Source organism: Salarias fasciatus, chromosome 16 (genome assembly GCF_902148845.1).
Source record: "Salarias fasciatus chromosome 16, fSalaFa1.1, whole genome shotgun sequence".
Classification (NCBI taxonomy): domain Eukaryota; kingdom Metazoa; phylum Chordata; class Actinopteri; order Blenniiformes; family Blenniidae; genus Salarias; species Salarias fasciatus.
The window spans coordinates 17,142,267-17,206,391 of NC_043760.1; the positions used below are offsets into that span (position 1 = coordinate 17,142,267).

The following is a 64,125-nucleotide window of genomic DNA, read 5'->3' on the forward strand; positions in this document are numbered from 1 at the left end:
CAACCACCTCTGTGTTCAACCGCAGCACCTCTGACAGGAACTGAGACCACACTTTCATACTTTCCTTCATGCTGTGCTTTATGTTGCTTGCATGAGGAACAGTTGTCTGGAAACAACTCTGTCTTCCATCAAGAAACGTGAAGATGCCACTGTGATCTTTTCAGTGGCTTTCAAAAGTATTCACACTTAGTGAATTTTTTCACATTTTGCCACATTACAACCACAAATGCAATTGTATTTTAATGGGGTGTTGGACCAACACAAGTGAAAGGAAAATGATACCTGATGTTGAATCTTTTTTTAACCCTGAGTCAATCCTTTGTAGCACCACCTTTAGCTGCACAGCTGTGAGTCTTTTGGAGTGTCAGCCAGTTTTGGCCATCTATGTTTTTGTCCATCTCTCTTTCAAAAATAGCTCAAGCTCAGCCAGATTGGATGGAGAGCATCTGCAAACAGAAATTTTCAATTCAAATCAGATTTATTTTATTTAACTTTTCAGTTTTTTAACTGTGATTTTCTTTCACTTCACAGTTCTGTAGCATGTTGTGTTTGTTACATAAAATTAGAACAAAATAGATTTACATTGATGTTTAAGTTTGAAATGTAACAAAATGTTGAAACACTAGAGTGATATGAACACTTTGCAAGCCGCTGTATTTGGGTTTGTGTGCTTGTCATCGCTGAATGAAGAGTCAAACAGTTCAGGATGTGCATGTCCTCTGACTCCCATGACCCCATTGTCAGGAAAAAAAACTGGCACTAGGATGAATTGATTGATGATTGTGTATTTAATAGGTTTTTATAATTTTGCTCCACTCTTTTTAAAGGGACTGTTTATTTTTTGTTTTTTTTGAAAGCTCCAACTAATAATAAACTTTGCATGAGGGTTCATTCAATTCAATGTTATTTAGCTTCTTTTCTAAAGTACCAATTACAACATAGTCATCTCCAGACACTTTTACAGAGAAAACGCAACAGATCCACACAAGCAAGCATAAGCAACTATGGAAACGAAAGACTCCTTTTTACAAGGCTCAGAGGTGGCGGCTTTCTGCTATTCTGGTTGGGTGAGGGGACAGAAAGAGAAAGAAATTGGACAGACAATTTCTTGTATCTATACTTACATTTCATGTATAAATAGAGAGTATATAGACTACAAGAGACACAATCATCTGTGACACATGAAACATTATATAGAAACTGGAGAAGTGAAGCAGAACTGGGAGCCGGTTCCACATGGTAGGAGCCCGGGGTTAAGTAAACCGCTTGCACCCACTGGGTCCGGGTTATCTCAATCAATCAATGGATTAGCTGTTTTGATTGATGCCGAATTAGAAACTGTTTGCAGTCGTTGAGTCCAGGTTGTCTCATGAGATCAATGGCTCAGCCACAATTGATGTTCTGTTTTCATGATGTTCAGTTCATGCAGCCTGTGGTTAATAAGCTCACAGAAACTATATGTGGTGAGCTTACTTCCTGCAGACAATGTTTGACACATCGAGTGACATAAATAGATTTTGCAAAAGTACTACAATAACTAGAAGTAAACACACCTTTGAAAAAATACTCTGGTAAAAGTACAATTACTGACTCAACTATTTTGCTAAGATACATATCCTAGGAATACATTTCCACTTCAGTTTTCAATTTCAAACTGTTATTGTGAATGCAAAATCATAATTCCCCCTACATTCAAAGTTAAAACCCTTCTTTGACAAGAAATCATAGAGTTGCTTCAACTGCCGTCACATTTTCAAATTCAAAATACCCACATGAACAGGAAAACCAGGCAAACTCTTCAGACAGAAAGTCCCAGCCCACTACTTGCTCAGAATGAGGTGTAAGTGCAAACCCCTATTTCTGGTGCTGTCGCTAGCCTCGGGAGAGCCATAGCTCCTCCTGGAAATATTAGAAAAAATAATGTGGTGTATTTAGATTTATTTTTCAATGTGTGCATAATATTTTTTGGGGTTGATTTGCAAATACACCAAAAAACACATTTATTTGTTTATATTAAAAAACGTGTGGTTTCAGCCAATGGGTGCGCACATATAATCTTTGACCTTTGACAGCACTTTTTCTGGAGACTTCGAAATTTAATTAAAGTAAACCTTGGAACACATTTTGTTCATTGAATGTCCACGTGTGTTATTACATCATAGTGGTCAGTATTACATGCATGACCTTAAGCAAATGATCATGTCATCCTATTTGATTCTGAGTTGTAGAGGCTGGTTCATATTGTAATGTATGGTCAGTGATTTCCAGCGCTGTTTTGTGGGAAAAGTAAAGATGATGTTCTCATTCCAAGCTGGACAGAGAGTACAAATGTCAAATAGCTTATATTGAACTCAGTGCTCATAAATTGAAGGTAACCTGGAGAACAATAGCCTCTCATCTGTTCAAACATATTATCCAACAGTGTTTTTTTTACCCAAAGTTAAGACTCATCGTGTCAAAAACTAGCAGACACAGTTATGAACTTTGACCTTTATATCAGAAACTATTTAATGACATGTTTGATGCTTTCGCACTGTAATAATAGATGAAGTTAGGATTTAGGGTGTATTACTACTACCTCATATAACTGTGAATAAACCGGCGCAATACTTGGACCACTTCCTATTTATAGAGATCTTTTTATTCTTATTTTGCACATATGTCGCTGCTAACCTTACTATTTATTCAAATAACACTTTTTTATTGTATATTTTATCTTTTAAATTATTCTTATATGTTATTCATGGAGAACCACATCTAATTTTGTTGTTTCACAATGTTCTGCTCGTTGTATTCAATGACAATAAAGACCATTCTATTCTAAGGTGTTAAACTGTAATTGTGTACATCTGTCCACCAAACTGATGAGGATCTGTCCTGATTGTTGTGTTGATGAGGAGGAAGATGCTCCTCATTGATGGACCAGCAGCTCTGAGCTGAGCAGCAGAGAGCAGCCCAGGCTGAACATGCAAACTGTTCTCGAAAGGAAAGATATCAGGACAGTGAGGATAGTTCAGAGTGAGCCGGCAGGTATTTATTTGAACATTCTCCCTGTTTATTTTTTTTTTTCATTCAAAAAGTCACATGTTTGAGAACTGTTTGTTTGCTGTCTTGTGTGAAAGCTCTGTCCCACAGAGTGATGAGGAGAAACTTTGCACCTGTGTATCACAGAAGGTGAATATCAACCCTGGAAAAGATGTGAGGAAGAACATTGACCAGTAAGTTCACCACATTTGATCAGATGTGAATCTTTCCACTTCGGTGCTATAAGTCTACCGTGTGTAGTGAGATGTTTCGCTGACATTGTTTACAGCACAAGCACCATTTTTTTTTTTAGAAGACAGCAGGAATAAGATCAAAACCCTCCAAGCACTTAAGGAAAACCAGGGTAGGAGAAGCATGGATGAAGCAGAGCCTGAGACCTGTAGCGGAGCCAGAGTGGGGGCAAGGGGGCGGTCGCCACAGGGCCCACAAGGTCATAGGGCCCCGTTTCATGTGATGTGTTCACAATGAATCGGAAATAAATTATTATAATAAAATGTGCAGTGTGTGCAAGAAGGTATACGTATATGAGTGTGGGCTCCAATTTGCCTATTCTTACATTACGACTGTCCATGAATGCATCAGAGCTGTAAGCCAGCGCTGATTGACTGTGCGGCATGAACGAGTTTTTTCTTTGCACTTGATCGGAACTCTTTGGAGGGAAGTTAAACAGTATGCTAAACACTATGCTAGCCGCTAGTGGTACTACCCAAAACCTAACATCGGAGCCACTGGTGAGTCAGTGAAACCTTCAAAAATATTATATCAGAATGCCGTGGTCTTAAACACCTGGCTATTTGAATGTGCTTTGTTAGACCCTCCAGAAAAACGCGAGCAAAAATTCTTGATTATGCGTATGTTACGTGCCGAGGGCACGATCGGCTGTTGTCAGTGCCGGGTCAGGAGGTTGCGAAAGGAGAGGCAGCGGAGCTGGGTGATGGTGCTCAAAAAGATAGTGGTTTATTTACAAAGAAAATAATGGTGAGGTATCCAACAAAGCAGAAAGAACCAAAGAAAACAATGAGCAAAGTAACAAACAAGCTGGCTCAGGACGTGACGGTGCAGGAGGCCAGGAGCCACTGGTCCCCTCCTCTACAAGCAGCAGCTTCTTATGCTGCCGGTGATTAGCTGATCGGCTCCACCTGGCATGGCTGCTTCCAACAAGGGAGGTGAGGTGCAGAGCAGGAGAGCACTCAGAACCAAGACGGCTCCAGGGCCGTAACACCCCCCCACTTAAAATCATCACCAACACCTCCCAAAAAGAAAATAAAAAGGTCCATCAGCACCACCAGTTGACCGCCTTGTTTTCTTCTTGTGATGCATAAGTTCCTTAGTCAATAACGTAGGGAATGGGCAGCCATGGCTGCGGCTGTCCGATGGCCTTGATGACCAGGGCAGCATGAACGACCGGTCCAGGGCAGAAGGAAGGAACCACCGACGGATACGGACCACCAGGAACCACCACTGGGACGGGACACCTGGACACAGGGAGAAGAGGAGGCGCAGCGAGCAGGGGGGCCAGGATCAGAGGAGCAAACACCCCCTGAGCGGAAGCAGTTACCTCAACACCGATGGGACGTGCCCATCGATGTGCCGAAATATCACGCAGCGGGGCTGTACCAGGCGCAGCACCCGACGCACCAATCCTCTGCTTGGTCCGGTGGTTGTCCAGGTTCATGGCGGCTTTTCCATCAAATCGCTTCTTCTTAGCTTGGGAAGAAGACAGCGCCTTCCGAGCTAATACGGTGCCCTGCTGCCGCTGTTTCCTACGCTTTGAAACAAAGTCCGGTGCACCACCTCCAGACAGACTCGGAGACAAAAATCGGCCCTTTAACTCCTTCAGGGGACCACGAGTTAGAGGTGGGGGAACACCAGGAACACCCTCTGGTTTTTCAGCTCTGGGCTTCACTTTGACACCATTTTCCACAAGACCAGAAGGGGGCCCACAATCCCCGGGGAAAACGGGACCACAGACAGGGTCACCCAAGTCAACAACACTCTCTTGGGTCACTTTCTTAGCCTGTGCTCGAGACAGGACACTCACGGAGGAAACATCAGGATGTTGACTAGCCAGATCATCATGTGGACCAACGATTGGCTGGGAGCCCACCTCAGGGGAAGGATAGACCTTCCCATCAGCAATGTCATTTCCTAAAATGACATCCACTCCATCAATCGGAAACCGGTCCCTTACAGCCACTGGGAACACTCCACTCACCTGGTCAGATTCGAAGTGGATGTTATGCAAAGGGGCTGGCACGCAGTCCAGCCCAATACCTCTCACTACCGTGCTCACTTTACAGTCCGTCTTATGGCCAAGAGGCAGGACACCAGAGAGAATGAATGACTGCGAACCACCTGTGTCACGCAGGACTCTGACTGGATGCTTGGATTCTCCTGGGACTGAAACGAATGCTTCAAAGATGAATGGCTTGAAGCACTCATCAGGAGAAGTGGCAGGCAGAGGAGACACAGCAGTGGAACCAGCTGGGCAAGTTTTAACCAGAGCAACACCTTTGGGTTTTGGCTCGGTCGACCTGCATTGACGGAGCACATCACAATCTGAAATCAGGTGACCAGTCTTATGACAGTAGAAGCATTGCTTCGGCCTACTTGATTTCGGACTGGTGGATAACTCTGGCTGCACAGGCTCTTCGTCTTGATTGGTGGTTGGCACACGATCACGTTTGAAAATGGATTTGTGAGTAAGGACAAACTCATCTGCGGAAATGGCAGCCTGCTGGAGCGTACATACTTTCTGCTCATTTAGATAGATGAGTATACGCTCAGGAAGACAGTTCTTGAAATCTTCGAGCAGGACTAACTCACGCAGAGCATCAAAACTTGTAGTTTTGGTAGCTGAGCACCACCTGTCAAACAACAAGGACTTTTCTCGGGCAAAATCCACGAAGCTCTGGGCAAAGGATTTCTTGAGGCCTCTGAATCTCTGCCTGTAAGCTTCCGGGACAAGTTCGTACGCCCTGAGAATAGCGCCTTTTAAGAGGTCGTAATTAAGACTGTCCGAGACTGACAGGGATGCACAAGCTTCCAAAGCTTTACCAGCCAGTTTGCACTGTAGCAAAATTGCCCAAACATCCGGTGGCCAGTGCAGCGCGCACGCAATACGCTCGAAGGCCCCGAAGTAAGACTCCACTTCGGCTTCTCTAAATGCAGGGACCAACTGAATATTTTTGGAAACATCGAACGTATCGCGGGACGCAGTAATTGGCTGCTCTGCGCCTCTGACCCGTGCCGCTTGTAGCTCCAGCTGACGTATTTTGAGAGCAGATTCAGCTTCCACTTTCTTGATCTCCACCTCTCTAGCGGTGGCAGCATCCAACTCCAGCCTCTTAAGTTCCAGCTCACGCCTGAGCTGAAACTCCCGCTCTCTCTCCTTCTCCTCTCTCTTGAGTCGAGCAACTCGGACTCCCACCTCCACCTGGGAAATTCCGGTACGTGGGGAGGAAGAAGAACTGGAGCTCGCAGACGATCGGGCTCCGGGCTTCTCCTCAGCGTCACCCGCTAACTTAGGCTGGGAATCGTCGCGCGCCACGGCCCCCTCCGCAACCACGCCAAGAAGCTCCGAGGACGCCCCTGCATCTCCCGGTACCGTCACCGCCTCGTCATACTCAGGCAAAACAAGTACACCCTTGCCAACTAGACCGGACAGCACAGCATCCCTCACCTCATTCACCCGCAGGGCCGAGGGTATCACAATGCCATAATGTCGAGCAATGTCTAGTAAATCACATTTCCGGCAATCACAGAAAACCTCAAATGTGGGGCTAGCCACAAACGCCTGCAAGTCAAACACCATGACTCACCCCCTAACAGATCACGTCAAGGCCTGAACAAAACCACAGCTGACTGTCATCCACAGTCAGCTCATTAGCACCTGACTCCAATCAAGCCACACACAGCGCACACTCCCAATGGAGAAAGCTAAGGAGTGCAGACAACGACCTACCCGCACACACACGTCACACACAAAAACCTGCCATACACATGAGCCTGCTTGGGGGAGGGGAAGAAAAAAAAAAAAAACAACAAAGCAGTGCACAAAACAAAGCAACACCCAGAATCCTAGCCACCCAAAACTCACCTATTCTGTCTTCTGGGGTTTACCAGGCTCGAGTTTTCACCCCACCCGGGATACACCCCAAAAACAACAAACTAAAAAAACAAACAGGTGCCGATGGAATGGCTGTGTGACAGCCAAGCTGAACACCTCTAGTCTCGTCTGGGTACGCAATGTTTAACAAAAAGTGCAAACTGCAAAAGGAACACCCAACTCACCCAAAAATGCACAGTTCCAAACGCACCAGCTCGTGCGACCCACAGCAACAACCATGGATTCCCGGACGAGCCCCCAAATGTTACGTGCCGAGGGCACGATCGGCTGTTGTCAGTGCCGGGTCAGGAGGTTGCGAAAGGAGAGGCAGCGGAGCTGGGTGATGGTGCTCAAAAAGGTAGTGGTTTATTTACAAAGAAAATAATGGTGAGGTATCCAACAAAGGAAAAAGAACCAAAGAAAACAATGAGCAAAGTAACAAACAAGCTGGCTCAGGACGTGACGGTGCAGGAGGCCAGGAGCCACTGGTCCCCTCCTCTACAAGCAGCAGCTTCTTATGCTGCCGGTGATTAGCTGATCGGCTCCACCTGGCATGGCTGCTTCCAACAAGGGAGGTGAGGTGCAGAGCAGGAGAGCACTCAGAACCAAGACGGCTCCAGGGCCGTAACAGCGTACTTAAATCCCAGATTATGCGAGCTAAAATGCTTGATTATGCAAATGAATATGCGGGGTTTTTATGCCATTTTATGCGGTAAAATTGCGGACAGTTGTGAAGTATGCTGTGAAGTATGCGAAAGGATGCCAAATATGTCGGTTACCCACACACACGCTCTCTCTCTCTCTCTCTCTCTCTCTCTCTCTCTCTCTCTCTCTCTCTCTCTCTCTCTCTCTCTCTCTCTCTCTCGCGCACGCACGCACACACAGACACACCACTAAATCACATTCATTTTATATTAGTTCGTTATTTATCTTAAATTGTTACTCACCAATGCTCATCAATGGAACACACACACACACACATACACACACACACACACACACACACACACACACACACACATTTTATCACAGGTTTTAGCAATTGTGTGTGTGTGTGTGTGTGCAATTGCTAAAACCTGTGAGAAAGCCGTCAATGCTGGTTTCCTTGTTACCTGGTGACTGACTTCCTTTAGCACTTCCTGCTGCTGCTGCTAGTAGCAGCAGATGTTGATATCAGACTCATTAAAGGTCGGACACGGCTCTTTGCCTGGTTTTTAACATCTATCAGCAACAAGAGACGGGAAAGAAACCCAGTCGCCAGTTAATAGGGAATCAGTTCTTCCAAAACACCGGCTCCTCTCCGGTTTCTGGAAACTTCTTCTCCACTAGTTAGCTGCTGCGTTCAGGTGACTAGAGCGAGCTGCGGAAAACTGAAACTCTGTCATTCACATGAAGGCAGCGGTGACAGCTGGACTCAGGAGACATTCAGGAGACACTCAGGAGGTACGTGAAGGAAGCATGGACTATTTGCACAAAGGAATGGCTCTCAGACAGCTGTGAACCGGCTCTCATCATTCACTTAAAAGAACGCGTTCAAACGAACGACTCGTTCATTGAACGTCACAGCGCTTCAAGTGAGACCATTTCTCTTTTTTTTTCACGGTAAATGTGAGATTATTGCGGGAATTTGGAAAATATGTGGCCCCTGCATAATCAGCGGCAAAAGGGTGATTTATGCGTGAATTCATGCGATCGCATAATCGTGTTTTTCTGGAGGGTCTACTTTGTGTTGCTTGAACTACAAGAGACCGCCGAGTCTATTTTTTTCTAAAAATATACGTGAATTCCAAAAGATATATGTAGCTGTGTCTATATCTATCTGAATAGATTGTGTAATTTTAGATGAGCTGTGTTCATTTTATATTTAAGCTGTATCAAAAATGGTACAGATGTAGCCCGTGACTTTTTATCTGAACTTTCAGCACCATGGACAGCGGGCGCTCTGAGATTGACACCTGTCAGGCTGTGTGTGTGTGTGTGTGTGTGTGTGTGTGTGTGTGTGTGTGTGTGTGTGTGTGTGTGTGTGTGTGTGTGTGTGTGTGTGCGTGCATATGTGTATTTGTTCTTCAGAACAAGTTTGTGAACTGGTTTGTGACTTTATTCTGCTTTCTGAAGCATATAGGTTTGCTTGGCTCAATAAAAGTGAGCATTAGTGTGTTGTTTGATGGTAGGATGAGGTATTGTTTGAATGGTAAAATTACTATCATAAGGGCTGATCGAGAATACTCCGCCCCCTCTGTACTGAGACCCTCGCTCCGCCTCTGCCTGAGACGGACCCCTCCTCCTCCACAGAGGCGGGGCGTGCCAACAGGCAAACCAGGCAATTGCCAGGGGCCCCAGCTTTTAGGGGGCCCCACAAAGAGGCCCCTGAGAGACCGGGTACCCCAAGTGCTAATACATGTACTGCACAGAAAGGACGACAATCGGCATTTATGATGCAATTATGAAACAACGACGTAGCAAACCCCCTTTTGGGGCCCCGCACGGCCCTATCAGCCTTCAGCGCTGTCTGCGTCAATCAGCGCAAGCTGCAAGGTTTATTGTATAATATAATTATTGATAAGCCAGGGCTTTCAAGGACTTCTGTTGGTCCCTGGATCTAATAGAAGAGATTAGGCGTTCTCTAAGTTTTTCAGTATACTTATTATAGCTGGGCAGTTAACGGCGGTAACGTGCTGCGTTACCGCGAGACTCTTGTCGCGCGAGAAAAAAAAATGTCGCCGTTATCTATGCTTTTCAAAGTTGGGTCTGGGAGCTATGTCTACACATGCAAGCTATGCAATTCACTTTGATATATTTTAGTGTGGATGTCTGCCTGGCCCAGCCTGGCTGAATAACGCTGTGGGGGGCGTGAATAAGCCAACCTGTCCTGCACCGCGAGAGTCACACCACGCTCCTGCTGACCGTCAAAAAAAACACACTAGCGCTTTTAGCGGTGAAACACGGTCCATTCCTCATTATTTGCCATATTAAACTCGGCCGAATTATTAGACAAATCACGAGGAAAAGGCTGGTATGAAGCACAAACTGAAATCAAGAGCACAAATATGAAAAAAATGAAAATCAAATTTAAATTACGTGCTTTGCCCGCGCACCGTTTCTCCCACGCTGAAAACACACAAAACAAGTACATTTCCCTTCAACACACAATCTGGCTTAATAAAGATAAGGATGAGGCACAATTCGGCGTGACTGAATTTATCCTGCCTTCTCTGTCTGAGAGTCGGAGATATGATGAAGTTTGAGGTAGTGTGCGCTCCTAAGAAAATTCCATTTTTCATCTGTTTATGACTTGGTTGTGACTTGGTTGATGACACATGAACACAGAACCGTGTCAAATTACCTGTTGGTTACCCGTGATGCTGCTGATTATTCTTGTCTAATTGAATAAACAGAAACTCGTTCTTCATTACTTATTTCTTATTTATGTAACACACACACATTTTGAATGGCCTTGGCAGACTTCAAATGAGCCATTTTAATCACGATTAACTCCAGGATTACAATGACTTGGGATTAAGGAATTTAATCGTTGCCCAGCTCTAATACATATCAAATGTCCCAAAAAATGTGTGCAAAAAAACATTTTTTTTCGGCGTGCACGGATGGGGTGGGGGCCCAATGAATTTTTTTGCTTGGAGCCCCCAAGGACACTTGCCCCACCACTGCTCCTCCAATATGTTGACCCGGACCCTGTACGGTTTCTCAACTGCACCACAACCCACAGCTCTCAGGTTGTCGATGATTTCATTCATTCACCTTTAATGATAAGCAAAGACACCGATTCACTGCCAGGCTCGGCCCTCGTTTGAAAGGTCCCCACCGAGCCATTGGGAGGGTTGGACCTTTAACCCACGAGATGGTCTTGGAGGACACTGAGGAAGATCTACATGTCATTAATGTGGCCACATTAAGTCGTGCTATCCCACAGCTGAAGAGGTAGACAGGGAAAAAAAATGTATCCATTCATGCACAGAGTAGCTGCAATCACTCAGTCTGAGTTGCCTTTTGTTCCTGAATTGTATTTAAAAAATTTCTATTGAGCTTTTTGTTGTCGCCGGGAAGGTTTTTTTTATGTACTGATAAATGTGTGTGTCCAACTTGTGTTGGATTCTGTTCTCTTTTTTTCTTCCTTCCAGATGTATTATTTTGGAACCAAGTATTTTTTCTGTGCTTGGTTGATTTGTGTTCTGTCATTATGTTTGTGTTTAATGTGGGGATAAAACAAATGTTGGGTTATTGAAAAGAATGTAACTGGGAAAAACAAAAAAGCAATCCCTGGTCAAACCTAGAAACTAACCGACTGCCAAAAACAAATCTCACATGTCAGTAGAGACACTTCTGTAAAGGTTCTCTCACAGCTGCCTCATCAAACCTTCTCAGGCTTCGGAACGCCTGTGCTTTATTGGCCTATTCTGATTATTCATTTACTATGTCAGACATCATCAAAGTTCTCAGCCATTTGATTTACTTTCAGTTTATTCCACATGTAATCTCATTAAAAAAAAAAGACACAAAATAACTGACAAAGACGAGCTCTGGCTGCTGAGATGTGACCGAAAAGAAGCAGAACCGGGGCAGCAGTCTCAAGTCTGGAGGATAATGAGACGAGCCTCCAAGTACTAGAACAACAAGCTCTCTGCTGATATTCTCTTTCTGTGAGTCCTCCAGTCTCTCTGTGTTTCTGTTCAACCTGCTGATGGCGCTATGTGGCACATAGCTCAGTGGACACTTCTGTCTGTGACAACATCCTGTTTGAAGCCTTCAACAGTGAGATACTGTTAATCAATTGTCAGGTTTTATCTTGGTCTCTCAGCATGACTTCAGCCCGATAAATTACTGGAGACTCTTGAAATTTGCTGTTAAACTCCTTGAAATGGAGAGTTGTGCAAAAAGTACTGAGATACTGAAAAAATAGACTTGTGCATTAAAGAGTTTAGATGGTCACATTAAGTTCACCTGAAAAGATAATAGTGTACCTTAGATTCATCCTGAACTTTCACCTGAATATCTCTCATTTAATGTAGTGCATCTCACTGCGTCATGTGATAAACACACTTCCATTTGACATTTATCCATGTATTTGCTTGTAATAAAGTGCATTTTCACAACATATTACTCATGATATGCTACTGTTTTAGCATGTTCAACATGACAACAGATATATATATACTACAAACAATAATAGTTCATGACACTCTTGCCCTCATTAATCGTTCAGCAAGTAGTGTGTCACATGCCCTGACGTCATCTCATAACAACACAAACAAAAATGCACAAAATATATAAATAATAATGCATTGGTTTTATATAGCGCTTTTCAGGACACTCAAAGACGCTTTACATGGCATTATTCATTCACACCATACTGGGTGGTGGTAAGCCACTACTGTAGCCACAGCTGCCCTGGGGCAGACTGACGGAAGCGAGGCTGCCAATCTGCGCCATCGGCCTCTCCGACCACCACCAACCATTCACTCTCACAACTTTCATACTAGGCAACGTCGGTGAAGTGTCTTGCCCAAGGACACAACGCCAGTTTTACGCCTGCGGGAGCGGGGATCAAACCGCCAACTTTCTGGTTATAAGACAACCTGCTCTACCAACTGAGCGACTGTCGCCAAATCACAAAGGTCATACGGCATCTTCTGTAAACTTAGTTTTGGTTTAAATACAATGTAGTGATCTAAAAATATATAAATTAGTCCATTTTTGACTTTCAACATTTCACTATTCTGGATAAAATTCATGACAATGCTCAGCCCACCATAGTCATTTTAATTCACAGGGTAAAACAGTTGGCAATTTGTGCAAGATCCAAGGACTGTGTTGTACTCTGTGGAACATTTATGAACCAAAATCCCAGCTTTGTCAATATGTTTATTCATACCTGTTAAAGGTTAACTGGCTCTGTGCTGCATGTTTGACTTCTTATTGTTAACTGATCTGATGTTCATCACACTTCCCTTGTTATTTTGTTTAAACAACCATAACCCATAGTTTAATTCAAATATTATCATACTATTGTACAAGCCTGATTAGAAAATGTCCATCAAGAGACTCCTCAGATACATCAGTACACACTTTGAATTCATAACGAAGGGACAAATAAAACCCTGGTTCATTCAAAAGTAATGACCACAATCTACAGCCAACTGAACATTCCCATTTTGTTGCTACTTGATAAACAACCTTTTGGAAAAATATCTGAAAACTTAAGTTTTTCCCCTTTCCTTTTTTAATTGCAAGATTGTTGTGTTTTTTAGAGTTAGTTGAAGCATGAATTGATTTAAATGTGGTCAGCCAGTAGTGACACTGAAAAGAATAATAACCAAAAACTCTCCAGGCTGCACCTGATAACATCCTATCATGGGAAACTTTTTGTTCCACAGTTTTGTGGACTTTCATGGTTTTTTAAAAGTATTTGGAATGCACCACATGGGTGGAGCTGAATCAGTCCTCTGTGTTCCTTTAACTTCTGCCAGTTCCAAAAAAAAAAAAAACGCTGTACTCTTGGTCAATATGTATAAACCCTGTGAAAATGAGACAACACTTGAACAGACTTTTGGATACTGGAGGAAGCTGCAAGTGTTTTGCTTGTCAAGGACATTTGAATTCTTTGAATTCTTCAATAAAAAACGCCTGAGAAAAGTTCTGTATAGTTTAAATTACTTGTGTTTTTCCATTTTCTCATTAAAAATAGAAAAAAAATCAGTCATGTCTGCAGGAAAGCAGACTTCTTTTGAAGGGACTATTATCCAAAACTTCTATTTCTTCTTGGAACACACCGAAGAACACAAGGTCATGCTCCAGCATCTTCCTGGCATCCTCCGACCAGAATTTGAAAGGTAAAGTAAACAGACAGATCCTGTGTACACACACACAAACCAAATTTCAATATATTCAAGGGCTTTTTTTTTCCATTTTCGCTTTCAACAAAAAAGCACACTGAATCGATCATCATCTATGCAGAATCAAGCCTCTTATATTAGATACATGGTACATTTTTAATTGGAAAGCAACAGTTACAAAAAAAGTGACTTGATAGATGGTCTGGAAATTTAAAAATGTTTTGGCAAACAGAATTCTTGCATGATTTTATGTGTGTTTTGCAGATTTAACTCTAAATACCCCAGATATGTTTGCTAAATTAGCCAGCACAACTCAAAAAGTTATATAATCCGTACACAGCAATGCTAAACAACGGTTGATGCTCATGTGGCTAAATCTGCACATCTGCTTTTACATTTTTCCCTGCTGATGCAGAATTGGAGCAGGCAAAAGCAGCCTGGATGTTCTCGGTGTTGGAAGTGGGGCAGGTAAGTAATAAAGTTACAAACCAAGTGCAAAACTGTATCTTTCATGTGTCGGTGTTCACTGACAAAAATAACACTGAAGGAAAATGTTTCATCAGACACCATTAGACTTAAAAACACATTTCATCACACTCCTTTGAAAGAAGCACACCCTACACAGAGACTCTGGTTTCCAAAATTTGTTATTCATTCCAGGTGAAATGGATGCAGAGATGTTATCTTTGCTCCAGTCTGTTTTTCCTGCTGTGCCCATCACAGCTGATATTGTCGACGGGAGCATTCAGCTCACAGACAGCTTCAAAGGTAATGATGATTTCCCCTCTCAAAAATCAGACAGAAAGGAAATGATAGTCGTGACATTCCTGTTCATGCAACCGTCATCAATATGAAATATTTCTGGTCATTGAGGTTGTGACACAAAGTTTTATGCCCATAAGGACTTGTGGGGTATTTTTGGATCTTTATACTCTTCATGGATTGTTACAGCTTTGTATGTGATTTTATTCTGCTATACTTTAGCAACCCAAACTTAAACTAAATGTCTTCAACTGCTGTAAATCAAACTGACCAGATAATCAGTTTTATCATTCTTTCTTTGTCCACTTTCAAGCTTTGGTAGCAAATACGGCCAACCTCCAGAAGATCTCATTTGCTTGGCACATCATGAACAGTGAGGACTACGAGAAGCAAGTGAAAGCACAAGAAGACATGAAGAAGTTTGACTTCATACACATGATTCATGTATTATGATCCCTAACTAATTTGAAGAAAAATGTTGGTTAAATGTCTGTTCTCCTCTTTATGACCTTTGTAGCTGTACAAATTGTGTTACATGTATATAAAGAAGCCACTGAATGAGCAGTGACATTTATTGCCATTAACGCTGAACCCTGATGGAAGGTCAGCAGTAACTAAATGGACAGGTTTAGAAATCTGGTAGACAATAACCAGAACACGATGACTGAAACACCAGATATTTTTTGTTGTCACTGTTGTTGGGACCTCCGTTACTTTGTCTGAGAAAGTAAAACCAATCAAATATTAACACAATCACTGTTGGCCAAGATAGACTGAAGGTAAGTCAAAGTGAACTGTACGATCTGAACCTAAGAACAGAATGAAAAATCATCCACAGACTGATGGTGGAATCTAGCCTGGTTTTTAATTAATCTTTTTCTTTCTGACGTCATGAGGACGTCTAAGGCTTATTGTGCTGATGATTTACTGTCTGCACACGGTGGACCAACTTCATCTTGGAAGGTGTTTTTAATGTTGTGGCTGATCAGTACACAGATAGTTAGTTCATTGCTAAGTTATGGACCACTGTGACAGTGTCCTTAAAAAAGTAAACTCCATTGAATAGATGTGTCCTTGGAATTCTATTTAATGCCACACATTTCATTTGATTTGCTTAGTTTCAGAAAAGATGTTTTCAGCGATGTTGTCTCCAACAGGTGGTCTACTATTTCGAGGACCTCAATGAAGCGCTCAAGTTTCACCACAGCCTTCTGAAACGTAATGGCAGGCTTCTGATCATCCTAAATGCTGGTAAGCAAACTTTTATTTTTTATCTTAATTAATTTCAATCGTTCAATTTCCAAATACTGTCATATACTGTAAACCGAGTATTCTTGAGTTCAACCTCGTTTCAAAACTTTCTTCAGCAATAAAGTTTAGATAAAGTTTCTATAATTTTGATTTTGTTTCTCTTTGATAAACTTGACTTTAGGGGGGTTCATCCATCCATCCACTATTTGAATGTCCTCAATAGAAAAAAAAAACTTGCTTGTCTCTGTCTCAAATTTTACAAGAAGTCCCACATGTGTTTATGCTTGGTGTGTTATGAATGAATGTTGATGTCTTTTGAGTGACAAATATACATTTCTGATTTAGCAACAGAAGGGACTACAGTCTGATTACTATTCAGTATCGGCATATCGGTGTTGTGGCTACCAGGGGGCTACTGAGCTGTGTGGCGGAGGTCTGTGCTCTCTGAGTACTTTTTTAGTTTCTAGATGTTTTGCATAATAATATTCTTACTATGCAGCCACGTCTGACTGGGTTCCCCTGTGGAAGACTTACTTGAAGGAGCTCCGTGCTGGTACTGACACAGACAAACCAAAAGTGACCTCTGGAGAGGTCATTGCTTGTCTGAAGAGCCAGGGCCTGAAGTATGACGAGTATGTTATCCCAAACTCATTCGACATCACTGAGTGCTTCAATCCAGGCAGCACCACTGGAGAACGTCTGCTCAGTTTCATGACATCCAGACCACACTTCAGCCAGTCCTTCACACCGGACATCAGAGCGGGCATCCTGGATTTACTCAGAAACAAGTGCAGTACAATGAAAGACAGCAGGGTTTTCTTTGACAGCACCTTCAGCTGCATCGTTGTTCATGCTTAAGTTTGACAAATGAAAAATCACCATTGAGTCTCTGTTCTATGCATTTGCAACAAGTTTTGTCAAGGCTGATTTTTTTCTCTCTTTTGTTCACTCAATCTGCTAATACACATCTGCTTTTCAGACAAAGTCCTTTCACAGCCAATGTCTCACTCCTAATATTTTCACTATGTAGTACCCTGGATGCATGTCACCATGTATGGAAGTTGGTTATATAAATGGCAGTTATAGTGTTTTATATTGTGGTGTGCACATTGGGAAGTAATGTCTCACATCAGAATGGAGAATGGGGCGGGTGTTGTGGACGTAAGGTGTGGGGTTTGATGACGCAAGGGCATGAGTAGGAAAGTTCAAGAGTGCACTGGGACATGCATGGTGGAGGAAAATATTTGACATGTCTGCTGTTTATTGTAAGAAAAATAAAAACGGTAGAATCAACTCACCCATTTCTCTCGTTTTTCTTGACTTCAACATTTGTCACCCCAATATTTGAACATGTCTACAGAGGCTAGCAATGTTGCATTGGCAGGTGGCGTGGGAGCCAGCGTTTTAATGGTTCATGTCGGTCCTGTCAAACTGGCAAAGTTTGGGCAACACAATCCACAATCATGGTTCTCATTCACAGCATTTGTTTCCATGTCTCACTAAGGGGTACACCCCCAGCTTATGCCTCAGAAGCATTTATCTCACTATGCCCACTGAGGGTGGAGCCACCTACATTTAAGTAGCCTCCGTCATCTACGCAGCGTCACTCAAGCACCTCTTCTCGCTTCGTGTAGCATATCTCTATCCTCAGTGACAGCTAGCTTAACTGTTCACAGACAGAGCTATTTCTGCTCCATCGCCGAGCGCTAGCTGCTACATTTTCACGACCCTCCAGCCTTTACCATAGCCTGGAGAGTTCATTACCTGACCACACCACGGGACAGTTGACGCGATTTAGTACACCAGCGAACACCGTCCTGCTGAATTAGCACACCAGCTAATTTCGCGGTGCCTCAGGTTGGCTCCCAGCTAACTACGATGGACGCCCATGCTTCTCACACCAGAGGAGATGGAGACTCCGGGGCCCCGCACTGCGCCTGCGGCAATAAGATATCGAGCCGCGACTCACACCAGGTCTGCTCGTTTTGCCTCGGGCTTCAACACGCCTGGCAGGCTATCGGGGCCCCAGGCTCCTGCAAGCATTGCGCCTGCTTCACCACTAAGAGTCTCCGATGACGCCTAGCACTCCAAGCTAGCTCGTCCAGTCAGGACCCCTTCATTCCTGCATTTAACACGCCTGTCACCAGCGGGGAGAAGGAAGGTGATGACGCGGTTGTTGGCCCGCGCGCTAGCGGCAGTTGGACCTGGCCGCCCCGACTCCGCTCGCGGAAGACGTTTTGGAGTTGGACTATGAGGATGACTTCGAGACAATCTCGGAACTCCTCATATCCGAGGAGGAGAGTGAGGACGATGTCCTCATTCCCTCCTCTCAGCTTGCCGCTCAGCTCGCCATGCCAGGCGCTGAGGCTGTCCTCGGGGATGAGGAGGGAAGTGCGCCCGCTCCCTCAGCATAGACATGCAGGCCGTGTGCAAACGCTCTGCATCCCGGCTGAACATCCCCTGGCCTGAGGCAATAACGGAGACCACCAGGTCCTGTTATGAAGGGAAGAAATTCCCACAGGCTGTGAGGACAGCTAAGCAGCTACTCCCCGTCTTCCCCGAGCCACTCAATGAGTTATCCTCCTCATGGAAGGCTCACCTGTTTTGCAGCAAACGCTCCATACACGGAGCTTCAGCCTTGGATTGCGAGGGCGTGCAGAAGCTCGGTATTCTCCGTATGCCCCCCCATGGAGTCACTAGTCGCTGCGTATTTGCACACGTGGCTAACCGCTTCATCCAGGGATCCTACGCTGCCCTCCAAAGCAGACCGCGTCCAGTCTGCCATGAATGAGAGCGCTGGCTGTCAGGGTGCTTAATGTCTCGTCCATGCTGTCCGTTTACCAAGCGGAGCTGTGTGAGGACATGGCGACCAAACCTGACCCAGCGCTGTGGGACGAGATCACCATGATAACGGACATCTGCATCCGCGTGCAGCACTGTTCCGTCCAGGCCACAGGTAAATCTCTGGGGACGATGGTGTTATAAGAACAAACCAGATGGCTCAACCTGTCCAACCTATCGGACAGAGAGAAGGAGGACATGTTTGGACATGCCGATCACACCAGATGGCATTTTTGGCTCCGCTCTCGCCTCAATGCAGCAGCGCTGCGAGGCGAAGAAGAGGGAGGATGAAGCTCTCCAGCTCTGCCTCCTGCGCAAAGCCGAGCGTCCACCTGCCCCAGCCCTGCGGCAGAGAGCCGTGCAGGCTACGGCACATCCTTCCTTCCCTCAGTTTAAGATCCCCACACTGCCGAAAGACCGTCCTGCCCCTGCTGTTCCACCCAGACAGGAGTCGAGGTCCGGCTGGCCCAGAAAGGTCGCTATAGCGACAGCAGCTCTGCCGTCACAGAACGCACAGATTGCCGGTCCGCAGGCCAGGAAGAAGAAGATGACCTGATGGTCCCCTTCTTCAGACCGGTGCCGGCGCTGCACGTTCAACTGCCCCACCCGTCTTTCTTCCTCAGCGTGCTTGGTTCGATGTCCGGAGCCCACGAGTCCCCGCTACTGCGTGCGCCCGCCGAAGTCACACAAGCACACTTCATCATTGTTCTTGTTCAATAAAGTGCTTCATTCTCGCATCCAGACCGCAGGTCGAGGGCGCAGTCACAATTAACAAACAAGAACATAAACAGTTCGGTGTCGGTCCCGGTTCCAGAGCGGGTGACGTCCCGACCTCAGTCCCGGAGCGGCACCAAGTCTGTCAATGCACCAACACCCGGCGCATGTGCAGTGGTGCACGCCGGTCGCAGCTGCATCTTGTCACTAGGGGGCGCCATAACACCGTTATTGGAGTTCCCAGTGACAGGCAGTCTAACAGAGGTTGTCACATCACTCTGCCTGATGACAGAGCGATGGGCTGGCCTCCCCAGCTCAGCCTGGGCTCTGAGAACGATATTGTGGGGTTACAGGCTTCAGTTTGCAGCTGTCCCCACTCGTTTCTCTGGTATAGTGCATTTTCAGGCGCATGGAGAGTCAGCTCGTGTTCTCCAGGAGGAAATTCACTCGCTATTGGAAAAGACAGCAATATACGTAGTGCCTCCCGCACAATGTCAGAGCGACTTTTATTCCAGGTATTTCCTGGTCCCCAAATGAGGAGGGACCGGGATTCGCCCAATCCTGGATCTCCGGGCTCTGAACAAATACCTCAGAACATACCAGTTCAGGATGCTCACACACGCATCCCTGCTGTGTATGGTGCGTCGGGACAACTGGTTCACGTCAGTCCACCTCAAAGACTCATATTTCCATATCCCAATACGCCCCCGCCCCCAATAGCGGCAGGGGTGAGCGCTTTCAGAGCCTGCCTCTCGCGCTTCACCCTGCACAATCTGGTCCCCTTCAGATTATGCCTCCGACTACTGGGCCTGATAGCTTCGGCCATCCTTGCAGTCCAGCTCAGCTGTCTGTACATGAGGGATTTTCAGCTGTGGGTGTCCTCCCTCAAACTGAATCCTGTGCGTTGTGGCGCACGGAGGGTGACGGTCGGTACGCAATGCACAATGGCACTGCGCCGCTGGCGCCACCCAGCTTTCCTGGTGACAGGGGTGCCTTTGGGCCCTGTTCTGTCCCGGAAAGTGATAACCACAGACGCAAGCATGTCGGGCTGGAGTGGTATATGCGAGGATCGTTACGTGAGGGGCGTCTGGAGTGAGGGTCTCCAGTGGGCTTACGTAAACTACCTCGAGCTCTTGGCGGTGTTTCTCATGCCAACACGCTTTTTCCCGTTTCTCAGGGGACATCATGTCCTGGTGAGAACGGAGAATGCAACGACGGTGACATATATCAACCGTCACGGGGGTCTGCGCTTCCGGCGGTTACACGTGTTGGCACACAGACTGAACTGTGGAGCATGTGATGGAAATTTCTCATGTATGCATGCTGTTTCTCACTTGTAGTGCTCACAGAGATATTTTTTGTAAACAACCGTAGCTCACACACTCCGATGTGTGGGGAACCGCGACTGCTTTGTCTACCGTAGCTCCCACACTCCAATGTGTGGGGAACCGCGACTGCTTTGTCTAGAATTTACTTTTCCTGATAATCTTAGCGTAGCAGCTGCGGGCACTCGTGGGAGTCTTCCTGTATCCAGCCTGCGGCTGGGTGCAGTCAAGGCCCCTGGGAGTGAACGCAGCAGATAGTTATTAGAGGCTTGCACGCCCCTGCGAGGGCAGAACTCACTCTGTTACTCTGTTGACTGTGTGACTTCTCAGGCTGTACAGCTTAATAAAAAGACCAAAACGAACTCGCCGGCTGATGCATTTTATTAAAATAAAATTGCCATAACAGTTGGCGTTGTCGGCAGGATCCTACGAGTGGAATCCGGCGGGGGACGGGGACCCGGTGATCGGCCATCCTGCGGACAAATTGCTGCAGCCCCACCGCCATTGACGGACTCTACGGGGACTGGGTTCGCACCTGCCGACCGGACCACCGCTAGGATCCACGAACTGGTTTTCCCCCTTTGAGGGAAAACTCCTACAAGCACCCGGTGAGTTCTTTTCATATTGGACTGGTTGGAGGGCGAGTGACTGATGTAGTGCCGGTCACTATAATAACAGCATAAAACTTCAATCTTCCCAGAGTAGTGTTTGGAGTGGGAGAGAGAGATTGGAGAGGGTTTTTTAGCACTTTTGCACCCTCGGGTCTGGGCTGGGACCGTAGAGGCGAAAAGGCCGTTGGAGACGTCCAATTGAAAATGGGTAACAGATCTGTTAAAGAGAAGAGTCCTCCAGACACCCCAATATGTAACGACATGTCGAAAAAGTATGGGTCTGAGTGTGTGGTCTGTGTGAGAGAATGGAGTGAAAGGTTTGGTTTCCCCGAGGGGGGCAGTTTGAGTGTGAATCAGATAAAGAAGGTCGAAAGAGACATTCAGGCGGAATGGGATAAAATGATGACTTCGAAGGGGAAGTTGAAGCCTGAACATGTGCAGCGACTGGAGATGCACAAGAAGTGTATTACAATTTGGAAAACGGAAGCAGAAAACAGAGAGAAGAAAGCGACTATGCGCAAAATGGCGGGGGCATTGGATATGAGTGGAGATGTGGGAAACAGAAAAGATAATATGTTGAAATCAGTACCGCCAACATATGATGTTTCACTTTCCTCGCCTTATGCTCCCGCTGTACAGGCATTGGCTGCCATGAAGGTGGACCCCGACCTGGACTCGCACCCCCCTCGACGCCGTCATCCTCAAGACCAGCCACCACCCCTGCTAGATGGAGCTGTGGGAGGAGGACCTGCCCCGGATTCAACTACGACTCCGAGTCCCACCAGGTCTCCTATCGGCACCCGCAGCCGGCGCCAGCGGCGCTCTACATCTCCGTCTCCACACGCGGTTTCATCCACTGTGACCGCTCCGATGGTGGAAGTTGCTGGTGCTGACGGTCCAATTCTGGTGTACCGCCCATGGTCTCCAGAGGAAGTTCAGCTGCACGGAAAACAGCTCCCTGATCCGGTTGACAATGGACAGAAATTCGGGCTTGAATTTTCAGCGTTCTGCCAAGAATACAGACCTACCGGAGCGGAGATAAGAAAAATTCTTGCCCTGAAGCTGAAGCCCTGTGACCTGGCCAAGATACGGGACAGTATACCCGCGGATGAAGCCCGTCTGAAAGATCCGGACTGGGCCCATGTGGCCAATGCGGGTTTCCGTAATTCCATCACATCCATTCCACTATTGTGGACGGACTGTTACCCGAGATGGGGGCCCTCGTACGACAGCTGTATGTGGGCATGAGACACGAAGTCCGCCTCGCAACCCTGAGACGGCATTGCTGCCACGCTCAGGACATCATCAGAGATAAGGTCAACAAGCAGGCCGGGAGACGGGATGCTGATCTTCATAAGGCTGCCTTGACCATGTACTCGGGACCCCCACCAGCGGGGGGTCGGGGTAAAGGACGAGGAGGTCGCAGGAGCGGGGGACGTGGCCAGCGCAAGCAATATCGTCAATCGGTGGACAGGGATTGCTGTTTTCTGTGTGGGCAACGTGGACACTGGGCAAAGAAATGCCCTCAGGCCCGGGAGGAACGCGAGAGTGGCAAGGAAGCTCCACACGCGGACTGACGGTGCGAGTGGGGGGAGGCGATCCCAGGGACGGAGGATTACACCGCTGATATTTCAGCTGCAGCGGTACAGGGAAGTGAGACACCACACACACACACAGTAGATAGCGAGACGCCACACACACACACAGTAGATAGCGAGACGCCACACACACACACAGTAGATGCTGAGACGACACACACACACATGGTCAATGTGGATGAGATGCACACACACATCTTCCTATCACAAGAGCAATACAAGAAGTTTCCCATTTACACCCTGGTGGTTAATGGCCAAAATGTACATTTTATGGTGGACACGGGTGCCACCCATTCTGTTATTCAGGATGGTGTCCTCACTCCCGCCCCAGGACTGAGTGGGGATTCCATCCTGTCCATATCGGCATCTGGACATCAGCAGAGGGAGCGGTTTACGGTTCCATTAACCTGTTCACCCTCTACAGGATCGCAGTTCACTCATAAATTTCTCCTCTCTAAATTATGCCCGATCAATTTGCTGGGCAGGGATCTGATGTGTCAACTCAGGCTCACGGTTGTGTCAGGACCTGAGGGGTTGTCTATTTCGGGACCCCCCACTGGCCCTGAGGAGGACAACATGAGCACACTCACAATGGTCAAATATTGCCCTTTGACCCCAAACTATGTGTACCAATGGAAGATTGGTCAACAACCGACAAGTTTGCATTGGCTGGAATTATGTCGGGCTAGAGTGGCGCCCTCCTCAGTTTTCATGGAGGCGGCAGATTTGCACTGCACGTCTTATTTCTGTCGTGAAGGTCCAGATGACGAGTATGAGGAGCAGTTCTTTAAGCAAACACATGATAGACTCATCCTTCAGTGCTTGGTGTGGGACAAATCTTTCTGTGCTCTCTCGGTCCAACTCACACCGACTCAGAGTCCCTTATTTCGAGGGTGGGGAGGTTCCTCACCTCACATTTCCCTGGCTCGACCGTCGAACCGGGCTTGGAAACACTTAGGGGCATTTATGCTGAAGGCTTCCAGAGCTAAAGATTGGGAGCCCACTTCTGACCCACATGTTTTATACTCCTCATCAGCTCGCGTGTATTGTCAAGCACTCCCTAGTGCTGTTCACTGTCAGCGTACTGTGCGGCTGGAGTGCCAGTATGATTCACTTCTCTCTCTCTCTCCTTGTGCCTCTCCCTCCACAACAGCAGCCCTTGACTCGCTGCCAAAGCAGCTGTGGGCTGAAAACAAATATGACGTCGGACTGATAAGGGGGTGTGAGCCTGTCGTCATCACACCCAAATCTTCTTTCCGGCCCTGTCAGAAGCAGTATCCGCTGAAACAGGAGGCCGTGGCAGGCATAACTCCTGTGTTTCATTCGTTGCTAAAAGCAGGGGTGATTGTGCCCTGCCCCTCCTCACCAGTGCGGACTCCGCTGTTTCCTGTGAAAAAAATTAGGGGCCCTGGTGAACCAGTGGAGTGGCGATTTGTTCAGGATCTACAAGCTGTGAATAGGGCGGTGGTCCCCAGGTCTCCCACCGTTCCTAACCCGCACACCATTTTATCTCAGATACCGTCCACAGCTACGTTTTTTTCTGTGATTGACCTGTCAAATGCATTTTTCTCTGTTCCAGTTCACCCGGATTCACAGTACTGGTTTGCATTTGAATTCGAGGGGAAACCGTACACCTTCACACGGCTGTGTCAAGGTTATTGTGAGTCTCCTACCATCTATAATGCGGCACTGCGTGATTCTCTCTCCTCCCTTGTGCTGTCCCCAGGTTCGGTCCTTCTGCAGTATGTGGATGATCTCCTGGTCTGTGCGCCTACGGAGGAGCAGTGTCAAACTGACACACTTGCATTGTTGCGTCATCTTTGTGAGCAGGGTCACAAGGTCAGCAGGAAGAAACTGCAGTTTGTTCTCCCCACTGTCACCTTCTTGGGGCATGTGATCTCCTGCTCCGCTCGGAAGCTGTCAGACTCTCGCGTTGCTGCGATACGCAACATTCCAAAACCCGTCACTAAGAAACAAATGATGTCCTTCTTAGGCATGACTGGTTATTGTAGGAATTTTATTCCTAACTATTCATTTCTTGAGTCCCCTCTTACCAGGTGTATCTATGGGTCACACCTTGCAGCGCAAGAACCAGTCCCGTGGACCACGGAGGCCGAGGCTGCATTTGTGGCTTTGAAGGAGGCCCTCCTCTCTGCTCCGGCTCTGGCTCTGCCTGATCCAACCAAACCATTCACACAGATGGTGGATGAGAAGAATGGCTTCATGTCATCTGTTCTTTTACAGGCTCATGGGGACCTGCTTCGTCCGGTGGGGTACTACTCCTCGCGGCTAGATGCGGTGGCTGCGGGGCTCCCACACTGCCTGCGTGCTGTTGCGGCGGCGGAGAAGGCGGTTTTGGCATCCAGAGACATAGTGGGTTATTCTCAGCTCACTGTTATGGTACCACACTCTGTGTCGGTCATTCTACTTGAACAGCGTACCTCGCACCTCTCTGCGGCGCGTTGGCTCAGGTATACTACTGTTTTGCTGGACATGCCTAACATCACTGTTCAGCGGTGCACCAGGCTTAACGCGGCAACCCTCCTCCCAACCGAGGAAGATGGGGAGCCTCACCAATGTGATCAGGTCTTGTCACAGGTCTGCACCCCGCGGGTGGATCTTTCTGACTCTCCTTTGCCTAATTCTGATCTCATCTTGTATGTAGATGGCTCCTCCTCTCGCGATGTGACCGGAAGAAACCGGGTGGGTTTTGCTGTTTGCTCCGATCACGACACCCTGGTGTCCGGCTCCCTTCCGGCTCACTTCTCGGCTCAGACTGCGGAGCTGGTGGCCCTCACTGAGGCCTGTAAGCTCTCCAGGGGGAAAACTGTCACCATTTACACGGACTCTCGCTACGCCTTTGGCGTGGTGCACGACTTTGGTGTCCTGTGGAAGCACAGGAATTTTCTGACGTCTGGTGGTAAACCGATCCTGAATGCATCTCAAGTTTCTGATCTGTTGGATGCTATTTTGTTACCCTCTGCTATTGCTGTTGTGAAATGCTCTGCACACACAGGCTCTGCGGATTCAGTCTCCAGGGGGAACGCTGCTGCTGATGCAGCTGCCAGACGGGCGGCGAGTGCACCTCCGGCTCCTCAGCTGACTGTTGCTGACTCCGAGGCCCCCTCAGCTTCTCTTGCTGAGGTTCAATCGCTGGCTACGCCTGATGATCGCCGGCTTTGGTCCTCGAGCGGGTGCAGGTTCGCTGACGGGGTGTGGGTGTCTTCGGATGGACGTCCCTGTCTCCCTCGCCGCCTCTTCCCTCATTTTGCTAAGCTTGCTCATGGTGTTGATCATGTCTCCAAGGGGGGAATGGTACAACAGGTCACATCTTTGTGGTTTACCAGGGGATTCTCGGTTGTGGCGGAGCGGCACTGTAAGACATGTTTGGTGTGTGCAGCTCACAATGTCGGCCATGTCCGGCCTGTGGGGAGCGCTGCTCACCCGCCGTCTGAGTTCCCTTTTGACCACCTGATGATGGACTTTGTGGAACTGACTCCTGCAGAGGGTAAGAAATACTGCCTGGTGGTTGTTGACATGTTTTCCAAATGGGTGGAGGCTTTTCCCACCAAACATGCGGACAGCGGAGCGGTAGCCAAAGCACTCCTGACTGAAATCATTCCGAGGTGGGGCATTCCCACCAGAATCACGAGTGATAACGGAACCCATTTTGTAAATAAGGCGCTGACGGAGGTCAGCAATAGATTGGGGTTCCAGTTACGTACACACTGCTCTTATCATCCACAGTCTGGAGGAGCAGTGGAAAGAGAAAATGGCACTTTGAAGGCCAAGCTGGCTAAATGTTGTGAGGACACGGGCCTTTCGTGGCCTAAAGCTCTTCCTCTTGTGCTGATGGCCATGCGCATGCGTCCGAGAGCCAGAACAGGTCTCAGTCCATTTGAGACACTGTTCGCGCGCCCGCCTCAGACAGGCTTGGAGCCTCCGCGCTGGCAAGCCTTGTCTACTGATATGTGAGACAGCAGCATGGTGTCTTATTGTGCCGATCTCTCCAAGACTCTGTTTCAGATCAGGCAAACCGTGAAGGAGGCTCTTCCGCGCCCGGCTGAAGGCCCTCTACACCGACTGAACCCAGGGGACTGGATCCTGGTGAAGGACTTCCGCAGGAAGCACTGGAAAGCCAGACGGTGGCTCGGTCCGTTCCAAGTCCTGCTGGTGACTCACACTGCCGTGAAGGTAGCAGAGCGAGCTACCTGGATCCACGCGAGTCACTGTAAACTCCTTACGGTGCCACCGCCGGCTCCGACAGCTGATCTCCCAGCCACAGGGCAGAATAATCCCTGAGATCAGCTCCCGTGTGAGGTAGTCCACCCTCCACGAGGCAACGATGGAGATGTTCCTGGTCCTGATGATGCTGCTGCCAGCGCTAGCAGTGATGGCTCCTCCGCTCCACCGTGGGCACGTGGTGGAGGACCTCGCCGGGCCCCAGGACAACCTGTGGTGGAGAGCTGCCCGCGCGGTAGCTCGGGGACTGCATAATTCTAGTTGTATTGTGTGTGCTTTTATGCCTCATGCTACCCCTGCTAACACTCTGCTGATCCCACATCCCGTCTCCCTCTCCGATTCTCTATACACCTTTATCCGCTACCGCAAAAATCAAACCCTGCTTACACTGCGATACCCGAACGCAACTGTTCCCCGTTGACCCCTTTCCGAGAGCCCATGCATTTTTCTAATATTACTAATTTCACGTGTGCACACACAGGTACTATTTACGAGCTCAGGGGCCTACATTCTCCTTTTGGCCCACCTCCCTTGTGCGTGCGGCAACCTGCTCGGACCCGTTCCCATTTGGGTGACACTGTTGGCTGTGCGCTCACTCTCAATGTGTCCTGTTCTGTGGATCATCAGCCATGTCCTAATGCTACCTCTCCCCATGCGTCGACCTGGTGGAGTGGTTCACCGCTCTGGTCTGTGATCTACTTGAACTACTCTGTTTTTACTAACATGTCTTCGTTGTTTCTCCAGTGGGATGCTAAAACTGTTCTGAAAGGGGACATCGTATCCTTCCCCAGCAGGGCGGGCTATGGGTGTCCCACGGACATGGTGTGGGTTTGTGGCCATAGATCCTACATTTATCTGCCGAGAGACTGGTCTGGTACCTGCTATTTGGCCCATTTGATTCCTGCTGTGACTGTGCATTCCTCTGCTGCTGATATCCCAGGTGTCCGTCGTCTCCGGAAGCGGGCTGTTGCAGTTCCGGAGGACAAGAGACGCATAGGGTGGGGGCAGGCGTTCTGGGGGGGGTTTTTCCCTTGGCATGGCACCGTTCGTAACCAGCATGAGATTAACTCGCTTGCATGGGAGTTGGAGAACCTCACCGGTCTCGTCACTGACGGTTTTGATCTCCTCACAGATGAGCAGAAGGCCGAGCGTGTCATGGGCCTGCAGAACAGGGTGGCCCTGGACCTCCTTCTCGCTGAGAAGGGAGGGGTCTGTGCTCTCATAGGTGATCACTGCTGCACCTGGGTTCCTGATGTCTCTGATAACATGACTAATATACATGCTCGGCTGTCCTCTCTCCTGGCTGAACTACATGCTCAGGAGACGGGTGTCCCCTCGTCTGGATGGGACTTCTGGGGCTGGCTGGCTGGGGCCGGCTGGCGGGCTTGGCTTACTAAGGTTGCTGGCATGCTAGCTGTTTTCCTATTGATTCTGGGGGTTTTCTCCTGCTGCATTATTCCCCTGGTCCGTTGTCTGGTTGCTCGCATGTTCACAGCTACTTTGGCTCATTATACTTTGCTTCATTCCACTGAGCTGTCTGCATCCTCGTTCGCTCATCTTTCTGATGATTCTGATGTTGATGATGCTGATGATTTGGGGTTGATTGACTGATGTGGGGGGGTCTGTTGAAGTTGATTAAACCGTGGTTGATTTAATCAAAAGGGGGGAATGTGATGGAAATTTCTCATGTATGCATGCTGTTTCTCACTTGTAGTGCTCACAGAGATATTTTTTGTAAACAACCGTAGCTCACACACTCCGATGTGTGGGGAACCGCGACTGCTTTGTCTACCGTAGCTCCCACACTCCAATGTGTGGGGAACCGCGACTGCTTTGTCTAGAATTTACTTTTCCTGATAATCTTAGCGTAGCAGCTGCGGGCACTCGTGGGAGTCTTCCTGTATCCAGCCTGCGGCTGGGTGCAGTCAAGGCCCCTGGGAGTGAACGCAGCAGATAGTTATTAGAGGCTTGCACGCCCCTGCGAGGGCAGAACTCACTCTGTTACTCTGTTGACTGTGTGACTTCTCAGGCTGTACAGCTTAATAAAAAGACCAAAACGAACTCGCCGGCTGATGCATTTTATTAAAATAAAATTGCCTCCAGTCTCTGAGAGTCTCCCATGTCCCAGGGGCTCTGAACCGGGGGGCGGACCTGTTGTCCAGGGGCGCGCTGCTCTACAGGGACTGGATATTACATCCAGCCATTGTGGAGCAGGTGTGGGCCAGCTTTGGCAGAGCCGCTGTGGCTCTGTTCGTGTCGAGAGAGAACGCGCAATGGCCGCTGTTTTTTTCAGTACACAGTTCAGGTGTGTCGCTCGGCGTGGACGCGCTCGCGCACGTCTGGCCGTCGGTCCTCCTGTATGCCTTTCCCCTGTTGGCTTTGATTTCCCCCGACTCTGGACAGAGTCAGGGAGCATTGCCACACGCTGGTTCTGATAGCTCCGCATTGGCCGGCCATGCACTGGCTGGCGGAGTTTTATCAGCTCCTGTTGGGGCAGCCGTGGCAGCGTCCCCTCAGCAGGGACATGCTGTCACAGGCAGGGGGAGCAGTATTTCACCCACATCCGGAGCGCATGGCTCTTTGGGCCTGGCCCCTGAGTGGTGTAATTTAAATGCTGCTGGACTCCCTCAGAATGTCATTAACACTATTCAGAGCGCTAGAGCATCCTCCACTAGGTCTCTTTATGACTGTAAGTCGAGGGTGTTTGAGGAGTGGTGTCAGGAAAAAGGACACATCTCCTTTCAGTGTACTGTTGGTGTTATTTTGTCATTCTTGCAGGACTTGATTAAAAAACGTATAGCCTTCTCCACGATAAATGTGTATCTGGCTGCGATTGCCGTGTGCCATGTGGGGTTTGGTGGAAAAACGGTCAGTCAACATCCTTTGGTCTGCTGTTTCATTAAAGGGGCACGCATGCTGCTTCCTGTTTCTCGGCCGCTGGCGCCCCCATGGGACTTGGCGGTGGTTTTAAATGGGCTCTCCGGAGCTCCATTTGAACCACTGGAGGAGGTTAGCTTGAAGCATCTGTCTCTGAAGAGAGCGCTGCTTCTAGCTTTAGCCTCTGCTAAGCGTGTTAGTGACATTCATGCACTCTCAGTGCACTCTTCGTGCACTCAGTTTGCCCCTGGGAATGTCAGGGTGTCACTGAAGCCCTACCTGGCCTTCGTGCCCAAGGTGGTGGGCTCATGCTCTCCTATTGTTCTTACAGCATTTTCTCCACCGCCTTTTTCTTCTCCTGAAGAATGGCGGTTGCACATGCTGTGTCCAGTCCATGCCTTGCGGATTTATATGGACATTTATATGGGGTTTCTGAAGAGTGACCAGCTCTTTGTGTCCTGGGCTCGCCCCTGCAGGGGCAGACCCATCACGAAGCAGTGGCTCTCCCACTGGATTGTGGGAGTGATCGCTCTGGCCTACATGTGTGAAGGTCTTCAGGCCCCTGCGAGCCTGCGGGCCTGCGGGCTCATTCTACACGTGGCCTGGCTGCATCCTGGGCCCTGTGTAAAGGCGTGTCAATTCAGGAGATATGTGCAGCAGCAAGCTGGTCTTCACCTCTCACCTTCGTCTGCTTTTATAAGCTGGACATCCCTGCTCTGAGTCTGGCTCATGCAGTACTGACTGCAGGGCTCTTTTAGGGCAGGGGACCTTTCCTGAGAGCTGGTGGTCGATCGAGATAAGCATGTCTGGCAATACGGGAGTTTCCATATCCCATAGTGAGACATCGAAACAAATGCTATGAATGAGAACTTTAGGTTACTGAACGTAACCCCGGTTCTCAGAGTAGCATGAGTGAGATGTCTCACCAGACAGCCCTTCTTGCTGGGCAAAGCTAGAAGAGGTGCTTGTGGTGGCTCCACCCTCGGTGGGCATCGCAATCACCAGCCAATCAGGATTTGAATAATGAGATTAATGCTTCTGAAGCATACACTGGAGGCATATCCCATCGTGACACAGCTCATTCATGCTACTCTGAGAAGTGTAGCTATGCTTGTCATCACTAAATGAAGAGTCAAACACTTCAGGATGTGCATTTCCTCTGTGCCCCATGACCCTACCTTGACCCCATTGTCAGGATAAAACTGGCATAGAGGATGAATTGATTGATGATTTTGTACTTACTGTAATAGGTATTTTGAAATTTTGCTCCACTGTTTTGAAGGGACTGTTTTTTTTTTAAGTGCCTGTTAATAATAAATTTTGCATGAGGGTTCATGCAGTTTGTGCTTAACGAAATCACAGAAAACATATGTGGTGTGTTTACTTCCTGCAGACAGGCAATATTGAAGCTCGTGTCCGGAGTTTCTGTTCGTTTCCAATGTATGTATCATTTTTTAGCAGAGCTTAAATGTGTTAGTCTGGTTCGATACAATAATATAATATTAGCATAAAGCAACATAAAAATTTATTTATGAGCCCCGCTTTCGTCTCATAGACCCCCATGTTATCCGAAAAACAGCTTCAGACAATAGATTTCGAGCTTCTGCCTTGTCGTGCTGTCAATCAAAGTGTGGACGCAGCCAGAGAGCAGCGCGCTCGCCCAGGCAGAGGAGAGTTAGCTACGCTGCAGCCGCCGCGCTTACCTCGGATATATCCATTGTCTGCTGAACATCCACCGTAAACAGCTAAACATGTAGGATGCTGTAGGACTCGGAGGCTCTCATTTTCACCTGACAGATAATTCGCGTGCACAATCAAAGGGGCGTGGCTTGGTCGCTCATGAAAGCAGAGGGAGGGCGGAACCTCCAGATGTTGGATTAAAAAAACCTCTCTCTTTCAAAACTCCGGACACGAGCTTTGAAGACGACAACATCTGACATATGGAGTGTCAAAAAAAGAGGTTGCAAAAGTATTGCAATTGGTAGAAGTAAAGACACTTTTGAAAAAATACTCTGGTAAAAGTAGAATTACTGAATCAACTGTTTTGCTAAAGTACTGAATCTAGGAATAAATTTCCACATCAGTTTTCAATTTCAGACTGCTAAGTGGATTTATTTTGATCTGTTTTGAGTAAAAATTGCTTGATTAATGTGAATGCAAAATCAGAATTCCGAATACATTCAAAGTTAAAAGTTTTCTTTGACAAGAAATCATAGACTTGCTTCAACTGCCTTCACATTTTCACATTCGAAACACCCACATGAACAGGAAAACCAGGCAAACTCTCCATACAGAAAGTTAGAGCCCGCAACTTGCTCAGAATAAGGTGTAAGTGCAATGTATGTACATTTGTTCTGGCCATGGCGTCAGTGTCTCTCATCCAGATTCAGTCTGATCTTCCTCCAATTGTCTTCCCAGCATCTTCTTTAATCGTGGGGAATGGGGAGCTGTTTTGCTTTGGGGTGTCTTTGTTTATTTGTTTATTTGTTTATTCATTTGCATTTATTGTGTTGGTAAAACCCTGGAGAATGTATTTAGTTGTATGGATGGTTTGGATTTGTGTAAAAATCAGTTGAATATTATTTTTGTGAAACTAAAAGGAAGTGTTGGGTTTTGTTTTATTCTTACTTGTAGTTTTCACGGTGTTCATGGGTTTCATTGTAATTCTTCCTTGTGAAGAAATTAAAGAAACATCTGTTGAAACTCTCGTCTGGGAGATTCCAAGGGGGCCGCTACAATGAGGAGAAACTTTGCACCTGTTTATCACAGAAGATAAATATCAACCCTGGAAAAGACGTGAGGAAGAACACTGACCAGTAAGTTCACCACGGCCATTTAAAGGTGCTGTAGGCAGGATTTTTCTAGTCAATGCTAATTTTTCTGTGTTTTCTTTGGATTAAATGTTAGAGTATCCATTGATAATCCTTTACGAGTATAGCATAATTGTACTACCGCGAGGGCGCAGAGTTTCCATCTGTCTCTGTTCTGAGCTGAAAAGGAATCTCGACATTTCCAGGTATCTTTGACCAATCAGAAGAGCCCATGAGGCTCTAACCATGATTGGTCGAGGGGCGTTTTGTCGCACGTTCTTGTGGCAGGGGCTTAACTTGTGTAAGGGTGTGATGTCAGAGAAAACAGGACAGGATTGGCTGTGCTGGGTTTCAAATCGCCATCTTAGATGGGTCAAATCGCCATCTTGCTTAGGTAACCTTAAGCAAGATGGCGGAGATGCAGAACCCTGCCTACAGCACCTTTAATCAGGTGCGATCATTCCCTGTATTGTGAGATGTTTCACTGACATTGTTTACAACACAAACACCATTTTTATTTTTAGAAGACAGCAGAAATACAGACAAGATCGAGACCATTCCAAGGACTTAAGGACCACCAGAGAAAGAGGAGCTTGGATGAACCTCAGACTCCTTCTCAGCCAAGCAAAGGAGGCTGGACGCCACCTTGACCATCACACCCCAGCCAGCCAGAATGTTGCATGAGTGTTTACTGACCGAGCAGTCAGTAAACACTCATGCAACATTCACTGATGGCTTCATGACTTTCTTGATCCAAGAACTGAAGTAATTCACTTTGGTGAAGACGTGAGGATAACGTGGATTAGAACAGTCATCTTCCTTGGTGTAAGCTGTGATACCTTCAACCTTCTTGTTGCATATAAGTGGTCCACCAGAATCACCCTGCAGAGAAGGATAAGATAAAGACTTGTTAAGTCTGCAAAAACACTACATTTGTTTTTATTTTTAATGAATAGATGACAATTTGTGTCATGACTTTTGCAATTTGCTTTTGTTATGCTTGAGATTGTCTCCCACCTGACACACTCCCCCCTTCTTTCTGTCGAACTTGGTGCACATCATATGTTCACTGTTAAAATATATGCCCCAGATGTTTTTACACTCAAAGTTGAATTGTATTTTCTCTGTAGTTTCCCTCAGAACATCTGAAGGAGGCATGTTTTCTCTAGTTCTTCCCCATCCAGCTACAGCACAGTTGATGTTTGCAGGAGTTTTTCCATTTTTGTTGGGTATTCCAATAGTCTTCACATACTTATTGAGCTTGGCCATTTTTTTCAGCTGTGAAGAGAGCAGTTTAACAGGAAGTCACAACAGATATGAACACATTGATGTGTGGGAAAAAAAAAATAAAAATCACACCATCCTTTTTACCCGATTCCTTGCGAATGTGTGAAGTCAGATAATGCTGCTAAAATTCTTAATTAACATAAAACATGGTGGTAATATCATAAATAATGCAGATCACAAACTATTCAACAAAGAAGATGAAGTTTTTTAAGATGCAATTTATGAAAAGCATCTTGAGTTTTAATTTCACCTGAAGTAACATGATGTCATATTCATATTGTCCCGTGAACTTTGGATGCTGGTGGTATCTGGCCACTTCAATCCGTTGCTGAGTTTTTTCTGTTGCACTAATGTTGTGGCCTCCAAGCACCACCATCATTTCTTGAGGACTGACAAACAGAGAAGTGAAATGTTGGAAAGTTATCAAAATGCAGTGAAACATTTCAATTATATATGATGTCATGTTGTAGAACTGAATTGAGTATTGATGAGGGATTTCCAAATTTAAGTAGATTCCTACACACAAAATAAGTTCGCTGACATGAAATATTTGTTGATATCATATGATGTCCATGTTTTCACGCAATGTATTCTTTACAAACAATTCAGAGACATTACACAATATTATCCACAAATGATCCATCAATGACAAATTGTTGACAACTGAGTTTTTGCTTTTAGTGAGAAAAATCAACTCACTCTTTGCAGTGTGCAGCAGTCAGAACAAAGTCCTCTCTAATAAGTATCCCACCGCATATATGTGCTCCATTAAATTGGAGTGATGCCATGTAGGGTCTGGAATGGGGCTTTGCAACCCTCCCAGCCACGATGTTGCTCTCAACAGCTCCTAAATTGTTAGATATGATAGAAGAGCAGTTAAAATCTACAGATTGTATCCACATCATTTGCTGATGCATTCATCCTTCTTTTTGAGTAATAATTTTCAAATGTTTCATCTGATCTTACCAGTGATGGAGACGAGCAGGAACATATATACGATGCAGCTTATCTGGATCATGGTCATGCAGATGTGAAAGCCCACTGGTTTGATGCTGCTCAACCACCTCTGTGTTAAACTGCAGCCCCCTCATTACAAGTGTGTGCAGGTGTTAAAACACTCCTGCTCTGACAGAAATTGAGACCACATTTTCACACTTCATGCTAAAATGCTGCACTTTCTGCTGCATGCATGAAGTCCTGTTGTCTGGAAACAACTCGTCTTCCGTCGAGAAACATGAAAAAGGCCTCTTTTTTTTTTTGGTCAGTTTTTGTCCATCCTTCTTTGCAAAATAGCTGAAGCTCAGCTAGATTGGATGGAGAGCATCTGCAAACAGAAATTTACTATTTAATGGCAGAGCTTTTCAGATGGATTCAATTCAATTCAGCTTTATTTATATAGCGACAAATACAACACAGTCATTTGTAGGCACCTCTACAGAGAAAACCTTACAGTTCCACATGAGCAAGTGTAGGCAACTGTGGAAAGGAAAAAAAACTCCCTTTTTTAATGGAGGAAACTTTGCAGAACCAGCCCAGAGGTGGTGGCTTCCTGCTATTCTGACTGGGGTCGGGGGACAGAAAGAGAAAAGAAGAGGACTGACAGACTGACTTTCTGAATCAGCTCCACATTGCTCCACTTGCTTCAGGTGGTTCAGGACAGGATTCATGATCTCAAAATCACGAATGGTTAATAGTGATGACAATAGTTTAATGACATGTTGAATGAGAAAGGAGAGAAGAGAAGCTCAGTGCTGGTCCTCCAGTCTTAACTTATGGTAGCAACTTTAATGAAACGGTCCAGGGAGGCCTGAACTAGACCAAGCTGTGAGCTTGACTAAATGCAATGGTCTTAAGCCTAGACTTGAATGTAGAGACTGTGTCGGCCTCCCTAACTGAAACTGGGAGCTGGTTCCACATCACAGGAGCCTGATGGCTGAAAACTCTGCCTCCTGTTCTACTTTTTATGAACTTAGGAACTTCCAGTAAGCCAGCACTCAGAGAAACAAGTGTTCTCCTGGGGGCAGTATGGGACAAACAGCTCTTCGAGATTTGAAGGGGGGTGATTGTTAAGAGCTTTATAGGTTAAAGGAAGCATTTTGAATTCTTTCCTTGATTAAACTGGAAACGAGTGAAGAGAAGTTAATATTGGGGTGATTGTCAGAACTCTTGCTGCAGCACTTTGAATCAGCTGAAGACTTTTAGGCAGCACAGATTAAGGTCTGGACTTTGAATTGGTCATTCAAAGACATGAATGGAACTTCATCTAACCCTTTCATTGTAGCTCTGGCTGCATATTTTTGGTCATTGTCCCCCATCATGGCTTTTGGCAAACAGCAAATGAGACTTCTGTCAGATTTGTGTCAATAATGGTTTTCTTCTTGCCACTCAGACCAATTATTGTCCTGTGAACGGGTTGTCCCCCCCAAGTTGTTGACAACCCGTATGTCCTCCAGAGTTACCACTGGCCTCTCAGTTGCTTCTCTGATCAATGCTCTCGTGGGACAGCCGTTCAGCTTCAGTCAAGGGTGGGAATTACTGATCCTTGATGGCTACAGTTCTTGTTTTTTTGTTTCCCCTGCCCCAACACATCTGAACTTAAGGATTATGTCATGATGAATCCCTGTAGAAGCCCTGAGAATGAGCCAAGAGTGTGAGAGCTCATCAAAACTGTGCAGGAAGGTGGACAGACAAGTCTTGGTGGGGTTGCAGTTGTGCCATACTCTTTCTGTTCTGGGGTGGTTGGTTGCACAGTGCTCTGCATGATGTTCAAACCTTTGGATATTTGATTTAAAAAAAAAACTTAAACATGAATTAAACTTCTCTGGATTCTTGTGTGTGTGCCACACTTTTCAGTTTTTAAAAGTTATTTTCTTTCACTTCACAATTATTTGGCATGTTGTGTTTATTACATTAAATTAAAAAAATAATACATTTACATTAGTATGTTTGAAATGTAACAAAATGTTGAAATGTTCAAAAAGTGTAAACACTTTTGCAAGCCGCTGTATTTGGGTGTGTATGCTTGCCATTGCTGAATGAAGAGTCAAACAGTTCAGGATGTGCATTTCCTCTGTGCCCCCATGACCCTACCATGATCCCATTGTCAGGATAAAACTGGCAGATTATGAATTGATTGTTGATTGTGTATTTAATAAGTTTTTTGTAATTTTGCTCCACTCTTTTTAAGGGACTTTATTTCTCTCTCTCTCTCTTTTTTTTTGTTGCTTTTTTTGAAGTGCCTGTTCATAATAAACTTTGCATGAAGGTTCATGCAGTTTGTGGTTAACGAGCTCACAGAAACCATATGTGGTGTGTTTACTTCCTGCAGACAGGCAATATTAAAGAAGATAACTTCTGACATATGGAGTGACAAAAATAGAGGTTGCAAAAGTACTGCAATAGGTAGAAAGATACTTTTGAAAAAAATACTCCGGTAAAAGTAGAATTACTTACTCAACTATTTTGCTAAAGTACTGAAACTAGGAACACATTTCCACATCACTTTCAATTTCAGACTGCTAAGTGGATTTATTTTTATCTGTTTTCAGTAAAAATTGCTTGATTAATGTGAATGCAAAATCAGAATTCCGAATACATTCAAAGTTAAAAGTGTTCTTTGACGAGAAATCGTGGAGTTGCTTCAACTGTCTTCACATTTTCACATTCGAAACACCCACATGAACAGGAAAACCAGGCAAACTCTCCATCCAGAAAGTTCCAGCCTGCAACTTGCTCAGAATAAGGTGTAAGTGCAATGTATGTACATTTGTTCTGGCCATGGCGTCCAGCATCAGTATCTCTCATCCAGATTCAGTCTGATCTTCCTCCAATCTTCTTCCCAGCATCTTCTTTTGGTCGGGTTTGACTTCCACTGCAGCCACTGCATATTGCATGTATATAGTCAACCACTGAAAGCTCAATATGTACCAGAATGAATAATGTGATGATTTCATGTCAGCTTTGAGATCGATAATTTTCATGGTTTGTTTCAAAACATGATCAGCAGGAGTAAACAATTTTTTTATCTAGTGTATTTCAGCCAAAAGAGCGTCTGATATTAGTTATTTCACCAGTAAACAGCTGTCAGTAGTGACCAGGCCAGTCGTTACAAAATTTTGATTGTATGACTCTGATCATCATCATTATTATATTGCATTGTTATATCTATTATTATCAAAATTGTTATAAATAATATCAAGTCAAGTCAGCTTTATTTATAGAGCACATTTACAAACAGCTTAGCCGCACCAAAGTGCTTCACATAGTGCAAAACAGACATAATATGTTATTATAGTTCAATTTTATAATCACTTTTATTTTTATTGCTATTATTATCATTCAGTCATCACAATATTGCTGTTTCCCTATTCATTTTTATGTTACATTATATTATTCTGATTCATACTGAGTTTTAGGTTTTAGAATGATAAATACCATAAGCAGGAAAGACTCGAATGCAACAACTGTCTCATTAAAGCCTGCAAGGAGCCTGAATGTAAAACTACGAGAAACATGTTAAAATGTCACACACACTAAAAAAACAAACACATAAAAACATCAGAGACGCCATGTGAAGCATGACAGCTGTAGTGTTTTTTTTCACAAACAAAAGTCTATTTCAACTGAAAGATAAGGCGAAAAATGTAAGAGCGGAGAAAGTGTCAGGCACTTTTATGGACTTCTGTCTCTCTCTTTTTTTTATTTAACGGCCCCTCGTTCCCGCCCAGCTGCGCCCGCGAATTCCACGGATATATAAAGCCGGCCACGTCCTCTCCTCCTCACTTCTGCCTTGGGTCTGAATCCTGTACATCGGTCGAAGGACGAACAGTCAAAATGGTGAGTAAGAAGGCTTGAGAAAGCTTCGAAATGAGCGTGTCTTTTCAGGTTTCCTAATGCCTATGTTCTTTGGTAAAAGATAGATTAAATAACCGTTATCAGGTGTCTTTAACGCTTTTACTGTCGACAGTTGCACGTTACTATAGCGGTTGTAATTTTGAGCTGAGTTTATGTGGTAAAACTTTTCAGGGCAGTCCCTTTTAGAAGACAGATACTGGCATACCGGGACTTTCATATCAGGAAGACAAGTTAGTTTTTTTCTCTCCTGAAAAATTTCAGTCGGATTACAGTTGAATTGAGACAGCTTTGTGGATTTCAAACTTCCTTCATCTCCAACGATTTTAAATGAAACGTTTCAGTTGATAAGTTGACAAGATGATAATGTAGTTATCTATTTTCTTCAGGCCAAGCATTTCTTCTTCACTGTTTATGGTTCGTATCAAAGTAGTCATCGCTCTCATTCAAGTAACCGGAATTTTTTTCACTCTTCCCCAGCGTGAGTGTATTTCTGTGCACATTGGCCAAGCCGGAGCCCAGATTGGAAATGCATGCTGGGAGCTGTACTGCCTGGAGCATGGGATCCAGCCAGACGGACAGATGCCCTCAGACAAGACTATTGGGGGAGGCGATGACTCCTTCAATACCTTCTTCAATGAGACTGGAGCAGGAAAGCATGTTCCCAGGGCAATCTTTGTTGACCTGGAGCCCACTGTTATTGGTGAGTCATCTGTAGTATTGGATGATCGAGTTTGGATGCTTCCTGATCAGTCCTACATTTTATTTCAGGATCATTTCACATTTTCTTTTTACCACCTAAGCTTGAAAAAATTCTGGTATTTTTTAATGCATATGGTCTTGTTTCTTCTTATTCACAGCACCAGATGTATACTGACGTTATTCCACTCATTGCTTGTGTAGATTGTTGGCATTCCTAATTTGTTTTCTGAATACTGCATTTTACAGATGAAGTGCGCACAGGAACCTACCGTCAGCTGTTCCACCCTGAGCAGCTGATCACAGGAAAAGAGGATGCTGCTAACAACTACGCCCGTGGACACTACACCATCGGCAAGGAGTTCATCGATCTGGTTCTGGACAGGACCCGTAAATTGGTGAGTTTGGCATCCTTGATTTTCTGAACAACCACTTTAAGTTGCATATTCAAGGCTGTGAACAAAGTGTTACGTAATGGCTTGTTTCACAGGCTGACCAATGCACTGGCCTTCAGGGCTTCCTGATCTTCCACTCCTTCGGTGGAGGAACTGGCTCTGGTTTCACCTCCCTACTGATTGAGAGACTCTCTGTTGATTATGGGAAGAAATCTAAGCTGGAGTTTGCTGTCTACCCAGCACCCCAGGTTTCCACAGCAGTGGTTGAGCCCTACAGCTCCATCCTGACCACTCATACCACCTTGGAGCACTCTGATTGTGCCTTCATGGTGGACAATGAGGCCATCTATGATATCTGCCGCCGGAACCTGGACATCGAGAGACCAACCTACACCAATCTCAACAGGCTCATCGGCCAGATCGTGTCCTCCATCACAGCCTCCCTCCGCTTTGATGGAGCTCTGAATGTCGACCTGACAGAGTTCCAAACCAACTTGGTTCCATATCCCCGTATCCACTTCCCTCTGGCCACCTATGCTCCGGTCATCTCTGCTGAGAAAGCCTACCATGAGCAGCTGTCTGTTGCAGAGATCACCAACGCCTGCTTCGAGCCAGCCAATCAGATGGTGAAGTGCGATCCACGTCATGGTAAATACATGGCCTGCTGTCTGCTGTACCGCGGTGATGTGGTGCCCAAAGACGTCAACGCCGCCATCGCCTCCATCAAGACCAGACGCACCATCCAGTTTGTGGACTGGTGCCCCACAGGCTTCAAGGTGGGCATCAACTACCAGCCTCCCACTGTGGTTCCTGGAGGAGACCTGGCCAAGGTGCAGAGGGCTGTGTGCATGCTGAGCAACACCACAGCCATCGCCGAGGCCTGGGCCCGACTGGACCACAAGTTTGACCTCATGTACGCCAAGAGAGCCTTCGTGCACTGGTATGTCGGAGAGGGGATGGAGGAGGGAGAGTTCTCAGAGGCCAGAGAGGATATGGCTGCCCTGGAGAAAGATTATGAAGAGGTTGGCACTGACAGCATTGGAGAGGAGGATGAAGAGGGAGAGGAGTACTGAAGGGTCACACATATGACACCTTCCAAAAACAAAATGTAAACATGCATTCCAAAAAAGCTGTAAAAGCACGTTAAAAAAATGTTAAGGCATGCATTAGAAAAAAAGTAAAAACACAAACAAAAAAATGCTGAGGCATGCATTCCAAAAGAAAATGTTAAGATATGTTCCAAACAAAAATGTTAAGACATATATTCCAAAAATAAAGTAAAAACATGTTCCAAAAAAAATAAGACGTGTTCCAAAAATGTAAAAACACATTAAAAAAATGCTAAGGCTTGCATTCCAAAAGAAAATGTGAAGATATGTTCCAAATAAAAATGTTAAGACATGTATTCCAAAAAAAAAAAAATGTAAAAACATCTTCCAAAAAAAATGCTGAGACACATTCTCAACAAATCTGTGGTGTTATGTTTTCCAGATTTTAATTTGTATTGTTATAGCTCACAGATCTTCATCGATGGTGTTACCTTTTCCAGATTTTCATCTGAGGCATTACCTTTTCCAGGTTTCAGGATTTTTTTTTTTTAAATATGCCAGTGTTTAACTCATTATGTTCTGATCAATAAAAGTTCTGTTGGACCTTTCAAACCAAGTTGTGAATATTCTTTCATGTCACTGTTCAGTCTTCCCTCATTGTTATGTGAACTCACTAATCTTATGAAGATTTGTAGAAATTTCCCATTTACAATTGTGAAGGTTATAATTGAAATTCCAGGGCTTTTCAAAGTGATCGATCATTTTTTTAGTGGAATCATTCATGTGATTTGCATGTTGATATGTTGGCTCAGTTTTCACATAGAATATTTTACATGTGCTTGCTGAGAACAATGGGTTCACTTAATGTCAGTTGTCTTAATGTAGTTACTACTTTATGCCAGCAGAGTGCTGTAGTGCAGAGTTCATTCACCTGGGTATTACAATCCTGATCTGTGATGGATTCTGTCGCTGGGTAGAGACCCATTCAGCTGCATTGGACCAGAGAAACATCAAACATAGAGGCTGGGGGGCCTCAGTGGTATCCAACTAGAATGAGTCATATTATATAGCTTCATTTAGATGGGTTAAGAGGCTTAGTTATGCTGGCCGTCAGTGACTGTCCAAACAACTATGAACTGGTGGTCCTGTAGTGATTCCTCTAATGACTCACAATATAACCGAGACTTACAGTAAACAATTTAACATAGTAAATGTGCACACTGTTGTCAGAATCACAATTAGAAACGGGTTTATTGCCAAGTACGGTAGGTACACTATACGAGGAATTTGTTTTGGTGGAGGTGCAAACAGACAAAAGAAAACATTTAAAAATGCACAAGTGTAAAATATTGAGGGATTCAGCAACAAACAATAAACACAATAGCAATAACAATAAATATGCCAACGATTTGCAGAATTAACATAATTTACAAGATTACACAGTGATGTTTATGGGGGCTAAAGATTGTAGTGCGTAGTCAGTTACTGTGCACGTGTTGGAGGGTGGGAGGTGAGGAATTGGGGTGGATGGGTTGGGAGGGGGGTTGGGGGGAGATTGGTCATTGGATTGTCAGAGGGGGACTGAGGCCTTGTTCATGAGAGCGGTGGCAGAGGGGACCAAACTGTTCTTGTGTGGTGAGGTTCTGGTCCTGGTGGACCGGAACCTCTTTCCAGAGAGGAGAGTTTGGAAGAGTGGGAGGGGTCGGCCACCATCTTGGGCTCGCCTCAGGGTCCTGGAGGTATAAAGGTCATGGAGGGAAGGCAGACTGCAGCCAATGATCGGATGAATCTCTGCAGTTTGTGTTGTCATTGTCTTTGGAGAATTATATTGTAGACCTGTGAAGTATGAGAGAAGAAATGTTAAATGAGTTTTGAAAAATTGTCGAGGTTTGATCTAATGATGCTGTCAAGTCACTAAATTAAAACATTTTCACAAATCTGAGTATAGTTGTCAGCTTTGAGTTATATTTTGAATTATAATTCTACTGTAAACTACTGCAACTATAAAATACTTGTTTATTGATGACGTTTTGTTCTGGCCATGGCGTCCAGCATCAGTGTCTCTCATCCAGATTTAGTCTGATCTTCCTCCAATCTTCTTCCCAGCACCTTCTTTTGGTCGGGTTTAACTTCCACTGAAGTCAGCCACTGCATATTGCATGTATATAGTCAGCCACTGAAAGCTCAAAATGTGTCAGAATGAATAATGTGATGATTTCATGTCAGCTTTGAGATCAACAGTTTTCATGGGTTTTTACAAAACATGATCAGCAGGACTAAACACTTTGTGTATTTAATGTATTTCAGCCAAAAGAGGGTCTCAAGTAAGCACCACTAACATGCAGAGTCGTCAAGTAACGAAGCACAAATACTTCGTTACCTTACTTAAGTAGATATTTTGGTTATTTATACTTTACTGGAGTAATTATTTTTTGGACGACTTTTAACTTCTACTCCTTACATTTTCATGTAATTATCTGTACTTTCTACTCCTTACATTTTAAAAAATTGCCTCGTTACTTCATTTCAACTTGTTTTTATTCCGGCTTACCAGATACCGTAAATTCCGCCCTCCGAATAGAATTAATTTAATTGTGGTTGGATGAGTCCTTTACTTGACTGAAGTCAGTCTTTATGTTAGAAGTGCCTGTTACATCTTCTCCTTAAATTAGCCTGACTGAGGTCTGGGCTCTGACTCAGCCACTCCAGAACATTCTCCTTGTTGTCCCGTTGGTCGTATATCTTGGGTCACTGTTCAACAGCAGACGACAGGTTTCGTTCATTTTACCTGCTAATCAATAAAGGAGAATTGATAATATGTATCTGATGTTTTACTATTTGCACCTTGACAACAACTAGTCATCATATCTGCTGCTCCATGAAACACATGTTAATTGTCAGTGGTACACACACGGTTCTGTAATGTATTTACTGAAATGCATTCCTTTTCAATGGACATATGAGGTGGAAACAGATAGCCTATTCTAGTGCATTCCAAATTTTTCAACATTAGTCGTTACAACATTTTAGAAAATGTATTTTATGATTGCACTGTAGCCATTTTTTCCCCTCACATTACTTTTACTTTTATACTTTTAAGTAGTTTTGAATTCAGTACTTTTATACTTTTACTTGAGTAAAAAGCTGGAGTTGATACTTCAACTTCTACAAAAGTCTTTTTGAACGTTTTCATCTGTACTTCTACTTGAGTAGTGAATGCAAATACTTTTGACACCTCTGCTAACATGTTGAATAATGTAAAGTGAGCTATATTTTCTGTGAAGAACCTTGAGGCAGGGTAGAGGAATTCAATCTGCCCCATCAAGGTTTATTTCTCTATAACAACCAGCTCTCTAAATGTTATTCTTTATAAACACTTTGCCTGTGAAAAGTGAGTCCAAGGTATCTGGTTTAATGAGAACATCCACAAGAGGGACAAGAAATCCGGCATCTGTTCCAGGTAGATTGTCTTGGACTTTGTTTTTAAAACATTTAAACATCCTGTGTCATAACAAAACACGTGTGATGTTTTTAACAAATAAAACTTCTGGAAATTCAGTGAAAAATTCCACTTTGAAATGAAAGAAAGCCTCTTACCTCCGTAGACACACACGCACTGCTGCGACTCCAGTCCACCTCGGTAAGATGGCGGCGCTTCAGGCACGCCTCTCCACCCTCAACCAGGTGTCCACTTGTATGATGTCTTTGGTTGCAGCGCATACATTAACCTTTGACCTTACCACTTCCTGTTCATGAGAGTGCTTTTTCCAGAGACTCCGTCAGTTAATTAAAGTAAACCTTGGAACACATTTTGCTCCCTGAATGTCCTCATGTGTTATTACATTGTAATGGTAAGTGCACAATTATTGTCTATTGTCTGTATCTTACGTCTGTTGGTTGAAATCCAAATTGTCACTGGCATTGCTTTATTTTCCCAATAAAAATATATTTTTGGTAGGACGGTGGCACCATGTGGTGAAGACGATGAAATGAAACAATGGTGAAAGAGTTTTAAAGAAATGAGCTATAGCCTATTCAGAGATTTTATTTTAATTCAGCAGTTTTTAAATATTGTTCATATGTTATTCCTTTTACGTGTTATTTTCATTTCATTTAAATAACTTCGAGATTTGTTTCAATGCAATTTCTAAAAATTCACAGGCATGCTGGCCTTCAATTTTTGAAAAGCGTAGAGTATTTTAAGGGTAAAACTTTTGCAGAAATCATCTTTGAATAGCCTCATACTAAAAGTAATATGAAGTACTGTCCTGTAATCACTGAATCACTGACCAAATCACTGATCTATTAAATAGAAATGAAGTTTTCTGGATTTAGTCATGTCGATCAAAATATGAAGATGTTAAAATCAAAACCAAGCCACTGTAATATGTGAACTCACTGACAGCAACGCAGGCCTGAGGTGAACAAGCCGAACCTGTCCTACGCCGCCAGAGTCACGCAGCGCTCCAGCTGAGCGTTAAAAAAACAAACACACACTCGCGCTTTTAGAGGTGAAACACGGCCCATTAAGTTCACCACAATCATTTAATCAGTTGTGATAAGTCTACCTTGTGTAGACATTGTTTACAACACAAACACCATTTTTATTTTTAGAAGACAGCAGAAATACAGACAAGACCGAAACCCTTCCAAGGACTTAAGGACCACCAGAGAAAGAGGAGCTTGGATGAACCTCAGACTCCTTCTCAGCCAAGCAAAGAAGGCTGGACGCCACCTTGACCATCACACCCCAGCCAGCCAGAATGTTGCATGAGTGTCTACTGACCGAGCAGTCAGTAAACACTCATGCAACATTCACTGATGGCTTCATGACTTTCTTGATCCAAGAACTGAAGTAATTCACTTTGGTGAAGACGTGAGGATAACGTGGATTAGAACACTCATCTTTCTTGAAGTAAGCTGTGATACCTTCAACCTTCTTGTTGCAGATAAGTGGTCCACCAGAATCACCCTGCAAGAAAAGGATAAGATAAAGACTTGTTAAGTCTGCAAAAACACTACATTTGCAATTTGCTTTTGTCATGCTTGAGATTGTCTCCCACCTGACACACTCCTCCCTTCTTTCTGTCGAACTTGGTGCACATCATATGTTCACTGTTAAAATTTGTTTGAAAGATGTTTTTACACTCAAAGCTGAATTGTATTTTCTCTGTAGTTTCCCTCAGAACATCTGAAGGAGGCATTTTGTCTCCAGTTCTTCCCCATCCAGCTACAGCACAGTTGATGTTTGCAGGAGTTTTTCCATTTTTGTTGGGTATTCCAATAGTCTTCACATACTTATTGAGCTTGGCCTTTTCTTTCAACTGTGAAGAGAGCAGTTTAACAGGAAGTCACAACAAACATGAACACACTAATGTGTGTGGAATTTTTTAAAATCATACCATCCTTTTTAGCCAATTCTGTGCAAATGTGTGAAGTCAGATAATGCTGCTAAAGTTCTTAATTAACTTAAAACATGGTGGTAATATCACTTGTAAAGCAGACAACAAAATACTCAACAAAGAAGATTAAGTTTGATGAAATGCATCTTGAGTTTTAATTTCACCTGAAGTAACATGATGTCATATTCATATTGTCCCGGCGTGAACTTTGGATGCTGGTGGTATCTGGCCACTTCAATCCGTTGCTGAGTTTTTTCTGTTGCACTGATGTTGTGACCTCCAAGCACCACCATCATTTCTTGAGGTCTAACAAACAGGGAAGTGAAAGGTTGGAAAATTATGAAAATAGTGTGAAACATTTCAGTTATATATGATGCCAAGTTGTAGAACTGAATTGAGTATTGATGAGAGATTTCCAAATTTAAGTAGATTCCGACACACAAAATAAGTTTCCTGACATGAAATATTTGTTGATATCATATGATGTCCATGTTTTCACACAGTGTATTCTTTACAAACAATTCAGAGACATTACACAATATTATCCACAAATGATCCATCAATGACAAATTGTTAAGACAATTGAGTTTTTGCTTTTAGTGAGAAAAATCAACTCACTCTTTGCAGTGTGCAGCAGTCAGAACAAAGTCCTCTCTAATAAGTATCCCACCGCATGAATGTGCTCCATTAAATTGGAGTGATGCCATGTAGGGTCTGGAATGGGGCTTTGCAACCCTCCCAGCCACGATGTTGCTCTCAACAGCTCCTAATTTGTTCGATATGATAGAAGAGAAGTTAAACTCCACAGCTTGTATCCACATCAGATGCTGATGCATTCATCCTTCTTTTTGAGTAATAATTTTGAAATGTTTCATCTGATCTTACCAGTGATGGAGACGAGCAGGAACATATATATGATGCAGCTTATCTGGATCATGGTCATGCAGATGTGAAAGTTCACTGGTTTGATTCTGCTCAACTACCTCTGTGTTCAACCGCAGCACCTCTGACAGGAACTGAGACCACACTTTCATACTTTCCTTCATGCTGCGCTTTCTGTTGCTTGCATGAGGACCAGTTGTCTGGAAACAACTCTGTCTTCCATCAAGAAACATGAAGATGCCACTGTGATCTTTTCAGTGACTTTCATACTTATTGAAATTTTTCACATTTTGCCACATTAGAGCCATAAATGCAAATGTATTTTAATGGGGTGTTAAACCAACACAACATGCTATGTAATTGTGAAGTGAAAGGAAAATGATACCTGATGTTGAATCTTTTTTTAACCCGGAGTCAATCCTTTGTAGCACCACCTTTAGTTGCACAGCTGTGAATATTTTGGAGTGTCGGCCAGTTTTGGCCATCTAAGTTTTTTTCCATCTTTCTTTGAAAAATAGCTCAAGCTCAGCCAGATTGGATGGAGAGCATCTGCAAACAGAAATTTTCAATTCAATTCAGCTGTATTTATATCACGCCAAATACAACACAGTCATTTCTAGGCACTCAGACTGATCATTGTGCTGTCAACAGGTTGTCCCACCTCAGCTGTGGATCTCTGCAGCTCCCTCAGAGTGACCACTGGCCTCTCAGTTGCTCCTCTGATCAATGCTCTCCAAGGACACCCATTCAGCTTTGGGCAAGGGTGGGAATTCCTGGTCCTCACTACCCACAGTTCCTCTGCGACAACACATCTGAATTTAATGATTATGTCCTAATGAATCCCTGTAGAAGCCCTGAGAAGGAGCCAATTATTAAGAGTGTGAGAGCTCATCAAAACTGTGCAGGAAGGTGGACAGCCATGTCTTAGTGAGGTTGCCGTTGTGCCATACCTTTTCTGTTCTGGGGTCGTTGGTTGCACAGTGCTCTGTGTGACGTTCAAAGCTTTGGATATTTGAAAGAAAAAAAAACTTAAACATGACTTACATTTCTCCAGATTCTTGTACATGCCACACTTTTCAGTTTTAAAAGTTATTTTCTTTCACTTCACAATTATTTGGCACGTTGTGTTTATTCCATAAAAGTCCCAAAAAATACATTTACATTTATGTTTGAAATGTAACAAAATGTTGAAATGTTCAAAAAGTTTGAACACAAATTGCGAGCCGCTGTATTTGGGTGTGTATGCTTGTCATCGCTGAATGAAGAGTCAGACACTTCAGGATGTGCATTTCCTCTGTGTCCCCATGACCGCATTGTCACGATAAAACTGGCAAAGAGGATGAATTGATTGATGATTGTGTATTTAATAGGTTTTTGTAATTTTGCTCCACTCTTTTGAAGGGACTGTTTTTTTTTGCTATGCTTTTTTTTATTTGTTCAAACTAATAATAAACTTTGCATGAGGGTTCATTCAATTCAATTCAATTCAATTCAATTCAATTCAATTCAATTCAATTCAATTCAATTCAATTCAATCCAGCTATATTTATTAAGAACCAATTACAACATACCATAGTCATCTCTTGACACTTTCACAGAGAAAACCCAACAGAGCCACACGAGCAAGCATAAGCGACTGTACAAAGGAAAAAACTCCTTTTTAACAGGAAGAAACCTTTGCAGAACCAGGCAGAGGTGGCGACTTTCTGCTATTCTGGTTGGGTGAGGGAACAGAAAGAGAAGGAGATAGGACAGACAGTTTCTTATATCTATATACATTTCATGTATAAATAGAGAGTATATAGACTACAAGGGACACAATCATCCGTGACACATGAAACATTACATAGAAACTAGAGAAGTGAAGCAGAACTGGGAGCCGGTTCCACATGGTAGGAGCCCGGGGTTAAGTAAACCGCTTGCACCCACTGGGTCCGGGTTATCTCAATCAACCAGTGGATCACCTGTTTTGATTGATGCCCAATTAGAAACTGTTTGCAGCCGTTGAGTCCAGGTTGTCTCATGAGATCAATGGCTCAGCCACAATTGATGTTCTGTTTTGATGATGTTCAGTTCATGCAGCCTGTGGTTAACAAGCTCACAGAAACTATATGTGGTGAGCTTACTTCCTGCAGACAATGTCTGATGCATCAAGTGACATTAATTGATCTTGCAAAAGTACTACAATAACTAGAAGTAAACACACCTTTGAAAAAATACTCTGGTAAAAGTACAATTACTGACTCAACTGTTTTGCAAAGGCACTGATCCTAGGAATACATTTCTACATCAGTTTTCAATTTCAGACCTTTAAGAGGTTTTATTTTTATCTGTTGTAAGGAAAAATTACATGATGAATGTGAATGCAAAATCATAATTCCTCATTCATTCAAAGTTAAAAGATTTCTTTGACAAGAAATCATAGAGTTACTTCAACTGCCGTCACATTTTCACATTCAAAACACCCACATGAACAGGAAAACCAAGCAAACACTTCACACAGAAAGTCCCAGCCCACTACTTGCTCAGAATGAGGTGTAAGTGCAAACCCCTATTTCTGGTGCTGTAGCTAGCCTCGGGAGAGCCATAGCTCCCCCGGGAAATATTATAAAAAATAATGTGGTGTATTTAGATTTTTTTTTAATGTGTGAATAATTTTTTTTGGGTTGATTAACAAATACACCAATAAACACATTTATTTATTGATATTAAAAAACGTGTGGTTTCAGCCAATGGGTGCACACAATAACCTTTGACCTTTCCACTTCCTGTTAATAACAGCACTTTTTCTGGAGACTTCAAAAGTTAATTAAAGTAAACCTTGGAACACATTTTGCTCAATGAATGTCCGCGTGTGTTATGACATCGTACTGGTCTGTATTACATTCATGATCTTAGGCAAATGATAATGTCATCCTCTTTGACTCAGAGTTGTAGAGGCTGGTTCATATTGTAGTGAATGGTCACTGATTTCCAGCGCTGTATTGCGGGAAAGTAAAGATTATGTTCTCATTCCAAGCTGGACAGAGAGTACATCTGTGAAATAACTTATATTGAACTCAGTGCTTGTATAAATTGGAGGTAACCTGAAGAACAACAGCCTTTCATCCGTTCAAAAGTATAATCCAAAAATGTTTTTTGCCCACAGTTAAGACTCATCATGTCAAAAACCGCCAGACACAGTTATGAACTTTGACCTTTATATGAGAAACGATTTCATAACCGTTTCAAGTTAGATGGGCTGCACTTGGTCTCTGATGGTACATTTCATTGTGTCTCTTTGTGTTTGATAAAAGTAGCCTGTCACGCCAGATTGTCTCTCCATGCTCAAGGATACACGTGTCTTTATATGTGTGTAACACATAAAGTCAGTCTGGCATGCTAGGCTATGATAAAAGTGCATTGCTGTTTCTTTTCTTTGTACTACAATCTTCTACATGTGGAGTCATGTACATCAAAATCCGTCTTTTATTATTTGGCAGGTCAGGGATATCTCTTTTGTAAACATCTGAAGTTTGTTTTCTTTTTTAATTTGTGTTTGTTTTCTTTTCTGCAAGGTTCCTGATAAAATCTCTCTGAACGACATCCCGGCTGAACAGCGTTACCTAGCTTCGTTCACGCAGCTCCAACAGCTCATAAGTCTGCTCTCAGATGTTTGATGCTTTCTCACTGCAAAAATAGATGAAGTTGTTAAACTCTGATTGTCTTCCAATATACAGCTGTCCACCAAACTGATGAGGCTCTGTCGTGATTGATGCGTTGATGAGGAGGAAGATGTTCCTCATTGCTGGACCAGCTGAGCAGCCCCAGGCTGAACATGCAAACTGTTCTCGAAAGGAAAGATATCAGGACAGTGAGGATGGTTCAGAGTGAGCCGGCAGGTATTTATTTGAACTTTCTCCTTGTTTTATTTTATTTTATTTTCATTTATTTATTTATTTATTTATTTATTTGTTTATTTATTTATTTATTTTATTTTATTTAAAAAAGTCATATTTTGAGAAACTATTTGCTATCTCATGTTAAAGCTCTGTCCCACAGAGTGATGAGGAGAAACTTTGCGCCTGTCTATCACAGAGGATGAATACCAACCCTGGAAAAGATGTGAGGAAGAACACTAACCAGTAAGTTCACCACGGCCATTTCATCAGATGTGAATCTTTTCATTTCAGTGCTATAAGTCTACCGTGTGTTGTGAGATGTTTCACTGACATAGTTAACAACACAAGCACCACTTTTATTTTTAGAAGACAGCAGGAATACAAACAAGATCGAGACCATTCCAAGGACTTAAGGACCACCAGGGGAGGAGAAGCATAGATGAAGCAGAGCCTGAGACGGACCCCTCCTCCTCCAATATATTGACCCAGACCCTGTACGGTTCTTCAACTGCACCACAACCCACAGCTCTCAGGTAGTCGATGATTTCATTCATTCACCATTAATGATAAGCAAAGACACCGATTAACTGCCAGGCTCGGCCCTCGTTTGAAAGGTCCCCACCGAGCCATCAGGAGGGTTGGACCTTTAACCCACGAGATGGTCTTGGAGGACACTGGGGAAGACCTACATGTCATTAATGTGGCCACATTAAGTCGTGCTGTCCCACAGCTGAAGAGGTAGACAAGGAACAGCCTCAGCTGGTCCTGAAGATATTTGAGCAGGACAAATTGAGTTTCCTGGGTTCTCCGCCTCAGATTGCTTGTGGAGCAAAGGGGGGGATGTTAATCAAACAAAAAATAAAAGGAAAAAAAAAACCCTCCTACATTCAGGCTTGTGTGACAGCCAGCATGTTTACATCCTCAAAATTCTGCATCTCTTCCTCAGAACTCCTCTGCACCCCTTTTTCCTCTGGACCAGCTTTGTAGAATCTCAACTGACTGAATGACTGACTGACAAAAAAAAAAAAAAAACAAGAAAAAAAACAATCCATTCATGCACAGAGTAGCTGCAATCACTTAGTCGAGTCCCCTTTTGTTCCTGAATTTTGTCAAAAAAAAAAAAAAAAAATTCTGTTGAGCTTTTGTTGTTGCCGGGAAGGTTTTTTTATGTAGTGATAAATGAACTGTGTGTGTCCAACTTGTGTTGGATTCTGTTCTCTGTTTTCTTCCTCCCAAATGTATTATTTTGGAATCAAATACTTTTTCTGTGCTTGGTTGATTTGTGTTCTCTCATTATGTTTGTCTTTAATGTGGGGATAAAACAAATGTTTTGTTATTGAAAAGAATTTAACTGGGAAAAACAAAAACGTAATCCCTGGTCAAACCTAAAAACTAACCGACTGCCAAAAACAAATCTCACATGTCAGTAAAGACACTTCTGTAAAGGTTCTCTCACAGCTGCCCCATCAAACCTTCTCAGGCTTCAGAACGCCTGTGCTTTATTGGCCTATTCTGATTATTAATTTACTATGTCAGACATTTTAGATTGATCCTGAACTTTCACCTGAATATCTCTCATTTAATGTAGTGCATCTCACTGCTTCATGTGATAAACACACTTCCATTTGACATTTATCCATGTATTTGCTTGTAATAACGTGCATTTTCACAACATATTACTCATGATATGCTGCTGTTTTAGCAAGTTCAACATGACAACAGATATGTACTACAAACAATAATAGTTCATGACACTCTTGCCCTCATTGATCGTTCAGCAAGTAGTGTGTCACATGCCCTGACGTCATCTCATAACAACACAAGCAAAAATACACAAAATATATAAATCACAAAGATCATACGGCATCTTATATAAACATAGTTTTATTCATGATGCTCAGACCACCATAGTCATTTTCATTCACAGGGTAAAGCAGTTTGTCGGCAATTTGCGCAAGATCCATGGACCATGTGTGGAACATTTATTAACCGAAATCCCAGCTTTGTCAATATGTTTATTCATACCTGTTAAAGATTAACTGGCTCTGTGCTGCATGTTTGACTTTTTGTTATTGACTGATCTGATGTTCATCACACTCCCCTTGTTATATTGTTTATACAACCATAACCCATAGTTTAATTCAAATATTATCATACTATTGTACAAGCCTGATGAGAAAATGTCCATCAAGAGACTCCTCAGATACATCTGTACACACTGTGAAGGCATAACAAAGGGACAAATAAAACCCTGGTTCATTCAAAAGTAAGGACCACAATCTACAGCCAGCTGAACATTCCCATGTTGCTGCTACTTGATAAACAATCTTTTGGAAAAATAACTGAAAACTTTTTTCCCCTTTTTTTTTTTTTAATTGCAAGATTGTAGTGTTTTTTAGAGTTAGTTGAAGCACGGACTGATTTAAATGTGGTCAGCCAGTAGTGACACTGAAAAGAATCATAACCAAAAACTCTCCAGGCTGCACCTGATAACGTCCTATTGTAGCAGGAGGAGGTTTCTGTGTGGCCAGCAGCAATCAGCCAATCCCAGCAGGGGGAGCTGGCTATAAAGGCACACTGTATCTGCCACAGATATATATATCTGCGCTCCCTGTTTTTTTTTTTTTTTTTTGGGAATTGAGAGCATGTCCCGCCCCTTCGGCACCTCTCTTCCGGTTCTGCGTTTCTGCTCGCCTTGGAGTGAACCGCGTTTCGGCTCGGCTTTTTTTTTTTGTTCTGAGTGAACAGCTGCAGAGGCTGAGCTAACACTAATTTGCGGTGAGTGAGCTCTTCCCTCTTTTCTGCGCGACCATGTCGCTGGCAGCAGCAGTAATCAGTTGTTGTGTGTGTGTGTGTGTGTGTGTGTGTGTGTGTGTGTGTGTGTGTGTGTGTGTGTGTGTGTGTGTGTGCGCGTGTGTGTGTGTGTGTGTGGGGGGGGGGGGGGGGGGGGGGGGCTGTAGGTGAAAACCCGCGTGACGACGCCCCCACGTCAACCGCCTCTCGATTTCGCGTGGTCACGCCAGCCGCTCCAAAGTTTTAAGTGCGCTACTATCACAGACTTTATGGCAAGCGCAGAGAAACAAGTGGGAACTTCGGTGAAATGTATCCAAATGCAATAAAAAGTGGTGTGTCTGATAGAGCAGGCGTAGATCTACCATTCTGTGTTGATTGTGAGCCACTAGGTCACCTGACCTGACAGCTATTGAGCGATAATGCTCATATTTACATTATGAATTAAAAAAAAATCATTAAAAATATTAAATGTATCCAAATGCAATAAAAAAAAAGTGGTGTGTCTGATAGAACAGGCTTAGATCTACCATTCTGTGTTGATTTTGAGCCAGTAGGTCATGTGACCTGACAGCTATTGAGCGATGATGCTATTGTTTACTTTATAAAATATATTAAAAATTCATGAAAAATATGCTCTGCTCAAGACAAGACAAATACAAGAAGACGAAAATATGGACAAGCCGGCCCGCGAAGAGACACACCACTTTTTATTGCATTTGGATACATTTAATATTTTTTATGAATTTTTAATATATTTTATAATCTAAATATGAGCATTATCGCTCAATAGCTGTCAGGTCAGGTGACTTAGTGGCTCAAAATCAACACAGAATGGTAGATCGAAGCCTGCTCTATCAGAAACACCAGCTTTTATTGCATTTGGATACATTACATATTTTTTTATGAATTTTTAATGTGTCTTTTATGTAAATATGAGCATTATAGCTCAATAACTCTCCGGTCACGTGGCCGAGCGGCTCAAACTCAACACAGAATGGTAGACCTAAGCCAGCTCTATCAGACACACCACTTTTCCCCACTTGCTTGTGTGCGCTTGCCATGAAGTCTGTAATAGTAGCGCACTTAAAATTTTGGAGTGGCTGGCGTGACCAAGCGAAATCGAGACGGCTGACGTGACCGCTGTCTTTTGGGTGGAAAGACGGATGCTGTTGGCGTGGTATGTGGACAACACGGCTTTCATGGCCTCCCTTTAGCACAAACTTTATTAACCAGATCCCCATTCCGCATGCTAGGGCTCTGCCGCTGCTTTATCCGTGAATGACTGCCTTTGTGGTGACAGTGCGGCCACAACGATAATTGCTGCTCCGGATTGTGTGCTCCTTGGTGTCGGCTGAACCGCTGCATGGTCTCCTCCAGCTGTCCTGGTTCACAACCTGCACGCGGCCAGCAGTGAAGGCTGTCACTGCTGAGCTCCTCAGACTCGATTATCAGGCGGCGTTCCACCCCAAATTACTTTTACGATGAGAATGAATTAGGGTTATCCACCTATTAATTTCCCCCTCCCTTATTTAGGGGGTCTTATTTACATTGTGTGTTTGATTTGTTTGTGGTTGCACCATCACAGTTACTGTTTCTTTCTTTTCTTATTTGGGTTGCTGTTTGTGAATTTGATTTTTCATGTGCTGGCTTTTTCTTTTGGTTCTCTTTTGGCTGTCTTCTTAAGTTTTCCCTTGTTGTAAGGGGGCATACTCCCTCCCTTCTGTTTGATTAAAAGAATTAAGTATTGTTTATATTAATTTCAGGTGGGGGCAGTTTACAGTTCATTGCATTTATTTATTATACTTGTGTTGTGACTGCCCACCATCTATGTTCCATTGATTTATGATTATTGATTCTTTTGGATTATTGTTTGGTGTGGGTGTCATATTTGGGAGCCCTTCTTTTTAATAACTCCTTTCCCTTCTCCTCCCTTTCAGAGGCTGAGCGGTGGTGGTACAGGTGTCCCCGGGTGGCGGTGTCTCCTTCCCATGTGACGTGTGTGCACCCCATGGCTTGAGTGTGTCCATCTTTATTTTGGTGTGAGAGTGTTCACGTGTGTCTGGGGTGATCCCTTCGAGGCCCTCTTCTCCCCTCCTACACTGTGCCCCCAACGGTAAGCCAGCCTCTGTTTGGGCTCCCCCCTCTTTCCCTCCATTTTTAGGGTGTGAGTGAGATTTAAAGTATTGAATAAAAAGATAATTTTTTTGAACGGAACCACGTCTCCTGCTGCCTTTAATTCCGGACCTGGGTGCCGTAAGGGGCAACTCATGATACACACATTTCCCTGGGTGTAACTCCCAGGGTGGCGTTGTCTGGCTCCTGGGTGTATAAGCTTCCACATAGCCGTGGTTAAAACACTATACACCAGTATACTATCTCCCTCCCCGTTGCCACACTATCATGGCAAACTTTTTGTTCCACAGTTTTGTTGACTTTCATGGTTTTTTAAAAGTATTTGGAATGCACCACATGGGTGGAGCTAAATCAGTCCTCTGTCTTCCTTTAACTTCTGCCAGTTCCAAAAAAGAACGCTGTACTCTTGGTCAGTATGTATAAACCCTGTGAAAATGAGACAACACTTGAACAGACTTTTGGATACTGGAGGAAGCTGCAAGTGTTTTGCTTGTCAAGGACATTTGAATTCTTTGAAGATCCCTCTTCAATAAAAAAACGTCTGAGAAAAGTTCTGTATAGTTTAAATTACTTGTGTTTTTCCATTTTCTCATTAAAAATAGAAAAAAATCAGTCATGTCTGCAGGAAAGCAGACTTCTTTTGAAGGGACTATTATCCAAAACTTCAATTTCTTCTTGGAACACACCGAAGAACACAAGGTCATGCTCCAGCATCTTCCTGGCATCCTCCGACCAGAATTTGAAAGGTAAAGTAAACAGACAGATCCTGTGTACACACACACAAACCAAATTTCAATATATTCAAGGGCTTTTTTTCCATTTTCGCTTTCTTGTTTTCCAACAAAAAAGCACACTGAATCGATTATCATCTATGCAGAATCAAGCGTCTTATATTAGATACATGGTACATTTTTAATTGGAAAGCGACATCTGACAGCTACAAAAAAAGTGACTTGATAGATGGTCTGGAAATTTAAAAATGTTTTGGCAAACAGAATTCTTGCATGATTCCATGTGTGTTTTGCAGATTTAACTCTAAATACCCCAGATATGTTTGCTAAATTAGACAGCACCAGTCAAAAAGTTATATAATCTGTACACAGCAATGCTAAACAACGGTTGATGCTCATGTGGCTAAATCTGCACATCTGCTTTTACATTTTTTCCCTGCTGATGCAGAATTGGAGCAGGCAAAAGCAGCCTGGATGTTCTCGGTGTTGGAAGTGGGGCAGGTAAGTAATAAAGTTACAAACCAAGTGCAAAACTGTATCTTTCATGTGTCAGTGTTCACTGACAAAAACAACACTGAAGGAAATTGTTCCATCAGACACCATTAGACTTATAAATATATTTCATCACACTCCTTTGAAAGAAGCACACCCTACACAGAGACTGGTTTCCAAAATTTGTTATTCATTCCAGGTGACATGGATGCAGAGATGTTATCTTTGCTCCAGTCTGTTTTTCCTGCTGTGCCCATCACAGCTGATATTGTCGACGGGAGCATTCAGCTCACAGACAGCTTCAAAGGTAATGATGATTTCCCCTCTCAAAAATCAGACAGAAAGGAAATGATAGTCGTAACATTCCTGTTCATGCAACCGTCATCAATATGAAATATTTCTGGTCATTGCATTTTGAGGTCGTGACACAAAGTTTTATGCCCATAAGGACTTGTGGGGTATTTTTGGATCTGTATGCTCTTCATGGATTGTTACAGCTTTGTATGTGATTTTATTCTGCTTTACTTTAGCAACACAAACTTAAACTAAATGTCTTCAACTGCTGTAAATCAAACTGACCAGATAATCAGTTTTATCATTCTTTCTTTGTCCACTTTCAAGCTTTGGTAGCAAATACGGCCAACCTCCAGAAGATCTCATTTGCTTGGCACATCATGAACAGTGAGGACTACGAGAAGCAAGTGAAAGCACAAGAAGACATGAAGAAGTTTGACTTCATACACATGATTCATGTATTGTGATCTCTAACTAATTTGAAGAAAAATGTTGGTTAAATGTCTGTTCTCCTCTTTATGACCTTTGTAGCTGTACAAATTGTGTTACATGTATATAAAGAAGCCACTGAATGAGCAGTGACATTAATTGCCATTAACGCTGAAGCCTGATGGAAGGTCAGCAGTAACTAAATGGACAGGTTTAGAAATCTGGTAGACAATAACCAGAACACGATGACTGAAACACCAGATATTTTTTGTTGTCATTGTTGTTGGGACCTCCGTCACTTTGTCTGAGAAAGTACGGTGCGAGGTGGAAGGACCCACGCTCAGGCAGCCAGGCGGAGTTCAAAAGGTATTTTATTGCCACGAACACAGGATACCGGAACACAAGGCAAGCAGAGCTGAGGGGCAGGCAGGGACACGGAAGCACGCAGACAGACCCACAAGGAGCCGACAAAACACACCAGGAGAGCAGGGTTTATAAAGAGGGCAGGACAGGTGCAGCACATTAGGGAGTTAACAAGACAGGAGACCAGACAGGAGAACATGAGGGCAGGCAAACACAAAACAGGACCCGAGCGCCCCCACATGGCCGCAGGGGCACAGGGCGTGATAAAACATTTTATTTGATTTGCTTAGTTTCAGAAAAGATGTTTTCAGCTATGCTGTCTCCAACAGGTGCTCTACTATGTGGAAAACCTCAATGAGGCACTCAAGTTCCACCACAGCCTTCTGAAACGTAATGGCAGGCTTCTGATCATCGTAAATGCTGGTAAGCAAACTTTCATTTTTTTATCTTAATTAATTTCAATCGTTCAATTTCCAAATACTGTCATATACTGTAAACCGAGTATTGTTGAGTTCAACCTCTTTTCAAAACATTCTTCAGCAGTAAAGTTTAGATAATTTAGATTTTGTTCTCTTTGATAAACTTGGCTTTAGGGGGATCCATCCATCCATCCACTGTTTGAATGTCTTCAGTACAAAAAAAAAAACTTGCTTGTCTCTGTTTCAAATTTTACAAGAAGTCCCACATGTGTTTATGCTTGGTGTGTTATGAATGAATGTTGATGTCTTTTGAGTGACAAATATACATTTCTGATTTAGCAACAGAAGGGACTACAGTCTGATTATTATTCAGTATCGGCATATGCTAAAGGTGTTGTGGCTACTCGGGGGCTACTGAGCTGTTTGGCGGAGGTCCGTGCTCTCCGAGTGCTTTTTAGTTTCCAGATGTTTTGCATAATCATTTATTTTCTTACTATGCAGCCACTTCTGACTGGGTTCCCCTGTGGAAGGCTTACATGAAGGAGCTTCGTGCTGGTACTGACATAGACAAACCAAAAATGACCTCTGGAGAGGTCATTGCTTGTCTGAAGAGCCAGGGCCTGAAGTATGACGAGTATGTTATCCCAATCTCATTCGACATCACTGAGTGCTTCAATCCAGGCAGCACCACTGGAGAACGTCTGCTCAGTTTTATGACATCCAGGCCACACTTCAGCCAGTCCTTCACACCGGACATCAGAGCGGGCATCCTGGATCTTCTCAGAAACAAGTGCAGCACGATGAAAGACGGCAGGGTTTTCTTTAACAGCACCTCCAGCTGCATCATTGTTCATGCTTAAGTTTGACAAATGAAAAATCACCATTGAGTCTCTTTATTTTTTTTTTTTTTTTTTTTTCCCCTTGTCCTGTTCGGCAGCTGAGGCATGCAATATTGTATGATTGGAGCCTTGTACTGTCCGAACAGATTTTACTGTTAGCAGCAGGAGGAGATTGAATCTCCTCCTGCTGCTGCCTTTATTTGAAACTGGCATCTGGCATGGCTGCCAGACAGGACCGGGACGGAAACGCTCAGAGAGCAAGAGAGAGAGAAAAAGAGAAAGATAAAGAGAGGGGGAACAGGAAGGGGGGGGGGGGGGGGATAGCATATATTCATGTGTATATATATATATATACACATACATATATATACATTACCAATACGACATATCACATGTGACGGAGAAAAATCCATAACCACAGCACTTATAACTAACAGAGAAACTGACTAAAAATCGATAGCTAACACCAGGACTGACATAACCCGAACAGATTATTATTATTAGTTTTTTTTTTTTTTTTTTGTAAAGTTAAACACTACACAATCAGCTACTACTACTACTACAAGGGTATGACAAAGGGCATCTTATTCTCTTCCTCTCCCCCCCCCCCCCCCCCCCCCCCCCCCCCCCCTGCAACAGATCACTATTAGTCGAACCCACCACAGGAAAACAATTTAACTAATTCCACAAGTAGAATGTGAAGAGTGATTAAAGATCAAAGATCAGCGTGATCATGCAAATGTAATAGTGATAGTGCCAGTGTTCATGCATATATGACCTCTGACCCCTACGAAGGCCAGAAGCAGGCTAGAGGGGCCCTCAAAGCCCATATAACCGGCGGCCATCCCAGAGCCCAGATCCGATCCCCTCCCCCAGGCAGACGCCCATGCTCCGGTCCAGAAAAGGGCAGAGGAACACCCCGGCCGGGAGCCACGGCGGCCCCGGGCCCCAGGGAGCCACGGCCGACAGGAGCCGGCCCGCCCGGGACGGGCAGAGCCGAGAGCCCAGGGCCCAAGAGCCCAAGAGCCGACCCCGCCCACCTAGAGAGAGGGCCATGACCATACCTAGAAGAGCCGGCCCACACGGGCCAGTACCCCCCCCCCCCCCCCCCCCCCAGCGTTCCAGCCACGTACCCCGAGATACAGGGCACCACCCCACTCTCCCTCCCAAAGCCCAACCCCCGCCACCCCCCAACCCACCCCTCCGGCTCCACCCAGCACACCCCCCTCCTCCCTCTCCTGCCTGGCCCTCCACAGCACTCACATACTCTCACACACACACATACAGCCAGTCAGCCCTAACACACTCGCATTCTGACACACTCATACCCGCGCACCCACACACACACACACACAGGTTTGTATTTCTATCCTTGTTAGGACAGTCATTGACATAATGCATTTACTCGCCCCTAACCCTGACCGTTATCCTAACCCTAACCCAAACCACAACAATGCCTAACCCTAAAGAAATGTTTTTGCACTTTTACTTTTTTTCAGTAACAACAACATGGTCAAGAAAACAGTTTCCTCTCATTAGGACCGGAAAAAGGTCCTCACAAGGCACATCGTGCCAGGTTTTCCTATCCTTGTGGGGACATTTGGTCCCCACAAGGATAGAAAAACGCGTACAGACAGACAGACAGACAGACACAGAGACACAGACACACACACACACACACACACACACACAGCCAGTCAAACCTGATCCAAGCACACTCACATTCCCGTGTCATCCATCCGTCTTGTCCTGTGGGAGATCCCCCCGGAGGCATTCACCATTGAGTCTCTGTTTTATGCATTTGCAACAAGTTTGGTCAAGGCTGATTTTTTTCTCTCTTTTGTTCACTCAATCTGCTAATACACATCTGACAGACAAAGTCCTTTCACAGCCAATGTCTCACTCCTAATATTTTCACTATGTAGTACCCTGGATGCACGTCACCATGTATGGAAGTTGGTGCATTTCCTTTATTGCAGAAAGAAATTTCATAGGCACTGGATGAGTTATATATGGCAATTATTTTATTTTATATTGTGGTGTGCACATTGGGAAGTAACGTCTCACATCAGAACGGAGAATGGGGCGGGTGTTGTGGACGTAAGGTGTGGGGTTAGGTGACGGAAGAGCATGAGTAGGAAAGTGCAAGAGTGCGCTGGGAGATGCATGGTAAAGGAAAATATTGGACGTCTGCTGTTTATTGTAAGAAAAATAAAGAGGTGAAATGAACTCACCCATTTGTCTTGTTTTTCCTGACTTCAACATTTGTGACCCCAATATTTGAACATGTCTACAGAGACTAGGAATGTTGTGATGGCAGGTGGCGTGGGAGCCGGCGTTGCCACGGTTCATGTCACTCCTGTCAAACTGCCAAAATTTGGGGAACACGACCCACAATCATGATTTTAGCATGTCGAGGTGCAGTTCCACCTCAGAGGGATTATAGTGGATGGTACAAAGTAGCTCCACGTGGTTGCAACGCTTTATTCCTCCACCACCTGCTCAGTGATGAGATTGCTTCTGGATCCTCGGCCGCAGTGCAAATACAACTCTCTCAAAGCCCAACTTCTCCAGCTGTTTCAGCTCTTCAACACCGATGGAGAACATGTTGGCACCGCTATAATTCGGCGACACTGAGTTCCTCTCCACCCAGCTGTTTCTGCATTGCCTCCAGTGCCCACTGCGCTGGCCAGCTCGCCTCTAATGCGCACTAAAAACTGTCAGAGGTTGGCAGTGCATGTGGTCCTACAACACGGCCTCAAAATCGTCCAGGTGTTGCGCACTGACCTGCTCATTCTCTGTACTTAGAAAACACGAGACCCAGCGCTCGGTAGCAGCTGTGAGGGCTGGGAATACCTGTACCCTGCTGTTCATTAAAGACACCTTGTTGGGGAGGCATTTTATTGTGGCTGCCTGCACTCAGCTGAACATTCTACTGGCTTCTTATACCAACGTCATGAGCAGCGGACAAGGGTCACCACTGGATGCTGCTAATGGAATTCCGATCTGCACACCAGGTTCATGGCTGTGCTTCAATGCCCTTCAGTTTGGATTGGATTTTGTAATAGCTGTGATGTCGATGTCTATTCTAGGAGATGATGTTCTGTGTGCTCATGCACTAATAGTGGGCAATGCAAACTGCAAACCTGGTAACACAGTCTCTTTCTCCTCTTACTCTTGCACCATAGGAAAAGATGGCACGTTATCCCTCACTAATATTCTAACTATGAGGTATGTGTACTGGCGGCTCCTGGCTGAGTTCCCTGCGCTGACTGTTTCTGCCATCTCAGTCTCCATCACTAAACATGGAGTGGAACGTCATATCACCATGACCAGCCCATTAGTTTTTTCACACCCTGGTTAATTTGATACCACTAAACTGGCAATAGCTTTTGTAGATGGAGCAGCAGCCTCACTTTGCTCCACACTTCATTCGATTGCTCCCCCCGAAGATAAAAGCAACAACTCAGAGGAGGATAGCAGCTCCATGGTATAACAATCAATTGAAAACATTAAAGAAATTGACATAAAAACTGAAAAAGAAATGGAATCTAACTCAACTAGAAGTGTTTTTTTATCTCTTAAAAAAAAAAAAAAAAAAAACTCTGCACAAAACTGGAACTGCCTACTTAAAGGAATACTCCGAAGATTTTGGACCCACACCCTATCCCTATCGTTTTTATAGTGAGACAAGATCATACATACCTTTATCGTCTCTCTGCGTCCAGCTGCTGGCTCCCAGCTGTTAGCATCGTAGTTAGCTTAGCTCAGCTGCGGGAGGTGAAGAGGAAACAGAGCTGGACTGACGAAAGTGGACAAAATACTCCTTCCAGTGGTCCAGGGGACGGCGTATTAGCACGTGAAGTAAATCCGAATGGTTATAAAAAATTTTAAAGACGTGTTTTCTTTTTAACCCGTTTAAATAATGTTTTGATACACACAGATCTGCACAAGCATAGTGCTCCGTGGAAGGATATACCGGCGCACAGCGACTGAGTCTATGGCTTCTACTGCTGTGCTCCGGTATATCCTTCCACGGAGCTCTGCGCATACACAGGTCTGTGTGTATCAAAACATTATTTTAAAGGATTGAAAAGGAAAACACGTCTTTTAAAATGTTTTATAACCATTCGGATTTACTTCACATGCTA

General features: G+C 44.4%; 6 protein-coding genes across 9 annotated transcripts; 4 read left to right on the forward strand and 2 right to left on the reverse strand.

Moving 5' to 3' along the window:
• Positions 1–13,870: 13,870 nt before the first annotated feature.
• On the forward strand, positions 13,871–16,875 carry LOC115403629 (histamine N-methyltransferase A-like). The gene is made up of 6 exons (XM_030112597.1): positions 13,871–14,001; positions 14,420–14,472; positions 14,665–14,772; positions 15,080–15,210; positions 15,924–16,017; positions 16,517–16,875. The coding sequence occupies exons 1-6, from the start codon at positions 13,871–13,873 to the stop codon at positions 16,873–16,875; spliced, it is 876 nt and encodes a 291-aa protein (XP_029968457.1).
• Positions 16,876–21,229: 4,354 nt separating this feature from the next.
• On the forward strand, positions 21,230–29,032 carry LOC115403625 (syncytin-A-like). Of its 2 annotated transcripts, none has more exons than XM_030112594.1 (2): positions 21,230–21,505; positions 27,121–29,032. In XM_030112594.1, the coding sequence occupies exon 2, from the start codon at positions 27,787–27,789 to the stop codon at positions 28,957–28,959; it is 1,173 nt and encodes a 390-aa protein (XP_029968454.1). In that variant the 5' UTR covers positions 21,230–21,505; positions 27,121–27,786; the 3' UTR covers positions 28,960–29,032. The 2 variants fall into 2 exon arrangements, with proteins under 2 accessions (XP_029968454.1, XP_029968453.1); XM_030112593.1 differs by lacking the exon at positions 21,230–21,505 and adding an exon at positions 22,710–26,614.
• A 4,578-nt stretch (positions 29,033–33,610) lies between these two features.
• LOC115403632 (granzyme B-like) lies at positions 33,611–35,367 on the reverse strand. Its single transcript, XM_030112601.1, has 5 exons — positions 35,289–35,367; positions 35,022–35,169; positions 34,573–34,711; positions 34,053–34,313; positions 33,611–33,917 (listed from the first exon to the last, which is right to left on the reverse strand). The coding sequence occupies exons 1-5, from the start codon at positions 35,344–35,346 to the stop codon at positions 33,750–33,752; spliced, it is 774 nt and encodes a 257-aa protein (XP_029968461.1). The 5' UTR covers positions 35,347–35,367; the 3' UTR covers positions 33,611–33,749.
• Positions 35,368–39,692: 4,325 nt separating this feature from the next.
• On the forward strand, positions 39,693–41,371 carry LOC115403628 (tubulin alpha chain-like). Its single transcript, XM_030112596.1, has 3 exons — positions 39,693–39,876; positions 40,122–40,270; positions 40,363–41,371. The coding sequence occupies exons 1-3, from the start codon at positions 39,756–39,758 to the stop codon at positions 41,338–41,340; spliced, it is 1,248 nt and encodes a 415-aa protein (XP_029968456.1). The 5' UTR covers positions 39,693–39,755; the 3' UTR covers positions 41,341–41,371.
• A 1,212-nt stretch (positions 41,372–42,583) lies between these two features.
• On the reverse strand, positions 42,584–47,667 carry LOC115403185 (granzyme-like protein 1). Of its 3 annotated transcripts, XR_003933188.1 has the most exons (7): positions 47,604–47,667; positions 47,337–47,484; positions 46,883–47,024; positions 46,380–46,640; positions 46,150–46,288; positions 43,329–46,090; positions 42,584–43,152 (listed from the first exon to the last, which is right to left on the reverse strand). XR_003933188.1 is itself a non-coding variant. In XM_030112012.1 (6 exons), the coding sequence occupies exons 1-6, from the start codon at positions 47,659–47,661 to the stop codon at positions 46,023–46,025; spliced, it is 816 nt and encodes a 271-aa protein (XP_029967872.1). In that variant the 5' UTR covers positions 47,662–47,667; the 3' UTR covers positions 42,584–46,022. The 3 variants fall into 3 exon arrangements, 2 of the variants coding, with proteins under 2 accessions (XP_029967872.1, XP_029967874.1); XM_030112012.1 differs by having other exon boundaries at positions 42,584–46,090; XM_030112014.1 differs by having other exon boundaries at positions 42,584–46,085; positions 46,141–46,288.
• Positions 47,668–54,215: 6,548 nt separating this feature from the next.
• Positions 54,216–60,095, forward strand: LOC115403496 (histamine N-methyltransferase A-like). Its single transcript, XM_030112397.1, has 8 exons — positions 54,216–54,259; positions 56,212–56,387; positions 57,010–57,153; positions 57,587–57,639; positions 57,830–57,937; positions 58,252–58,382; positions 59,046–59,139; positions 59,637–60,095. Exons 3-8 carry the CDS (start codon positions 57,023–57,025, stop codon positions 59,993–59,995), a joined length of 876 nt encoding a protein of 291 aa, XP_029968257.1. The 5' UTR covers positions 54,216–54,259; positions 56,212–56,387; positions 57,010–57,022; the 3' UTR covers positions 59,996–60,095.
• The last annotated feature ends 4,030 nt before the right edge of the window (positions 60,096–64,125 follow it).

Bases quoted from the DNA above. Each gene is read 5' to 3' on its own strand.
- LOC115403496 (XM_030112397.1), top strand. From the start codon at position 57,023: ATGTCTGCAGGAAAGCAGACTTCTTTTGAAGGGACTATTATCCAAAAC. The intron at 57,154-57,586 runs GTAAAGTAAACA...CTGCTGATGCAG, and splicing joins CTCCGACCAGAATTTGAAAG to AATTGGAGCAGGCAAAAGCA. The intron at 58,383-59,045 runs GTATTGTGATCT...TGTCTCCAACAG, and splicing joins ACTTCATACACATGATTCAT to GTGCTCTACTATGTGGAAAA.
- LOC115403625 (XM_030112593.1), top strand. From the start codon at position 23,272: ATGGTCAATGTGGATGAGATGCACACACACATCTTCCTATCACAAGAG. The intron at 26,615-27,120 runs GTAAGAAATACT...GATCTCTCCAAG, and splicing joins GGAACTGACTCCTGCAGAGG to ACTCTGTTTCAGATCAGGCA.
- LOC115403629 (XM_030112597.1), top strand. From the start codon at position 13,871: ATGTCTGCAGGAAAGCAGACTTCTTTTGAAGGGACTATTATCCAAAAC. The intron at 14,773-15,079 runs GTAATGATGATT...TCCACTTTCAAG, and splicing joins GCTCACAGACAGCTTCAAAG to CTTTGGTAGCAAATACGGCC. The intron at 16,018-16,516 runs GTAAGCAAACTT...CTTACTATGCAG, and splicing joins TCTGATCATCCTAAATGCTG to CCACGTCTGACTGGGTTCCC.
- LOC115403628 (XM_030112596.1), top strand. From the start codon at position 39,756: ATGCCCTCAGACAAGACTATTGGGGGAGGCGATGACTCCTTCAATACC. The intron at 39,877-40,121 runs GTGAGTCATCTG...TGCATTTTACAG, and splicing joins CCTGGAGCCCACTGTTATTG to ATGAAGTGCGCACAGGAACC. The intron at 40,271-40,362 runs GTGAGTTTGGCA...CTTGTTTCACAG, and splicing joins TGGACAGGACCCGTAAATTG to GCTGACCAATGCACTGGCCT.
- LOC115403632 (XM_030112601.1), bottom strand. From the start codon at position 35,346: ATGACCATGATCCAGATAAGCTGCATCGTATATATGTTCCTGCTCGTC. The intron at 35,170-35,288 runs GTAAGATCAGAT...CTAACAATTTAG, and splicing joins CCTGCTCGTCTCCATCACTG to GAGCTGTTGAGAGCAACATC. The intron at 34,712-35,021 runs GTGAGTTGATTT...TCTGTTTGTCAG, and splicing joins ACTGCTGCACACTGCAAAGA to TCCTCAAGAAATGATGGTGG.
- LOC115403185 (XM_030112012.1), bottom strand. From the start codon at position 47,661: ATGACCATGATCCAGATAAGCTGCATCATATATATGTTCCTGCTCGTC. The intron at 47,025-47,336 runs GTGAGTTGATTT...CCTGTTTGTTAG, and splicing joins ACTGCTGCACACTGCAAAGA to ACCTCAAGAAATGATGGTGG. The intron at 46,641-46,882 runs GTGAAATTAAAA...CTCTCTTCACAG, and splicing joins ATGACATCATGTTACTTCAG to TTGAAAGAAAAGGCCAAGCT.